Raw genomic sequence first — 72,089 nt, forward strand, 5'->3', positions numbered from 1 at the left:
CTTAACAAGTCAATACTGAAAAGGTTGCCTATTTGCATTGTTGAGTGGTTAAACCGAGGAGAGGAGCGCCTTAGACATAAGGGTTCCGCTTAAGTAGCCTAGACATAGGACTTAACCCGAGGTTGTGACTATTTCCATCCTAAAACTAAGATATATCTCATAATAGACATATTAGGGAATGTCTTAGGACTTTGAACTTGCTTAGACATAAGTAAAGTGAGAAGCGTAGTCGTTAGTTTCTAAGTAAAATGCATATTATCCTTAGCATGTCCTTGATTCTTTGTTGGCTAACTTGAAGTAAATCGGGCTAGGTTTTATTATTATAAGTCCAAATCCCAAATCCAAAACCATTATTTGTGACCACTTCCCATTTTACAAGAATCACTCATTTCAACATTCACTATTCTTTAAAACTTCAGAGTTTGGAAATTATTTAGAAGTCCTTGAGGATCGATACTTGGATACTCCATCCATTTTATATTACTCTGACAGGTGTGCGCTTGCATCTATATAATTGTTACCACGCTTAGTGCGTGCGTTCAGCATAAACAACCAGTCAGCCTTGGCAGCAAAAGAGAGGGAGAACTCTTCTACTGCCTTGGAGGCTGCCACTACACTCAAAGGCGAGCTGCTGAAGGCTCTGAGCGAGGTGGACATTCTGAGGGCCGAGGTAGAAGCCAAGGCCGAGCTGCTGGAGAGGGAGGATGAGAGGCATAAGGGCCACCTCCGAGCTGCCCATGCCATCGCTAAAGGGCTGGAGAAGGAAAAGTTCCAACTTCTTAAGGAGAAGGACGACCTGCTCCAGGCCCTCGAAGGGAAGGACGCTACAATTGGGCGTCTCACTGCTGAGTTGAAGGCGGAGAAGGAACGCCTTACCAACGGAGCTTTTCTTGAAGTTGCCTTCAGGAAACACCCAGATTTTGATGGGTTTGCCAAGGACTTCAGCGATGTAGGCTTCAAGTTTCTGATGAAGGGCATTGCTGCTGATATGCCGTACCTCCAGGTCGACCTCGGCGATCTGAAGAAGAGGTATGTTGAGAAATGGGCTTCTGGGCCCAACGGCACTCCGGGCCCCGCATGCCTGGTGGACAAATACGTCAAAGATCTGGACTCTGACTATTCCGACCTGGACGAGGACGAAGCCCCTAGTCAGGAGCCTAATGAGGTCGTCACTACCCAGGAGGCAGCTCATTCTCAGTAGAACGGATCTCAGGAGGTCAACCTTCTGGGTTCTCAAGGCGAGCTATCTTCTCACCTCGGGAGCGGCTGAGCTTACTTGTAGATTTTGTTGTTGTTTTTTATTTCTTTTGTAAGTCTTTGGGCAGAGCTGCAAGGTATACAAGCCTTGGCTCGGTTCTTTTAATCAATGAAACTTCCATTTTTCCACTTTCGTTTGTTCTTTTACTACTTTTTCCTTAAGCTTTTTAAACTTGCTTTTGTATGTCGGAACTCATGTATGAATGACTTCATCTCGCACCTCTAACTCGTAAGTTTAAAGGGTTGAGTGTGGGATAACTCTTTTCACATCGCTCCTCTTATCTAAGGTTTGAATTTGAGAGTTTCTTTTATTGATCTTTAATATTTCTCCTCGAACTAGGAAGTCCAAAAGATAATATTAAGCAATCTGAACTTTCTACATCTCACCTTTGACTTAAACGTTCAAAGGGTTGAATTTTGAGTTCATATTTAACATTCACATCGCACTTCGAAGCCGTGGGTTAAGAGGATTGAATTTCTTGAACCTTCAACATCGCACCTTTAATCTAAGCGTTCAAAGGATTGAATTTTTAAGTCTTATGGGAGTCCGTGGCCCCCTGAGTCCATGGCTCCTATTTAATTTCTAATCGAACTCGGAGTTATGAAATTAAATAACTCAATTTATTAAAAGTTCCGCCCCTTGAAAATTTTTACAAGTCCATTTTAGGATCATTTTGACATTTCAAGGGTAATAGCGCTTCAAGTGCTCCGCGTTCCACGGATGCGCAAGCACTCTTCCTTCCAGATCGGCCAGCATATACGTTCCGGGCCGGACTATGCTTTTAACCTCGAACGGTCCCTCCCAACTTGGGTCAAGGGTGCCCACATGACTCTGAATTTTCCTTAAGACCAAATGTCCAACTTGGAAGCTTCGAGGTCGAACTCGGGCATTGTAATGTCTGGCCATTCTGTTCTGATACTCTGCTAAGCGCAGCTGAGCCATTTCCTTTTTTCCTTTTAAAAAACCTAGGTTAAGGAGTAGCTCTTCCTCGTTCCTCGTTGGTTCGTATTGCTCTATCCGGTCTGTTGGTACGCCGATCTCTACAGGAACAACAGCTTCGGAGCCAAAGGTTAGCGAGAACGGAGTTTCACCAGTTGACTCTCTCGGGGTGGTTCGATATGACCATAGCACTTCAGGTAGCTCCTCGGCCCATCTTCCCTTTCTGGAATCCAATCTCAGCTTGAGTCCTCGTTTTATGATTTTGTGTATCGCTTCGACCTGCCCATTTGCTTTTGGATGTGCAGGGGACGAACTGAGATGGCTTATGCCCAACTTACTGCAAAAGTTCTTGAACTTTGCATTGTCGAACTGCTTTCCGTTGTCCGTCACGATAGCATTTAGTATACCAAAACGGCATACAATGTTTGCCCATATGAAAGATGTGACTCTGGACTCCGTGATGTGGGATAACGCATCGGCCTCGACCCACTTAGTGAAGTAGTCTACAGCGACAACGGCAAACTTGGTTTGCCCTTTGCCTAGGGGAAAATGACCTATCATGTCTACCCCCCATTGCGCAAATGGCCATGGGGCCGAGATGGGGGTAAGCAGTTCGGGAGGCTGATGGATGATATTTGCAAAGCGCTGACAGTTGTCGCAGGTTTTCACAAATTGCTTTGCATCCTGCTTGACAGTGGACCAATAGTACCCTTGTCGAACCACCTTGGCCGACAACGACCTGGCGCCAGAGTGGTTTCCACACACCCCTTCATGGATTTCCCTAAGAATGTAAAGGCCTTCTTCGGGAGTCACGCACTTAAGCAGAGGCAGGGAGAAACCACGTCGGTATAACGCCCCGTCTCGGAGTATGAATCGAGCTGCTTTCCGCGCCATCCTCTTTTGCTCCTTTGAATCTTGCGGAGGATTCCCTTTGATAAATTCCAGGATTGGATCCATCCACGAGGGTGATGAAGTATCAATCTCCATCACGTCTGGATCCAGGATTGAAGAACTGTCCAAGATCTCAATCGGGACCGATCTAGTCAGGTCGGTCTCATACGCTGATGTCAATTTGGCTAAGGCATCTGCATTGGAATTTTCTGATCTTGGAACTTGATTCACCTCGTAAGTCCCGAACTGGGCGAGGTGCGATCTGACGTTGCTTAGATACTTTTCCATTCGGGAGTCCTTCGTTTGATACTCCTCCTTAATCTGATTTACGATTAATTGGGAGTCACTAAAGACCTTGATGTGGACGGCCCCCAGTCATTTGGCAACGCGCAGGCCTGCCAGGAGTGCTTCGTACTCAGCCTCATTATTTGAAGTCCGAAAGTTGAATCGTAGAGCGTACTCAAATCGCTCATCACCTAGTGCGAGCAAGAGAATTCCTGCCCCGCACCCTTTCTCATTGGAGGATCCATCAATGTAGATCGTCCATGGAAGGTCGGACTTGACCAAATGAGGCGGTGGGGTAAGTTCTGCGATAAAATCGACCACTGCTTGCCCTTTCAGCGCAGTTCTTGGCTCGAACTGGATTTCGTACTCGCTTAGCTCCATTGCCCACTCATCAGGCGCCCTGATGTTTCTGGCTTATGGAAGATGTTCTTTAAGGGCAAGTTGGTAAGTACTACGACGGTGTGCGCTTGGAAGTACGACCTAAGTCTCCGGGCCGAGGTGACTAAGACGAGGGCCAGCTTCTCCATTTTGGGATATCTGGTCTCGGCCTCAGTCATGGCCTTACTGGTGTAATAAATGGGACTCTGGCGCGCTCCCTCCTGCTTGATTAGGGCCGAACTGATAGCGCTGTCAGACACTGCCAGGTATAAGTGGAGCTTCTCCCACGGCAGTGGTTTTGCGAGCAGAGGTGCCGAGCAGAGATAGTTTTTCAATTGTTCCAATGCCTGCTCGCACTCTGCCGTCCATTCAAATGGTCCCTTCTTTCTTAGTACTTTAAAGAAAGGCAGGCATTTGTCAGTCGACCTCGAAACAAACCTGTTCAATGCTGCAATCCTTCCATTGAGGCATTGAAGCTGTTTCAAAGTTTTGGGTGCTTCTTGAGCACGGCCTTTATCTTCTCTGGGTTGGCTTCGATCCCACGGTTGTTACCATAAAACCAAGGAACTTCCCCGAGGAGACTCCAAAGGCACATTTGGCTGGATTGAGCTTCATTTGATACTTTCGCAGAACTCCAAAGACTTCGGTCAGATCGGAAAGATGCGACTTTGACTGCTTGCTCTTGACAAGCATGTCGTCCACATATACTTCCATGTTCCGACCGATCTGCTTGGCTAACATTTTGTTCACCATCCTTTGGTAGGTCGCGCCCGCATTTTTTAGGCCAAAGGGCATCACCTTGTAGCAGTACAGACTTTGGTCTGTTATGAACGCGGTATGATCTTGGTCTGGCACATGCATTTTGATTTGGTTGTATCCGGAGTAGGCATCCATGAAGGTGAGCAGCTCGTGCCCGGCTGTTGCGTCTACAAGCTGGTCGATCCTCGGCAGGGGGAAGCAGTCTTTTGGGCATGCCTTATTTAAATTTGTGAAGTCCACGCACATTCTCCACTTCCCGTTGGATTTTTTAACTAATACAACATTAGAGAGCCACTCGGGATACAAAATTTCTCGTATATATTCAGCTTTTAAAAGTTTGTTAACTTCCTCAACAATTACATCACTCCTCTCCTTATTTACAGGTCTTCTTTTTTGCTTTACAGGTCGGAATGATGGGTCTATGTTGAGGCGATGCACCATGATCTTTGGGTCGATGCCTGACATGTCCTCGTGAGACCATGCGAAGACGTCCGAGTTGGACCTGAGGAAGTTGATCAGTTCCTCCCTGTCAGTGGCCCCCAGCTTGGTTCCTATGCTTACCTATTTCTCAGGGCTAAGTAAGGGAACGAGCTCGAGCTTCTCTATTGGTGGGGAGAATTGCTTTTTGCCTTCCCTAGGTAGGTCGTCTTGATTGGCTTGCTCTTCCAGGGCACATACTGACGACCCTTTAAGCGCGGATGCATAACATTCCCTTGAAGTCTTTTGCTCACCTCGGACCGTGCCCATTCCATTAGGGGTTGAGTACTTCAGTACTTGATGCAATGTGGAGGGGACGACCCGAAATGAGTGGATGGTGGGTCTCCTGAAGATGGCGTTGTAGGCTGATCTGCGGTCGATTACCACGAACTCGGCCATCTGCGTTACCTGGGTAGCATCTTGTTCGATCGTGACCGGCAAGTCGATACACCCCTATGGGGAGACCGATTCTCCAGAGAACCCAACCAAAGGTGTTGGACTCTTTTTCAACTGTGACCTGGTCCATCCTAAGGCAAGATATGTTGGGAGGGACAAGATGTTAGCAGATGCACCTCCGTCTACCAATACTCTTCTGACCAGGACGTGATCGATAAGAGGGGCGACCACAAGTGCATCATTATGGGGCAGATGGACCCCCTCCAGATCGGCATCGTTGAAGGCAACGGCGGAGGTCGGCCTTTGCTCCCTGATGATGCACACCTCGCGTCTGGCTTCGTAAGCTAGCTCCTTTATTTTATTCCCAGACTGGCCTCCACTTGGGCCTCCGAAAATGGTATTGATGACCGCAGGTCGGTCATCTCGGCGAGGTGGCGTCCTCGAACGTTTCCTCTCTTCCTCTTTTTCTTTCTTTTCTGCCGAGCTGAACCTCTGTTTACCTACAAATTTTTTGAAGCAGCCATCTTGAATAAGGTCTTCAATTTGGCGCTTCAATTCCAGCAATTTGACATATTATGGCCGTGATCGCGATGAAAACGACAATATTTATCTTTATTGCGCTTTTCGGGTCTCCTCAGAGCTTCTCAGGTTGCTTGAGGAGCTTTTCCATCCCACTTTCCTCGATGTTTGCAAGTATCTCAGAGATGGGGATGGTAGTTGGAGTATAACGCTCGTAAGGTCGGCTTCGATTGTGGTCGATCTCCGACCTACGATACTCGGTTCGGCTGCCAGAAGAGGACGATCCCTTGTCCCTAGATTTAGAATCAACCTTCCTCTTCTCTTGATTTAGCTTCTTTTGGTCGATCTGCTTCTCAGGTCGGCCAGTCTTGGTTCGGAAGAGTTCTTGTCCATCGATGACTTTCTTCGTCTTTTGCAGAACTTCAGCTAAGGTTGCTGGAGCCTCCTTTCCGAGCTTCACGGTGAGGGTCTCATTGGCCAGGCCGGTGAGGAAGTAGCACATGGCCGAATCATCGAAGCAGTGCGCGACCTTCAGCTGCTCCTCCTGGAACCTTGTGAAATACTCTCTCAGCGTCTCACCTTCCTTCTGTCTGATGGTGGCGAGGTGAGTCGCTGTCTTTCTATCGTAATGTCGAGAAGAGAACTGACTAATGAATTCTTTTCTCAACTGAGAGTATGTCGAGATCGACCTAGCCGGCAGTCTTCGGTACCACAGGCGCGCGCTGCCGGTGAGTGCGATCTGGAAGGCGCGGCATTTGATCGCATCTGTTGCCGCTTGAAAGTCCATGAGGCCTTCGAAGACCTCAACATAGTTCTTTGGGTCCTTAGACCCATCATAAGGTTTCATGGTGGGAGTTTTGAACTTTGGAGGGATTGGAGCCTCCAAGATGTCCGAGGTGAATGGCGATTCTCCCAGGTCGCCATCGTCAAACGAGCACTCTTTCTTCTCGCACCTGGCTTTGAGCGCCTTGACCTGCTCGTCGAACCTGTGCTTCATCAGGTCGAACTCTTCCCTGGTGATCACAGCTTCTGGTGTTAGAGGCTTATACTTTGATTGAGCCTTGAGGTCAGAGTTGGAGAACTCTCGGGAGTAGGACGGAGAGTCTTCCGGCTCCCGAGATGCTCTCTTCTTCTTATCAGTGAGGTGCTTTCTAAGATCGTTGTCCCGCAAGCTATAATCCACCCCCTCATTGTTAGGAATGGGCTGGCGATCGCCAGGATGGAGACATGGAACCCGACCTTCCTTCTCTCCAGGTGCGCCTGGGACCCTAGAGGGAGACGCTGTTCGGTTAGCCCGCGTCGCCTCGGCGTACATTTCTTCCATCGTGCGCAACCGATGGCGCATATCATCCAACTCGCGCTGGAGAGTAGACAAAGCCTCAGGGTCTGCCATCGGGTCGGCCCTTCGGGAGGCCTTTCTTGAGGTCCCTCCTCGGCCTCGATTGGCTTTTAAGGGTTTAGAGTGAGCAGAGGGTAACTCCTGGTTCACATGGCGGGCAGATCTCCGTGGAAGATCTCCCTCTTGCCCTGCTCGAACCTGGTTCTCGACCATTCTAGCGTCAAGATCTCGCTGAGGGCCGTTATCAGCGTTCAAACCCCTCCATTCTGTCGTATTAGCAGAGTTTGCTGGCTACACCATCTTTGCGTATGTTTCTTAGTCGGGATGACTTAGATCGTCTGTTCCCACAGACGGCGCCAAATGTTAATGCAAGGGTTTGCACAACGGTTCTTCACGAATCAAGCTCGAACCCGGTCTCCGGTCACGACCTGAACACTTAGTGTGGACCTGCACAACAGGGTAAACACTCCGACGCTCAAGTCAGTATAGGTCGGACTCCGTATTTTGTTCGAGGTGAGATTCGATGCCTGAGCGTGAAATGAAGCCCTCTATTTATAGGTGGTGGATCCGATAGTACACACGACCGACGGTTATATGTCTTTTCTCATGTCGGACCTGTCGGGTTCCGAGCAGATCGAACCCCAACCAGGTCGAACCTTGGCGTCTATACTTGGCCTTTTTTGTAATGGGTAAACCCGGTTACCTCGACAGGGCCGAGGTGGGCCTGGGCAATTCTTTTTATTCAATTCTTCAAACATCAATAGGTGTCCTCCACGTGTCCTTGGTATTTCTACCCCCAAACATACTGTGTTATACTTGTATTAACGTGAAATGTATGAAATTTTTATTTTAATTAACAATTTTTCTTTTCTTAACCATATTATAAGAATAGATATTCGGGCTCATAACCAATTTAAAAAAAATACTAATATCTAACCATTTGGTTTATATTCACAATTTAGATGAAGAAAAAAAACAGGGAATCAGAAAATTGTTTTTTAAGATCCGTTTAGTGTGGGTTTTATTTTTAAAATTTATTTTCAAAAATCAATTTGATTTTTGTTTAATATTTTTTTATAATTTTCTCCCTCTAAACTTTTCTTGCTCCAGAATTTCTTGTAAATCTTATTTCTCTTCTCTCTCTTTTATTTTTTTTTTGTTAACAAATATATTTTTATTAAATTTTCTCTCTTACTGTAATTTTTCTTTTTATCTCGAATTTACCCTCTTATCTAACATATCTTTTTACTCTCAACTTTATTCTCCCTCTACAATTTCTTTTTTTTTTCCTCCCCTATTTTTCTCTCTAATTTTTTCTCCAACTAATCTTCTCTTCTCTCTCTAATTCTTTTCTTCATCTCTCCAAATTAACTATTAAAAAAAGTCTCTATTTCTCTAAGTTATCAAACCTGTTTAGTTTTGTGATTTAAAAAAAAATCAAAAAATCAAAATTAAAATAGTCATGAGACAGGTATGATTTTAAGGTTTCAAGTGATAATTCGTCAAAACGAACATAGTTTAGCAATAATTAACATTTACCTTCAACCACAAGGTTGTGAGTTCGATCCCCACATGTTGTATTAAAAAAAGCGATAATCCAACCCACAAATTTGCCTCTAGGCTCTATTCTCTCTAATTATTGTTATTGCTTTACTTATTCAATGTTTGGTAAGGTAAAATTGATCTTTGGACTTAATTATCAATTTACAATAACTTGCTTTTGGAGGAGTAATTAAGGAATTCACAGCTATATAAAGGCAGAGGAGAGTTCAATTCAAAAGCAGAATTAATCAACAAAAAGGGAACCCAATTATATAATCAAATATGGGTTCTTCTTCTTCAATGGCCTGCCTTGTTATGGCAGTTTTGGTGGCAGTTTTAAGCTTAAGCTTTCCCTCCACAACTGCCCAAGGCTATGAGGATTACTTCACCCCTCCACCGCCATGGGTCTACGACTCTCCTCCAGACTCCGACTCTCCTCCTCCACCTCCCGTTCATTACTCTCCTCCAGACTCCGACTCCGACGACTCTCCTCCTCCACCTCCCGTTTATTACTCTCCTCCACCACCAGCCTCGTACTCTCCTCATGCGCCTACTGATTATCCTCCTCCACCCTCACCGAAGAAGAATGAAGACAATTCTCCTCCGCCACCAAAGAAGTCACCTCCTCCACCATGGAGGAGAACACGTCCACCACCACCGCCACCGCCAAAGAAGAAGACACCTCCTCCACCCCCGCCACCAAAGAAGAGACCATCACGACCCCCACCCCCACCAAAGAAGAGGCCATCTCCACCTCCGCCACCAAAGAAAAACAAACACAAGTCGCCTCCCCCGCCCCCACCGACAAAGTACGAATACAAGTCACCTCCTCCCCCGCCTCCACCGACAAAGTACGAGTACAAGTCGCCTCCTCCCCCGCCATCTCCATACTACTATTAGGTCAATATGTCTCTTCTACTATAAACTAAGTGAAGGTGAGCCTCTTACAGAATTCAGTACATTAATCAAACATATATAAATAATTAAATCTCAACATATGCATTTTACATTACCCGAATTTTATTACTTTGGCAGGGAAAATAATAAAGCAATATATATTCAGATCAATAAAGGGGACGGCCTAATGAAGATCATGAATCATTGCTATCTTAAACACTATTTGCTTCTATGATTTATAGTTTGTATCAACACGTGTGGTTCTCATTTAGTGTGAGTTGTTTAAAAAATATATTATTTAAATGTATTAATGAAATATTATTATTTAAATGTGTGTTGTGTTATTATTTAAATGTGAGTTGTGTTAAAAATATATTAAAAAGATTAAATAGTCTCCAGCAAAATTAGTTTGTTTTTAAATTTAGGGATAATAATTTGAAGAAGGAGATTATATGTTCAAATTTTTACAATGTCATTTCTTCCCTCAATTAATGTCGACAGTCCACTTATGAATCTCACTAATTTAAAGTATTTTTTTAGTGTTAAAAATATATTAAAAAGAATAAATATACTCTAACCTATTAACTTAACGTTTTAGAGACTAAATGAATTTGTCCTAATCGAAAATGTTGCTAGACTACAACAAAGTTTGAGATTGCTTTTCAAGGCTTGGAAAGTGATTTGGAGAAGAATTTTAACTGCATTTTTAGTGTTGGATAGGAATTTAAACAAAATAAATTTAAAGACCAACATATATAAAATATCATTAGGAAAAATAGTTTTACCTTTTTTTTTCCCCACAATCCTACATGAATTTCTTAAAAAACTGTTGTATCGATGGAAGAAGCATTTCAAAAAAAAAAAAAAAAAAAAATTGTGAATCAAAATAACACAATCAACGGTGGTGGATCCAAAACTTCATGTTAGAGAGGGAGAAGTGAAAAATGTGATTGAATGTTTGATCTACTTACAAGAAATATAACTCATTCGCATTAGAAGGACAAGAGATTTCATATCATTTGACTAGATGAGGGTAAAGACAACCAATAAAAAAAAAAGAGGAAATAATAACATTAGTAGGCACAAACCTTACACTACAAAATTTAAGACATTCAGCGACGAAAATTTTTCGTCGCTGAATCCTACATTTCGTCGTTGAAAAGCATCAGCGATGAAACACGACGCGTCGCTAATTTCGTCGCTGTTTCCGTGTCGCTAAAGTGTTTCAGCGACAAAACTGTGTTTTCGTCGCATTTTAGCGACGAAAGGGAAAACGTCGCTTTATAGGCGACGAAATATATTTCGTCGCTAAATCGGCGGCGAAAAGTGTTTCGTCGCTTTGTCTTTCGCCAGGCGACGAAATACATTTCGTTGCTTATTCTTTCACCAGGCGACGAAATGTATTTCGTCGCTTGTTCTTTCGCCAGGCGACAATAATGAAATTCGTCGGTTTTTTTTTATTATTATTAAATTGTATTTATATCATTTTCGTAAATTGTATTTAAATCATTTTCGTAAATTGTATTTATATCATTTTCGTCGATTTTTTTTTATTATTAAATTGTATTTATATATTATTTAATTGTTTCCTAATTTCAATCCTAAATTTCCAAGATTTTCATACAATTAGATTTTAATGTTCTTGATTTCTCATCCAAAATTTCCCGAATATACATAATTTTTCCATAATAACTAAATTAGAATAACAGAATTTGACCTTAAAATTTATTGCTAAATTTAAAAAATATAATAGATATCATTGAACATATATTATTCATAACATTGCAAGTGTCTAAAAATAAAACTCATTTTAAAATCAAATTACAAAAGAAAAATAAAGTCAAACGTCTAACTAAATTCACACAAATAACCCTCCCCAACCTCTAAGCTTCTACCATCCTTGCATTATCAATCCTGCACAAAGAATTGTATCAATTATTTTTGTAGTACAAGTATAAAAGTAGATTCTACACGAATACATAAAATCAAACCAATAAACTAAACTAACTAACATGATAGTAAAACAATAACCAAATGCATAATAAATACTAAATTCATCCAATGTCACAAACCCACCCCTTTTGTTACAACGCCAAATACATAAACTCATAACTCAATGTCACATACCCATCCAATGTCACAATACCAAACACATAAAATCATAACCCAAGTCACAAATAACTCATCCAACAGGTCACAATACCAAATACATAAAATCATAACCCAATGTCACAAACTCATCCAACATGTCACAATACCAAACACATAAAATCATAACCCAACGTAACAAACTCATCTAATGTCACAGTACCAAACACATTAATGCATAACACCCACTAACCCATATCTTCCTCCCCTAAAAATCACATGAGATCAACAATTGAATTTCTCCCCCCCTCCCCAATGTCACCAACGTTATAAACTCATTTCACGTTCCAAAACAGAGCTCCAGATAAACTCAGACATACTCCAAAGGTAAAATATATTCCAAAGAAAATCGGACATACTCAATACATACGTAAATAATATCATACTTCAGACAAACATAATCCAGAAGACATACTCTCAAAACATACGTAAACATTTAACACTTGAGCACATAGCCAGAACACCAAGAAACTAATTTCACGACATACCTTACTAGTCGATGAACTTCCTCCCCCCGAAAGAAACATTTGTTGCATTTCGAGAAGTTTCCTATTAAACTCCTGACTTTGGGCCTCCAATGCTTTCTGTATTTGTTCTTGGGTGGTCCTTGCCATTTCTTCCTCATGCTTCTGAAGACGAGCCTCTAATGACTCCACATATTCATCAGAGTATTTTGATGATGATCCTTTATTTCTGGTGGGTTTCGGTCCATATCCCATTCCTATTACATAGTTCGATCTTTTCCCAAGGACTGTCTCCATTATTTCTTCTTCTGTTTTTTCGTCTCCTTGAGAAGCATGATACGCTTTTAAGGTAATCATTTCTTCCTGAAAAAAAAATAAAAGTGTCGTTAAGAACTTTGAGCTATATATATCTTACATCAATACTTTATGTATTACAAAATTAAACGAATACTTACATATGCATTCCTCCCTTCCTCGTTAATCCAACCTTTTTCTTCCGAGTAATGCATATTGAAGAATATATGAATAGGACTTAAATATGTTTCATCTTATTTTCTCTATTAAAAAAGATTGTTAAGTTGTAATAAGAATAATAAGAACCTAAATCTAAAGTCGCAATACAATTCAAATAAATTATTGGGTTCATACCGAATCTTCTCGATGACACTGAAATGGTTTTGGTCCACCTCGATGATTGAACCTCAATTTACTACGGGCCACCTTATTTTTTGCAGATTTTTCCTACAAAATTACATGTTTAGTTAAAAAAACGATACTTATAAAATGATAATAAAGAATTAAGATCATATTAGTTACCTTCCATGCCAGAGATTCCAATTTATCACATAATATGTTCCAGTCTTCTTGTTTAATATCTTTATACGGCTTTTGGCGAGCACGTGCTAGATCACGTACCTTTTTGTAGTGTCGATATAGTTTCGCTCTATAATCCTTGAATCGAGTTCCAATCTCGTATAAAATATACCTATGCACATGTGGCTGAGATATATCGACAACAAACTTCTCCTACAAAACGTAATCATTAAAACCAGGTAACAACATATTCGATTATTAATGGCCAACAAATACAACATAAGAAAAATGGTTACCAATAACATCTGAACAATTTTATTAAGGACCGTTATCTCTTTTTTCTTTGCACACTTCACATCAATATAGTTGCGTGCAAGATAACCTATTTCACTGTTAAATGAAGCCGACCCAGGTCCAACCGGTCTCCCCTGTTGCTCCGTCCATTCGAGCTTGATTTTTCCAACTCGATTTACGACTCGTAACAAGAATTCGCCACGAGTTTCCCTCGTGCTCGTGTGATTCCAGCGATGGTATCGTCACCTTCGCTATCTGATGACATTATGTCTAAAAAATGAAAATAAGAAAACAGAACACAAGTTGTTAGGATTAGTCCAAAATACAAATTATAAATTTACAAAACATATAATATACCATATAGGATTACTCGTCAATATCAGAGTCATCGATTTCATCCGACGATGTTGTTTCATCATATTCATCTTCATCCTCGTCCTCGTCCTCTATTTCGTCTTGTACTTCATCAAAATTTAATACTATCTCAATTGTACTAGTATTGTCGGATACTATACTTGGATCTATGTCTGATCTATGAAATGTTTGTGTCTCGAGATTCACTTCATCTACTACACATTGATTGATATCGACTTCAACTAAATCAATCTCTTCTACTTCAGGCACATCCCATAAATGTCTATGTTGAATTTTTTGAGCTACTTTCCATCCATTACCTAATTGAAGATCACCAACATAAAATACTTGTTGTGCTTGAGAAACAAGTATAAACGGATCATCCTTATACCATAAGTGACACGTGTTTATGCTTGTAAAGTTATTATTTTGACGAACATGATTTTTCTTAGGATTTGTATCATACCAATCGCACCTAAATAGAAGAACTCGTTTGTCTTTAATGTACTTCAATTCTATCACTTCCTTAATAATACCATAGAAGTCGGATCTCTCATTATCATCTCCACCAAATACACACACTCCACTATTTTGAGTAGTGTAACGATCATCCCTCTCGTTTGTGTTGAACCGAACCCCATTAGTAACACACCTTTGATATGAATTTACTCGACGGTCCGGGCCACAGGCAAGTGCATACAACTCATTCACAACTTCGTTTGATGTCGAACAAACTTGAGAACTCACTTTTTTTTTAAACAATTCTGGAAATAGAATCTCTTGAAGCCTTGTGAGATTACCACTATTACCACTACTTCCACGTTGAAGCTCCATTTCGTGCTCTCTACCCAATGATTGAACAATGAATAGATGTTGAAGTAAGAATAATCTTAATTTTCTAAATATAAAACAAAAAAAAACATACCGTTTGTATTCATCGACTGCTTCGCAATTGGTTAAGACATACTAGTGGGCTTTTTGTAACTCAGTATGCGATAGTTGTTTCATTTTTGAACCACCGATTGGACGTGCATTTTATGAAAACACAGACAGACATCCTTTATTTGTTTCATTCAAGTCTTGCGGATCATCATTCCGAACTGGCCTATTGAACTTTGTTTCAATTCCACTTAGGTACATCGAGCAGAACGTTAACGATTCATTTGCAATGAATGCTTCTGCTATAGATCCTTTAGGGCACGCTTTATTTCTTACGTACTGTTTCAATGTCATCAATCTCCTACGAGCAAGTGTTATTGTTACTAAATAAATAAATATATTGAAAACTAGACATGAAGATACTAAACATATCATACCTCTCTATTGGATACATCCAACTATAACCACAGGTCCAACAAGTTTGGCTTCTTCTGGTAAGTGGACAGCTAGATGAACCATGACATTGAAGAATGCTGGAGGGAATATTCTCTCGAATTTACATAAAATCAATACGATTGCTTCTTGTAGCTTATTCAAAGTCTCGACTTTTAAAGTCTTTACAGTCAGATCCTTGAAAAAATCTGACAATTCTGCAATTGCCGAACTCACATCTTTGGGCAAGAAAGGACGAATCCCCACTGGTAAAAGTCTTTGCAACAAGACGTGTGAGTCGTAACTTTTGAGTCCAGATATCTGTTCATCTTTACCACTAACACATCTTGATATATTTGATGCAAAACTATCAGGAAATTTAATTGTTTTCAAGAAGTTGCAAAATTTCCTTCTTTCTTCTATTGTTAAAGTGTAGCTCGCATGCGGTTTCACCCACTTATTCCCGACTTGTTGAAGATGCAGCTCTTTTCGAATGTTCAACCTCATTAAATCTCTACGTGCTTTATCAGTGTCATTTGTTTTCCTTTCGACGTTTAATAATGTGCCCATGACATTATCACATATATTTTTCTCGATATGCATAACATCCAGTTTGTGTCGAATCTTAAGATTCAACCAATATGGTAACTCAAAAAAGATGCTTTTCTTCACCCAATTGACTTTATCATGCAATCGCTTCCTTTTTCATTGTAAGATGTTTACAGTTTTTCCAAGTGGCGGAAACTCAATGGATTCTAATTGGTGAAGGACATTCGATCCAGAAAAATGACGTGGTGAAAGTCTATGTTCGGTTTCTCCATTATAATGTTTACTTTTACGCCAGGGATGATCTTTATGCAAGAATCGATGATATCCCATATAGCATATTTTACTATGCAATGGGGCAGATGTAACGTCTTCGTTACAAACTGGGCATGCCTTATATCCTTTCGTACTCCATCCCGACAAATTGCCATATGCAGGGAAGTCATTGATTGTCCACATCAAAGCTGCATGGAGTCGAAAGTTCTGACCACTGCAGGCATCATACGTCTCAAAGCCGGTACTCCACAACTCCCTCAACTCATCTATCAATTGTTGTAAGCAAATATCTATCTCTTTTCCTGGAGCCTTTGGCCCTGGTATGAGTAGCGACATGAAAATATATGCTTCTTTCATACATTTCCATGGTGGCAAGTTGTATGGAATCAACATTACTGGCCACGTGCTGTAAGTCGTACCCATATTGCCAAATGGATTGAATCCATCTGTGGCCAATGCTAATCTAACATTTCTTGGATCTCTTGCAAACCAGGGGCATTGTCTATCAAAATGTTTCCAAGCCTCAGCATCTGCTGGATGTCTTAGAACTCCTTCTATGTCTTTTCTCTTTTCCATATGCCATCTCATGTCTCTAGCGGTATGTTTTAATAGAAATAATCTTTCCAATCTCGGCTTCAATGGAAAATGTCTCAATATTTTGTTGGGTATTTTCTTTCCTTTACTCTTCTTAATTTTGTAACGAGATTCATTACACTGTGGACATCTATCTACTTGCGCATTTTCTTTCCAAAATAGCATACAATCATTTTTGCAAGCATGTATACTTTCATATCCTAAACCTAGGTCACGCAACATTTTCTTTGCACCATAAAAGGATTATGGAATTTTAGAACCATTAGGAAAAACTTCTTTCAATAACTGCAATAGCATATCGAATGACTTGTTACTCCAATGATTGAGTACTTTGATATGCATTAATTTAACCAAGAATGTTAGCGAGGAAAATGATGTACATCCAGGGTATAGTTCTTGATTGATTTCCTCAAACATCGATTGGAACTTATTACTTCCACTTTGACTATTACCACTTGATCCAATCCCAATTGAGTAATCTTGACCATGATATACCTCATTATTCAAATCATTCAACATTTCACTAATTCCATCTGATCCCTCTACATTACGTGTGATGTTTTCACTTCGTGTCATATAAGCAGATAAATCTGGAGTTTCTCCATGAAAAATCCATCTACTATAAAATGGAGACATTCCATATTTGTATAAATCTTCTTCAACATCATAGGGTCGTTTTCATTTAGTATTTTGACATCTCTTGCATGGACAACGTGTAAACCCTCTCTCATCTACGTGATTCTTTGACAATTCAACAAATGACCTGATCCCTTCTTTATATTCTTTGTTTAACCTATTCGGGTCTTTTATCCAAGTTCTATCCATAGTTTTCCTAATCAATAGTAGAATATAATGGATCAATAAAGCATAATAAGTCCATTCAACAACTATGCAAGCAGTGATAAACAATCAACCTATATATAATTAGCTATCTATATGCTGTGACATATGACATTATTTATGTGTAATATAAATTGAGACTTTAAACACACAATTGTATACTATGATATCATGTCAAATTGTCAATAACCTCAAACAATTAAATTATATTAAAGGCCTCCTTAATTTTGTTTGACATTTGAATTACTTTGAACTGAAACTAACGTGCTAATGGAAATACTTTCACATTAATTCTTTTAAAGGCAAAGTATCTTACTTTAAAATAGATTTAATGATAATTTTGAAATTTAAAAATTGCATGACATTAGATGCTTAGGGATGTTGCGGCTGGGCCATTTGCATACTATTTTTTCTCCTAATACATAATATATGTAGTTTTTTTTATGTAGTTTGAATATGTAGGTGTCATACCATTGTCAATTGCATCGTCCCATCTTGAAAATAAAGAAGCTTAGGGAATTAAAGAGTGATTAAAAGTAATTTCGAATAACTTGAACAAAAAAATTACCTACTAATTAGTACTTCAAAGTTCACTACAGGTTTTCTCAAGGGGGTTATTTGTACATTGAGCCATGGATTAAAGTAAAAGGAAAGATAGAAGGCAGAAATTTAAGTCCCATAATCAATTATGCAGCTTATCATTCAATTTTTGTGTAGCAATTAGCCTATATGTCACAACCTATATATATTACATATAATATTTAAAAAAATAGTCAATGCCACAAAAAAAAAAAAAAAAACAGAAAAAGTTGCATAAATAATTATCGAAATACAAAAATATAATTTGAGGCAATCTCCAGCAGTGATCACAAATTGGGTAAGATGAAAACAGAAAAAACATAATACTAATCAAACAAATCAGAGTGAGAAAAACAGGGATAGAGCTCACGAATTCGATAAGGAGACGACAAAAGAAAACACCCAAATGCTTCTCAATCCCTCAATGGGGTGGCTACAGATCTCTTTTGCTTCTGAAAAACACCCAAAATAAAGATTACAATTTCAATCAAACAAATCAAAGCGGATTAAAAAGGGAGTTAAAAGCCACAGATCTAGATTCACCCTACCTTCTATATCGGAAAAAACTCGATCAAAGGTTCTATTCACGGCGGCGACAATAGCGGCAGCGACAGACAAAAAAAAAATCGATCAAAGGTTCTATTCACGGCGGCGACAATAACAGTGACGACGGACGACGGTACAAAAGGTCAAGGAAGCGGCTGTAGAGGGGGACGGCGGCGGCAGATATGGAGATTTGAAGAGAAAAAAGAAAACTGGGGAAGTGGGGGGGCTCGCGGCAGCAGTGGAGTTTTTGGGGGAATGAAAAAGAGAACGGGGAAGAAAGGGGGTCGCTGATTTAGGGCAAGGGGCTAAGCGACGAAATTAATTTCGTCGCTTAGCCCACGACGTCGTTTTCCAGCATTTAACTTAAACGCTGGCAAACGTTGTCGTGCAAAAAGCGACGTAAACAATTTTTGTCGCTTTAAATAGCGACGAAAATGAGTTTCGTCGCTTATGTAGCGACGAAAACGTTTTCGTCGCTTATTTTCGTCACTGAATCCTACCATTCTTGTAGTGTTAATTGACCCTCATACATGTTAACGTGGGGTGATGAATCCTTCTCTGACAAGTGCACGTTTAAGAAGGGTGTTGTGTTAACCTAGGGGAGCAACCATCGCGTACACGATTTAGCACCGAAAGGTCATATTGAAATTGATTTCAAGGTAGTGGTACCTTCCACGACACAACAATTTCTTTCCTTCAAGTTGAAAGCAATTTTCTTTCGTTGTCAAATCTGGGAAGGTGCTTCGAGATCTGTCAACATTGGAACAACTCGACGGATTCAATTACCGTTGCTGATCCCATGAGCTTCTGATTTTCTTCGAGCAGTTGCAGGTTGACTACGTTCTCATCTTCAATCATCTAGCAAAGGTTGCCGTCAATATCAATTATGTCGGATTCGATGCTACCGCATTGGTCAATCTTGGTAAATCAAAAGCTGCTCTCGAAGTTGACCTTGACAAGTTTGAGAAGGAGATCAAGATGATTTGTAGTATCTCCTCAACCATATGAATGATTTTCTGTTCAATTTGTTAGTGGTTAAAAAAATATGCATTGATTATTTGAAACACTATAGAATCTAGATATGGTGGTGATGAAGCATGTAAAAAAAATGTAATTAGTAAATTGTTACAATTTTAGATATTGGACGACAAACCAGTCAAGGACCAGGTTCACGACTACGAGAATTTGGTGGTGAATGTACTAACCAAGGACGCATGAAGATGTGTGAGATTCTTAAGGTCAATGTACTACTCGAGAAATTTTCTCCTTCCTGGAGTGACTATCGCAACCATATGAAACAAAAACAATGACTTGACGTTGCAAGAGTTAATAAGTCATATGTGCACAAAAGAAGTCAATAGGAAGAAAGATAAGACAATATGATTATAATTGGCCAAAATCTTCAAAGGTCAACCTACATGAACAAGGAGGAGGATCGAGAGGAGAGACTCCCTAAAAAAAGGAAGCTTTATGAGAAAAATTTGACAGTTTTGAAGAACCAAGAAGGTCTAATAATATCAAAGAGGAAGAGGAAGCTTAAAGACGAGCCAAGAAAACAACCATGTCTAAAGGAGTTGGCAACCACAAGCCCATCGCCTCCCAATAGCGAACCAAATTTGGATGCTAGCCTCACAGCACACCCTGTGTGTGCGTGCCAGCGCTGAGCAACGTGCCACCTCCTACCACCAGCGCCCTTACCAAGTGTGCCACGTGCACACACAGCGCCCTTGCCACACGCCTTACTCTCTACCGCTCGCACGTGCCCCCTATCGAGCACCTTGTCCCTGACACGTGCCTTCTGCCCCTGCAGCGTGCCCACTTCCACTCGCACGAGCGCCCTGCCCCTACATGCCCAGCCGCCTACCTACCTGCGTGCTCGCGCCCAATTGATGTTTGCTGCACGCCTGCCATGCCGCACATGCCTGCATGCTTAGTGCGACGACCATGCTTTATCACCGTAACGCCCTTTGCGTTGTTAGCCATCATCGCCCGTGCGCGCTTGATTGCTGCTGCCCGCATGTTTGTTGCCCACTCCTTAACATTTAAGAAATGATTCTTCCTTATTTGTTTTGCCTTGGATTTTGTTATGGAGAACGAAAATGACCCGAAACGAGACAAGAAGTTGAAGTCTGATTGGGGAAGACCGGCCCGTGACATAACGGGCCGGCCCAAAGAGTGACCTAACGCCGGGGCAGAGAACGAGGAAAGCGACCAGAGGGAAGCCCACTGAGCCACGAAGGGCTCGGTCCCAGCCCGGTGCTCGGCCCCGACCCGGTGCTCGGCCCCGACCCGGTGCTCGGCCCCGACCCGGTGCTCGGCCCCGACCCGGTGCTCGACCCCAACCCGGTGCTCGGCCCCGACCCGGGGCTCGGCCCACGGCCCAGCCAGTAATCCTCCATCTTCGATCGACGATGTCGCCCAGGCCCTGCAACGGTGAATTAGGGTTAGCTACGGAAGATTTTGGAACAACTCCACGCTATAAGTATTGATCCAGCCTTAGAGGTAATGGGATCGAAGAGAGTTGACTACATTTACGTTATTCTCTTGCTAACTTAAGCATCGGAGCCCGTGTGACTAGAGTCACACCGGTTAAGCTCGATTTGGTTTTGCAGGTACTAGTCCCGGATCAACAAGTTTGGTGGATGCGAGGTAGTGAACCGGAGGACCGAAATCCAGGCATCAACAATTGGCGCCGTCTGTGGGAACGATACAGCAAAACGAGTTTCGTCGAAGCAAAATCCCGATCTGAGGTGAAATTTCGATCCAAGACGTGTAGAGTGCAGTGGCCGACCATTCAGGCGCAGTAGGACGAAGCCCTGATCGTCAACTTAATCCGACCACCCTTGACGGGGGAGAACCAATGTCAGGCCTGAATAAAGCGACAGACCTCTCGGGAAAGGCGAGGCCGAGCCCTGGTTATCGACTTAATCCGACCACCCTTGATAAGGGAGAACCAGTGGCGGGCCTGATTAAAGCGACAGACCTTTCCGGAGAGGCAAGACCGAGCCCTAGTCATCGACTTAATTCGACCACCCTTGACAGGGGAGAACCGGCTGAGGAGGTAGAATCTGTCCCTCTGACAGCCGAAGATCGACGGGTCAACATCGGAACCAAGTTGGGGAGTGAGGAAAGAGAAAGCCTTATAAACTTCCTTAGAAGCAACGCCGATGTGTTCGCATGGTCACCGGAGGACATGCCGGGAATCGACCGAGGAGTTATGGTACATCGACTCAACGTCGACGAAAGCTGTAAGCCAGTGAAACAGAAGCATCGCGCGTTCAACCAAGAAAGGAACGAGATTGTAGCTGAACAGGTGGATGAGCTACTGAAAACAGGCTTCATTCGGGAAGTACATTATCCCCAGTGGATATCCAACGTGGTGCTGGTAAAGAAGCCAAATGGCAAATGGAGAATGTGCATCGACTTCACGGACCTAAATAAGGCCTGCCCAAAGGATTCTTTTCCTTTGCCTCGAATAGATCAACTGGTTGATGCCACTGCAGGACATGAAAGATTGAGTTTCATGGATGCCTACTCTGGATATAATCAAATCAAGATGCATGTACCGGATCAGGAGAAAACCTCTTTTGTCACGAGTCGAGGCTTGTATTGCTACACCGTGATGCCGTTTGGATTAAAGAATGCAGGTGCAACCTACCAACGAATGGTGAATCGGATGTTTGCAGCCTTAATCGGCAAAAATATGGAAGTCTACGTAGACGACATGCTGGTAAAGAGTCGAAAGAACGAGCGACACGAGGAGGATTTGGCAGAAGCGTTCGACATCTTGCGAAAGTACAAGATGAAGTTGAATCCCACCAAATGCACGTTTGGAGTGACCTCAGGCAAGTTCCTGGGATTTTTAGTGCACCAAAGGGGAATCGAAGCCAATCCAGATAAGATCAAAGCTGTTCTGGAGATGGATCCACCTAAAACTCTAAAGCAGCTGCAGGGACTCAATGAAAGGATAGCAGCACTCAACAGGTTCGTTAGCCGTTCCACTGACAAGTGCCTACCATTCTTCAAAATCTTAAGGAAGAAAGGACAATTTGAATGGACGGAAGAGTGTGAGGCTGCCTTTAAGGAGCTGAAACAGTACCTAGGGCAGCTCCACTCCTCGCAAAGCCGATCGTGGGTGATGAGCTCTACTTATACTTAGCTGTATCCAACACTGCGGTGAGTTCCGCGTTAATAAAGGAAGAAGATGGACGACAGTCCCCAATTTACTACACAAGCAAAGCAATGGTAGCTGCAGAACTTAGATACCCACCAATGGAGAAGCTGGCATTGGCACTAGTCACTTCAGCTCGGAGACTACGCCGATATTTCCAAGCTCACAAAATAATGGTCCTCACCAACTTTCCCTTATGACAGATCTTACAAAAGCCAGACACTTCTGGACGACTGGTAAAGTGGGCTGTAGAGCTCAGCGAGTACGACATTCACTATAAGCCAACAGAGCCTCAAGTATATAGTATCGACCCACAAGTGGTTGAGGAAGAACAACTCTGGACACTTTACGTAGATGGGTCCTCAAATTTTCGGGGATGCGGGGCAGGACTCCAGATAAAGAAAGATTCGAATATGCACTGCGATTCAACTTTCATGCATCCAACAACGAAGCCGAGTACGAAGCTCTACTAACAGGACTAAAAGTGGCCAGGTACGTTGGGGTCAGGAACATACTAATACTTAGTGATTCACAGCTGATTGTGGGTCAGGTGAAAGAGGAGTTCCAGGCTAGAGAACCGCGAATGGCGAAATACCTTTCACAGGTAAGAAACCAGCTCGACCAGTTCTCAAAATATGAGATTCGACAAATTCCACGTGCTCAAAACGTCAACGCCGATGCGTTAGCTCGACTAGCGGCGGCTTATGAAACCGACTTAGGCAGAACTGTACCGGTTGAGATTCTACCCGGGCCAAGCATAGAAGCTCAGGAAGCCATGAATATCGACAATCAAAGGCAACCAGAAGAAAACAGGAAGAGCCCTTTGATCAAATATTTGAAAGATGGGATCCTGCCTACTGAAAAGATAGAGGCCCAGCAGCTACAACGACGAGCGGCCAGATATGTGCTTAAAGACGACAATCTGTACAAAAGGGGCTACTTGTTGCCGCTTTTAAAATGTCTAACTCCCAATGAAGCCGACTACGTCATGAGAGAGATACATGAGGGTGTTTGTGGGAGCCATTCTGGAGCATGATCCCTAAGTCACAAAATAATTCGACAAGGGTACTACTGGCCGACCATGCTGAATGACACGAAGCAATTCACCAAAAAATGCGACAAATGCCAACGCTTTGCAACCGTACCTAGACAACCGCCAGAGCCTCTGACAAGCATAATGAGTCCTTGGCCCTTTGCTCAGTGGGGAATAGACCTTATAGGGCCTCTCCCACTAGGAAAGGGCCAGACCAAATTTGCAGTAATGGCAGTCGACTATTTTACTAAGTGGGCCAAAGCCAAAGCCTTAGCGACAATTACTGAGAAAAAGGTCACCGACTTCATCTGGAAGAACATAATTTGCCGCTTCGGAATACCCTACACCATTATCAGTGATAATGGGAAGCAGTTCGACAATGCTGCCTTTCGAGAATTTTGCAGGGAGTTGGGCATTAAGCACATCTGTTCCTCGCCAGCACATCCGCAGGCTAATGGGCAGGTTGAAGCAGTCAACAAAATTATCAAAAGAACTCTGAAGACCAGATTAGAAAAGCTCAAAGGGTTGTGGGCAGAGGAACTTCCCAACGCATTATGGGCATACAGAACGACACCTTGTACTTCGACAGGAGAAACACCATTTTCATTATCATTTGGCTCTAAAGCGGTAGTGCCAGTCGAGATCGGACTCCCCTCCCCAAGGGTAGAGCAGTTCACTCTACTCGACAACAACGAATCCGTAAAGCTCAACCTCGACCTATTAGAAGAACATCGAGAAACAGCACCACTACGAACGGCTGAATACAAAAATCGAATAACTCGATACTACAACTCGAAGGTCAAGAAACGTGACTTTAAAGAAGGTGATCTGGTGTTAAGAAAGGTTATGCCCAATACAAAAGATTCAACTAGCGGTGCGCTCGGGCCAACATAGGAGGGCACATACAAAGTCACTAAAGTGGTGTGAATAGGCACTATGCTTTAGAAGACCAGTGGGGGAAGGCCTTACTACACCTGTGGCACGCCCAACACCTCAAAAGATACTACCACTAGTTCGACATATTTCTGGACATTTTTATGTTTCTCCATTATTTGGACCAACTAAGCTTATTGTAACCAAATCTTCGACAGGACAATTTTCCTACTAATAAAGTACTTGACGTTCGACGTGATACTTGAGTTCTTATGTTCATTCTGAAATAAATTTCTCAAGCAGGGGGCATCATATAAATATCTACATATCTACGACCTGAACATCTACATATCTACGACCAATCAAGGAACTCAAAATTGGGACGGACCTAGAAGCAGGCCGATAAGCTGAAAGCCAATCAGTGAAACCAGGGAAAAGAATCCCGAGGGGCTGAGAAAGGCATGCGTACGGGCCTAGCAAGGTTAAAACAGAAAACAGGCAAGCCTAACCGATCAACGAAACCCACGGGTAGAAAATCATATGGCAAAAGCCAAAATAGGTTAAAAACCCGAGGGTGTTGATTTAACTTGGGGTAAAAAACCGGCAGAAGCCAAATATGTTAGAAACCTAAGGGTACCAACTAAACTCAGGGTATAAAGACCATTGGCAAAAGCCAAGTGGGTTAGAAACCCGAGAGTAAACCCTGAGGTATAAAACATGGGCAAAAGCCAAATAGGTTAGAAACCCAAAGGTATCGACATTAGTTCTGTTAAAGTTAGATCCCAAGGCCAAAATGGTTTAAACTCAATGAGAATAGAACCAGGCTCAGGAGACTTGATTATGGTCAACGAAAATTGGAAAAACTTCCAATTCATGAATAGTATCGACAAGTTCAAGGCACAAAACCAGTGGCAGGAACCAAGCACTAAGATCCAAAATTGGATCAAAAGCTTTTGGTAGAAGCCCTGTGCGTTAGCAACCTTCCCATTGTTAGCCACTGATATACAATGATCTCGTGGTAACGACAAAGCGACAAGTACTCTCAAAACAAAGATCTTTACACAATTATTCGTCTTCTGTTTTGAGAGTGGGGGCCATTGTTATGGAGAACGAAAATGACCCGAAACGAGACAAGGTGTTGAAGTCTGATTGGGGAAGACCGGCCCGTGACATAACGGGCCGGCCCAAAGAGTGACCTAACGCCGGGGCAGAGAACGAGGAAAGCGACCAGAGGGAAGCCCACTGAGCCACGAAGGGCTCGGTCCCGGCCCGGTGCTCGGCCCCGACCCGGTGCTCGGCCCCGATCCGGTGCTCGGCCCCGATCCGGTGCTCGGCCCCGACCCGGGGCTCAGTCCCGACCCGGGGCTCGGCCCACGGCCCAGCCAGTAATCCTCCATCTTCGATCGACGATGTCGCCCAGACCCTGCAACGGTGAATTAGGGTTAGCTACGGAAGATTCTGGAACAACTCCACGCTATAAGTATTGATCCAGCCTTAGAGGTAATGGGATCGAAGAGAGTTGACTACATTTACGTTATTCTCTTGCTAACTTAAGCATCGGAGCCCGTGTGACTAGAGTCACACCGGTTTAGCTCGATTTGGTTTTGCAAGTACTAGTCCCGGATCAACAAGTTTGGTGGATGCGAGGTAGTGAACCGGAGGACCAAAATCCACGCATCAACAGATTTTATTTGCTCTGCATATGAAATATTGTCCTTGCTTATTTAGCAAGTTTTCGATTTTAGAGAAGAACTGTACATTTTTATTATTCCTTAGATTTTAAGATAATTTTTACTTTTTTGCAAAAGTCTCTTATAAAAGCCTTTGGTAGGTCCCATATATTCTTTTAAAGACATATTTTGATAAATTTGTGAAGTTGATTTTCGAAAAGAGTGTCGGTAGACACCGTATTTTGTTTGACACTCATTTTTATTTATTTATTATTTTATTTTATTTTATGTTGGTAGTTATTTTGGTTAAAAAACAAACAAATATTTTAATTATTCAAATTAGGTAAATTTTTATTCAAATTAAAAAAAGTTAGATTTTATTTGAAGGGTTTTATAAGAAAATAAAAAAGATTTTGTTTTTTTTAAATAAAAAGAGCTGATTCTTTTTTCTTCGTCAAACCTCTTTTTCTCCTTCCTTCTTTTCCTCATATTCTTATCCGTGTTGAGGGACCCACTAACCCAACGCGTTGAAGGGGAAACTTCAAATAAATCAGCCAGTTTATCCAATGCAGATTTGTTACATCAATCATGTGAACAAATTTCTCTCCATCCAATGAGAATACAGCCAGTGTTTTAATTTTGTTATAGATCTTTTTATTCCTTATTTTATTTATTCTTTTCATTTTCTAAAAACAGTAATAAGGGTACAATCTTGTATAAAAATAGGTACCGTACATCTCTGATTTAATTGAAGAAAAGAAAGTAGAATTACTTTTACTTTTAGTCTCTAATTTTCTCTTGATATCAGAGCCTTATTTTTTTGACCAACGTATCTTCCTCAATAGTCCAACCATGACCCCTATGAACCCCACCTTTAGCACTCCACCATTGAATCAACTCCTTAACCAAATCACCACCATAAAATTAGACAAAGGAAACTTTCTATTATGGAAAACCCTAGCACTACCCATCTTGTGAAGCTATAAACTTGAAGGTCACCCCTCCGCTGAGAAGATTTTCTCTCCTATGTTTGTCACTCAGTTAGCTAACACATCTGGTGGTGCCATATGCCTACGCCTGGAGGTTCGAATGGTGAAACAACTCAAATCAACGTAATGAGAGTGTCGAGTTCGACAGTTACAACTACAGTAGTGGTAAATCCACAATATGAGTCTTGGATGGCCATTGATCAGCTTCTTTTCTTCTTGGGTGGCTTTTCAACTCCATGACTTTAGAGGCTGCAACTCAGGTGATGTGATATGAAAAAGCCTCTGATCTATGGGCTGCTATGCAACAACTCTTCGAAGTTCAGTCTCAAGCGGAGGAAGATTATCTCCGCCGGGTATTTCAACAACTCAAAAGGGTCCTCTAAAGATGACTGACTATTTGCATGTTATGAAATCTCATGTAGACAACTTAGGTCAAGCTGGGAGCCTAGTGTCCTAACGGTCTTTGGTCTCACAAGTCTTACTCGGGGTTGATGAAGAGTTCAATCCGATGGTTGCTATGATCCAAAGGAGGATCGATATTTCATGGTCAGAAATGCAATCAGAATTATTGGTGTTTGAAAAGAGGCTAGAATTCCAAAACTCCAGAAAAATACACTCTCATTCAGCAACTCTATTTCCATGAATATGGCTAACAATAGAAACATGAGTATTGGAAATCAACGTCTGAACAATTGGCAAAACAATTAGGCTCAAGTAGGTGATGGTTAGCACGGTGGAGGTGGTGGCCGAAATAGAGGTAGAGGTCGATGGAATAACAACAACAATCGCCCAATCTGTCAAGTATGTGGAAAGATTGGGCACTCGACGCTTGCTTGCTATCATTGTTTTGATAAAGAGTATGGAACTGGTGCACATAAACAACACAAGAACACCTATGGGTCACCAAATTCAGCTGTTGGTAATTGTAATACTCCTTCACAGTATGCATTTGTAACCACTCAAAACTCCAATTTGTTATTGACCAGTCTAGAAACTGTAATAGATCCTAATTGGTATGTTGACAGTGGAGCATCGGACCACGTCACAACAAATTATAATAGTATCGTTCAGCCCACAGAATATGGACATACGGAAAAAATTACAGTAGGCAATGGTGTGATAAGTTAAAAATATCTCAAGTTCGTAGATCTTGTTTAGCATTTGAAAATGGACTGGTTGTGCTTGAGAATGTATTATGTGTATTTAGTGACTGTGTCTAAATTGGCTAAAGATAGTAATGTATACATTGAATTTCATACTGATTATTGTCTTGTAAAGAAAATGCGTTTGAGCAAGATGGTGCTGATAGGAGAACTTAGAGATGGACTCTATCGCCTTAACATAGTTTGAGCAATCACTAGTAGTGCTTCAAGTTCTAACAACTTGGAGTCGGTTAAAAATAAAGTTGTTTATTCTGCACTTGTTCAACCTAATTTACCTATTAGTGTTAATGTTGTGGTGTCGAAGGAGGTTTGGCATTGTAGACTTGGACATCCATCTTCTAAAATTTTTCATAGGGTTGTTAGAGATTGTAATCTGCCGGTGAGAGTTAACGATAGTTTACATTTTTGTGAAGCTTGCAAAGTATGGAAAATCTCATGCATTACCTTTTCCAATTTCTAGTTCACGTGCAAATGCTCTTTTTGTGTTAGTTCATACTGATGTGTGGGGACCCGCTCCAATTATGTTAGCTGATGGTTTCAAATATTATGTACCTTTTCTTAATGCGATTATAGCAGATTTGTATGGATATACCCTTTGAAATTAAAAAGTGACAGTATGGCGGCATTTAATCATTTTCTGGCTATGGTCCAAAATCAGTTTGGATTCAATATTAAGACTTTTCAATCTGACAATGGAGGGAAATATAAACAGATACATCAATTATGTTCAAAATTAAGCATACAATCCAGATGTTCATGTCCTTATACCTCTAACAGAATGGTAGAGTTGAACGAAAACATCGTCGTATCGTGGAAACTGACCTAACCTTGCTTGCTCAAGCGTCCATGCCTCTACATTTTTTGTGGGAGGAATTTTTGACATCAACGGGTTACCCACACCGGTGCTCAATGGTAAATCTCCTATGGAAATATTGATAAAACTAGGTCTTAATTTTTCTGAACTTAAGATTTTTGGGTGTGCTTGTTATCCATATTTACGGTCCTACAATACTCACAAGTTTCAATTTCGTATTGATAAATATGTTTATCTTGGTCCGAGTCCAGCACACAAAAGGCATAAATGTCTTAGTTCTATAGGTCGGATCTTCATCTTTAGACATGTTCAGTTCAACGAAGCTGAATTTCCCTTTGCTTCTAATTTTGGGACTCAACAACCATCTACTACGCCCTTAGATCAATTCCCCAGTTTAGACAATTGATTTGGTCATTTACCTAACCAGCTACCTCATCATGGTCAAATAGTCCAGACCCATAACCCCCAGCTCATTATTGAGCCAAATACGGTCCAATATTAGGCCACCCCAACACGTGAGCCTAATGCTTGCCCATCAATTAGTTCTCATCCAATTCCCCAAACCCCTAGCCACAAATCAATCCATCACTGTCTCAAGAAAATTCCTCTTTATCCACTCCCGAAACAGTCCAGCCTGAAATAGCCCCACTTCCCGTAACCTCTGAACCCGTCTCGCGTGCTTCAAGATTTCAACCTACTTATCCCACGGTTACTCGTGGAAAAGCTGAGATTTTTAAGCCAAAGGGGCTATTGTCTTCTCCCACCACAGATTGGTCTCTCATGAAACCAACAAAGGTGAAAAATGCTCTCGTTATGCCCGCTTGGAAAGCTGCTATAGATCTTGAGTATACTGCTCTTATTCCAAATGATACTTGGCATCTTGTCCCCATCTCCATATTTTAATGTAGTTGGATGCAAGTGGATTTTTCGCATCAAAAGTAATCCCGATGGCTAGTCGATTGAGCGTCATAAATCTCAGTTGGTTGCAAAAGGTTTTCATCAGAATCCTAGTGTTGATTTCTTTCAAACATTCAGTCCAATAGTAAAGGCCTCGACTATCCTGAGTTGTTGGGGATGTTAAGCAACCCACTAAAACCCAATGTGTTGAAGAGGAAATTTCAACTAAATCGGCCAGCTCATCCAATGCACATTTGTTACATCAATCACGTGAACAAATTTCTCCCATCCAATGAGAATATAAAAAGTGTTTTAATTTTGTTATAGATCTTTTTATTCCTTATTTTCCTTTTCTAAAAACCCTAATAAGGGTACAATCTTGTATAAAAATAGGTACTGTACATCTTCGATTTTATTGAAGAAAAGAAAGTAGAATTACTTTTTCTTCCAGTCTCTAATTTTCTCTATCTGACCCTCCCTTTGTTACCATTGCCTTCTGTGTGTATTTAAGAGAAGGCTTCTAGAACAGGGAGCAGCAGAGTAGAGTAAGAATGAATAGGCAGTAGATTGAGTTTTGTTATCCCTAGGAAAACTCATTTCTCTCTCCTAAAACAACCCTAGCTTTTTCTTTTCTCCTTTCTATTCTTTCTCTCTACAACTCCACCATCTTCTTCATCTTCTCTTCTCCCCCTTCCCACTATCAATCTTCCTCACCCACTTCGGCGGCAGCAACAGACCTCCAATGACGGCGCGAGCGGTGACAGACCTCTGATGGCACCACATAACTCCAGTCGGACGACAGCAGTTACGGTGACCCACTCCGACACCCACGAGCAAGTATCTCTTTGGCGGCAACATAGCACTTCAGCGGTAATAGCAAACTAGCGGCAGTGTGAAGAGTAGAATTTCCGACGACACAAATCTCCACTATAACAAACCAGCAGCGCAAACTTCAGGGCTTCCAGCGACCCGATCTGCTACGAATTTCGGCAGCACCCATGACTTTCGGCGACGAATAGCAAACTGGCAATCTACAACAACATTTCGGGAAAACTGACGATTTTTTGGTGATGAAGAGCAAATCGGCGACTTGCAACAACATTCTGGAGGTGGCGACGTGAACAACACAGTTTCCAGTAAACCTGAAGACCCAACAGACTCTGGTGAGCAGATTCACGTTCCTCAATGGCACTCTGGCGACCTCCGTTTCAGCGATTAAAATAATTTAAGTGAGTAAAGGTTAGTGAAAAAATGTTTTTGGAATGAGCACTTCTAATAAGGAAAATAAATGTTTTGGGAAGTAAAGTCTTTTTAAAGATGGATAATAAAATGTTTTGGGAAGTAAAGTCTTTTTAAAGATGGAAAATAAAATGTTTTCGAAAGTAAAATTTTTCGTCAAAACAAGGAAAAAAAATATTTCAGGAAGAAAGTTTTTTTTAAGGGAAAGAAAATGTTTTTTTTAAAGTAAAAGAAACCTAGTCCAATAAAAAGAAAGAAAGAAAGTCTTTCAGAATAAGTTTTTTAAAGGAGTAAAAGATTTTGGTACATATTATTTGTTTCCAAAAATAGAAAGAGTTTCTTTTTTAAGGTGAATAAAAAAAAGAATTTTAAAAGAAACCATTTGTTTTAATTATGAAGTTTTTAAAATAAGATTTTAGGAAAGAAAATAAAAGATTTATCCTTCAAAAGAAAACCAAGTTTTTAATTAATCACTGTTTTAAAATAAACTTTTTTTAAATTAATAATTAGGGAAACATGTTATTTATAGGCAAAGGCCGAGGCCCTTTACAAGAATTTTTTTAAAATAAAATAAACCTAAAAATAAAGGAAAATAAGATTTAAACAAATAATTAAAGATTTTTTCCTGAATAGTACCAACTTGCGGCACCTGCTAATCAAGCAAAATAATTATTCCTTAAATATAATTTTGATAATAAAAATAGAAAGGAAATAATTTCCTTATTTTAGGTGGATTGGGCGGCAAGCAACAAAATGCATATACACTTGAGACATGAAGTTGTGAAACAATTGTTGAAAAGTGTGAAACAATTGTTGAAAAGTGGGGTTATCTCCTTTGAGTAAGTAAGGTCCGAGAGGAACTTAGCAGATACTCTCACTACAGGTCCAACAGTGATAAGAAAAGCGTATGGACTATTCGAGCCCCTAATCACTTGAATCCAATCATATAGTTGATTCAACCTGAAAGGTGAGCATTGGATTAATTAGCTTAGTCAAAACCATGAGTAGATATAATACTCACCACACCTAAGGTTGGAAACACTCCACGAGTTTGGTGACCAACCAAACAAGTATGTTGTGGTAATAATGTACCCTAAGTTCGACCACACAAAGGATAACACTCTATTGGGGGCGAGCGGGGGGAGTTTGCACGAAAGCAATGGAATGAGAAACCTCTCAATGTTATACCTCAATATTCAAAACTTGGTTCAAAAAAATAAGGGGGGTCGTCTATTTATAGGCTAAAAATCCAATGACCTTTACATTAAATTTTCAAATAAAATAAACCTAAAAGTCTAACGTAAAGAAAAGAAATGCATAATTTTTTCCTAATAAACTAAAATTTAGGAGCATACATTCCTTAAATTTAAAATATAAAAACAATCACAATAAAGTAAACTGAGGAAAATCCAAAAGAAATTTATTCCTTAAATGAGATGGCGGGGTGCCAAGCATGTGAGCAGTGGCAAGGGGAAGGTGCGCCCTAGAGGCTAACAGGGCATGTTGGGGCGCTGAGTGGCAAGCTCTGATGTGCTTGACCGACAAGCAGCAAGGGCGCACGTGTAGATGAGCAGTCATGGGTGCGCAAGTAGGCAAGCATTGGGCATGGATTGATGTGCGGCATGGACATTGCGTAAGTTTTATATCTCAATATTCAAAACTTGGTTCTCAAAGACAACAAGGGTTATAGGCTAAAATGCCAATGACCTTTACACTAAATTTTCAAATAAAATAAACCTACAAATCTAAGGTAAAGAAAAGAAATGCATAATTCTTTCATAATAAACTAAAACTTAGGAACATAAATGAGATGGAGGGGGCGGCAAGCATGTGAGCGGTGGCAAGGGGAAGGCACACCCTGGAGGCTAACAGGCCATGGTGGGGCGCAGAGCGGCAAGCGTTGACGTGCTTGGCCGACAGGTAGCAAGGGCCCACGGACGGATGAGCGGTCATAGGCGCGCAAGCAAGCAGGCACCAGGTGTGGATGGGTGTGCGGTGTGGACGTTGTGTGCAAGGCGCATAGACATGCAGTAAGGCAAATGCGCATGACTAGGGCAAGGTGCATGGCAGGACGTGCATGCAAGTGACGGCGCACTTAGCAAGGATGTTGACGGGAGGACGTGAACGCAGTGGTGGGTTCTAGCGTACACTCGGGGGTGCGTTGTGATGCTAGCCTGCTGCGGTGGGGCATGTAGTGTGGTCAAATGGTAAGCGGTGATGATGTCCTTGAGGCATAACCGCTTGCTCTGTCTATCTTCAATCTCCATCCTCCTTCTGCCCCTTAATGGTTGCTCTTGGTCCTTCAAAGTTGGTAAAATTTGATGATGAATGCAATGAAATTTACTCTTTTTAGGGGGCCTCTCGTCTTGGTCTTCCTCATTCTTGAAGTAGGCGGACTTTTGATGCTTCTAGCCAAATAGGATCATATCATCTCCTCCTTGAAAAAGGTTCGTCCTCGAATCAAGTGGGTTACCTACATTCAAATGAATAAAGTTAGTCAAATGATAGGCCTCAAAAAGGGTACTGTTACCTTGTGGATTCTCTTTGCATGGTTGAAGGCTTATGATCTTTCTTCATGGGCATTGCAATTCACTCTCTTTGAGAATTTCTATGGTCCTTTCTTTATTGGTATCTTGAGTGGGCATAGCTCATCGGGTTCCTTGTAGAGCAATCTTGAAGTCTTGTAATAATAGTGATGCTCTCATTGGTCTTCCTTTGAATTTCCTTTTAAAATATCTTTGTTCTTTCCAAAAATGCTTCCAAATCCAATCACTTGGTTTGTGGATATTGTGATTTGGATATTTTTTTATCCTAATGGTGCTTGACATTTGAATTCTCCAACATAGCAACATGTGTTCTCGACCATGACATTGTCTAGAGGACTTTTTGAACAAGTATTTATTCATGATTCTCGGCCATAACTTTAATTGTTCATCATCTCCTACCCAAAATGGGAACAAGTTAGTATCTTCAAAATGAATATTTATCTTATACTTAGCTTGTAAGGTGATCTCAAGATCTCTTGAAGATGGTAGGATGAGTCCATGAATTTCCATATTATAAGGGCTCTCTATAGCTTTCAACTCTCCTTTGCTTTCGGTCATGATGGAGTTTAAGAGTTTAAATTTCCTTCAAAACTCTTAGAAGAATACAAACAATTAGATAACCAAGTTAGTTTGAAAGTAAGCATCTTACTCCAATAGTCCCTTGAGATTTGGCTTGTAAGCCAAAATAGTTTGGAGCATCTTACTCCAATAGTCCTTTAAGATTTGGCTTGTAAGGCAAAATAATTTGGACCATTTTCTTTTCCTATTTTTTCTCTCTTCTTCCTCTCAACTCACCTTCATCATCATTTGACTCTCCATGAATTAATGGCTCAAGATTAGAGATGTTATCATCATGCGAAACTTCGCTATCTAAGAGACTTGGGGTTTGTTTGGGAGTGATTGTAGAATTAGTGATTTTGAAAAAGGAGATTTAAGTATAATTGATTTTTCAAAATCACCCTTCAGTGATACCTTAAAAATCAATTTAAAGTAATTTTACGCTTTCCTAAAATCAATTTCTTAATTTGCCAAACATTATAATGGAAAAAGAATTGATTTTGCCAATTTTGCCAAAATCACTCCCGAACACACCTTTGATTTAGCATGCATATCACAAAGAATCTCCTTTTCCAAGTTACTACTCTGTATCTCAACGGTGGACATGATATCACACACTAACTTATAATCACGAAGAATCTCTCTATCTCACCTTCATCATCATCTTGATGGATTTGTTGGCGATGAAAACTTATAATCTAAGTTTGCGTGGTGGCAAAATTCAGAGTTTACCAGGAAATCACGTTTTCAGTTTACTGGCTAATGTGTTGGATGTTCTTCAATTGATTGTAAACCTGTTTTGATTGTTTCAGTTTGATAAATTCTTCATTTTTGTTGAGATTTTTTATTGGATTGACTTTGGTTCGAATTTATATTTGATTTGTGATCGTTGTTTGGTTATGTTTTATTTGGTTTTTGTTTTGGTCTGGCATGGCACTGGTATTGAAATTGGAGGCAATGACAATGGTAGAATTGCCATCACATAGCATTGGTATGACATCTACGTTTATTTAAAAACTCACAAAGAATTAAAAGGGAATGTTAGATAAATTATCCTACTTTAGTTTAGATTATATTATTTAAATTAAACATAGTTTACTATGTTATTTAAATTAGATTTAGTTATATTATATTATTTTAATTAGATTTCTTATGTATTGGGATTATATTAATATAAGTAGGTTATTTTTTTTATTTTTTATTTTTTTAGTACAACATGTGGTGAGGAGGATCGAACTCACAATCTCATTGTTGGGTATATGTCAATAACTGTTGAGATATGCTCGCTTTGACCGTACAAATAGATTATTAGGTTTGTATTTCAAGCAATTTAATTGAATGAAATCCTATTTGTTATTTTCTCCATTTTCTCTTTTTAACGCTGTGATCACCTCGGGCTGGTTTTCAACAAGTTGATATAAATAGAATTTTTCTTGTAATTAAATTATTGAATTAAATATATTTACCTTTAATTACATTTGATTATAGAATATCTAATGGAATCTCAGAAGTCTTGCAAGTTCTTTATTCTCCATGAAACTTTTACAAAATTTATATGTGTGTATTTGTGTGTGTATGTATATTAAAATTAGTTTTCACAGATATTTTATATCGTCCTTCAGTTTTTTTTTCTTTTTCAAATTATCTGGTTTCCTCGCAATTTCTTTGTTATGTTATATATATTTTTAAAAATATATTTGTGTTTTTACCCAAATTTCAAAAATAGAAATAAGTTTTCAAAAACTTGTTTTTAATAAATTTTGGCATAGGTTTTGAATTAAAAGAAAATAGATGACAGGGCAAAACAATTTATTTAAAACTAATTTTATCATTAAAAATTGTTTTTAATTTAAAATTAAAATTATACCAATCATACTATATATAAAAAGGACTATAAGGATAAACTTTTTCTCCCTACCTTTAATTTTAATGTTTTATCTATTTCTTTAATGGTAATTTGGTTATCCTACTCCTCTCTCTAAATTCCACTCATTCTCTTTCCTATCTCTCTTCACGTCGCCTTCTTCGTTGTTTTCCTTTATCTTTTTAACACGTTTATTTAAGTTAAAATGAACTAGAAAAAAAAAGAGAAAAAATGAAAAAAGTTGGAATAAAATTGTTGTCAATTTATTCCTAAAAATTAATTATCAAATTAATGACTTTATCTCATATAATTAATAATTGAATTTTAAAAATTATAATGTTTTAATGGTTAAATAATCATGTTTAGAAAAATAAAAACATTAAAATGAATAATTAGATACATTTATAAATTAAAATGACTCGATAAAAAAATGAAATCACAAAAAATGTGAAAGTTTAAATATAAAAATATTCTATCAGTTTATTTTTAAAAAATAATTATAAATTTATAACTATATAAACTAGGTTAAAAATATTTACTATCTTTTGGAAAATATTTTTGGACTATTTTATTTCTTTATGAAATTTTGATGGTAATTGTCCTTCAAATTCATCTCTCCCTCGCAATTAATTAATTATAATAACTATTAAATTATATTAATTTCATTTAAATCTTAAAATCTAATATGAAATTTCTTTTACTTAAATTAATTAAATAGTTACAACCTTTAATTATATTTAATTTTTAAATATCAAAGTTTTAAAATTTCGAAGAGTTTTGCAAACTCTTTCATTTTCTACCACTATAAAATGATTTTTTTTTTCTATTTCTCTTGTACAATAATTTGAGCTATATCAATAAAATTTTTGTAAAAGTAATTTATATTATAATTTGTAAAGATCTTATTTTTTTTATACTTTAAAATAGAACTACAAAATTTTACGTGCATTGCACGTGTTTCTAACTAGTCATATATAAATATCAAAATAAATTACACAAACACATATAGTTAAAAATAATATTGATATGTTATATAAATTAATATTTATAGATTTAAATTCATTGTTTCATAAAAAAAAATCAAAATAATTAAGTTACTTAAAAAATAAATAAAAAACGGTCGATGTACAACTAGTTAACCTCTAATATGAGGTAGAAAACTTTTAAAACAGTGGGGACAAAATTGAATCCCACCACATCCTTGGGCATTTTTGTTCCTAATTAAGTTAGTTTCAATTTTACCTTTAGCTTATATGTATAGTTGGTTCCAATTTTTTCTTTAGGAGCGGTTTGTTTCACGGTAATCCAAGATTCATATGAGACAGATATTTGGATCCCATATTTCTTTTATTAGGAATGTAGGATATCTGAGTATTTCGAGATTTTTTAGTTATCCTAGATAATGCATATACAAGAGACATCCAAGCGGTTTTTTATGCTCTTTTTTTAGTATAATATGTGGGGGTGGGGATTCGAACTCAATTCGAACTCAAGACTTTTTGTCATAGATTGGTACATTAACTAGTTGAACTGTGCTTAGGTTGGAGTGTTTGATGTCCTTTTGAAACAAGGGTTTCAAAGATTCCCATATTGAGGGCAACTTCTCATTATATTTAGCAAAATTGTAATGGGTAGCAAAAATCTTTTATGTATTTCAAAGTATGTCACGTATTTTTTAAAATTTTCAAATATAGCACAAAATTAATTAGAATTCTGATTTTGGAATGTTTCATTATTCCAATTTTACCCTTTTTATTTTTCCAGATGTTGCACCTAGCATTTCTTCTTTTCTCCCTCTTTCGTATATCAGACACTTATATCAGTAGTATATCAGATATATATCACATACATATTGCACATAGTATATCAGATGTATATCACATACATATTGCATGTTGAAAAAAGAAAAAATATAGATCAATCGATCCACCTGTAAGTTGTTCAAACATGAACTATTTGATTTTCCCCTTTCACAAGCTAACAGCAGATAAGTAAGTGACAATAACAAAGGAATAAGAGATAGGGATAGAAAAGCTTAACACCACAGAGATTATACTGGTTCGCCCCTATCTTGGGATTACGTCCAGTCTTCTGCAAAAAAGCAGGTTCAACTATAGTTAGAAATATTACAATGGAGATCTCACTCAAGATATTACTATCTTGCTTCTAAATACCTTAACAATGGTTACCTAGCATTTACACAATTGGAAATACCCTCACTAAACCCATGAGATACAAACTCTTTTTTTCATACACTGTCCACAACCGCTCAAGTCTCTCTTATTTGGACTCTGTACAAGTGAAACTTTAACAAAATGGTTCTATTTATAAGAGATCAAATATCTCAATACTTATAGGAAAACAATATTGTAATCCTTATAAGACAATAATATTCTACTCTTTGTAGGAATTGGTAGTAGTGTTTGAAAATCTTTTTTCTCGTAGGACACGGGTCATCTGTTTTGGCTCCATTATCCCAACAATCTCCCACTTGGAGACAAAACATCGATCTTACCTCCCATTGCAACAACAGTCTCTGATAATCTTGGAAAACTCCAAAGCTTCTACTGCAACAACTTCTGATCTTTTTGAAAAAATCTTCAAGGCTTTTCTGCAAGTTTAAAAACTTGTAAAACAAAATATCAGAAATCAACAGCCTCATCTGTCTTTGCCCTGAGGTCGGACAATCTACGTGATCTTGTCTCCCAGACGCAAGAGACACAACCACGTGTTCCCACTCAAACTAAGTGGTGATATCTGAAGCTTCCTTCTTCGTTCTCAAACACTAATTCTTGAAGAAAGAACTTCCCACCGATGACTTGATAGCTGTATTCAAGCCTACTGCCAGAATTGAAACTCCATTCTTTACCTCAGCACCTACTGAGTTCATTTTCTCTGATACAACTGTTCGCTGACGTGACTTCATCAATTCACCAATTCGTCTGACAATTGGAGATAATCCCAGACAACCTAAAGAACTTGTTCTCGTTCTTTGACTTCCCAATTGTTGTTCCTGAATTGATGGCAGATCCTCCTGACCTATTCTGGTTGTCTTTGTTGCTGGCTTAGTCCTACCTCTTTGGACACCATCTGCAACTTACATCCATTGTTTCAATGATCCTTTGGCAACACTCAATTGCGATGTGTAAACCATAGATTTTCTATGGCCAATTGCCACCAACTTGGATCCTTTGGTGAGCTTCCACTGGTTCCCACTAAACTCACTCTGATAACCATCATCGTTCAACTTACCTGTAGAGATAAGGTTCATTCTGATACTGGGTACATACCTGACATCTCACAGTAATAACTCAGTCTCACTATTGGTCTTCAATCGTATATTTTCAATCTCTTTAGTCTTGGAAAGTCTTCCATTCCCCATCCTCACGTGGCCGCGATTGCCTCTTCTCAAAGATGTGAATAATACTCTATTTGAAGATATGTGTACTGAAGCTGCGTTGTCTATTACCCACTCCGATGACTGGTTTCCTATTTCTGTGTTGCTTTCAACAAAGACGAGGGTATCGTCTACAACTGCATTTGACTCTGTCATATACCTTTTCAGATCCTCTTTTAATATTCTACAGTTTTTCTTGATGTGGCCTTTTTTGTGGCAGTGAAAACATTCAACATCTCTCTTCCAATCCCTCCTACTATGCTTCTGCTGCCTGTCATCAGATGCAACCTTCTCTTTACCTTTTTCGACAGCCAATGCTGAGCCTTGTACGAAAGTAGAGTCACTCCCCTTTCTGCGAATTTCTTCAGCAATTGCCGCATCACAAACTTTTGAAAATTTTTAAAGATTTGTCTCCTAACGAATTGGACACTGCTGTCTTCATCGTTTTTTAAATTTCAGGTAAAGATGTTAGCAACTGAATAGCATTCACTTCGTCACTAAAAGTAATCTTAACTGATGTCAGTTGATTGATTAATTTTGTGACCTCATTTATGTGGGAATTGACAGAAGTATTCTCTTCCATTTGAATGTTAAAAAATCTCCTTACGAGATATACCTTATTATTAACTGAGGGTTTCTCGTACCTATTCTCCAGTGCTTTCATCAGATCTATTGCTGTTGTTTCATTTGCTACGAGACTTGCCACATTCATCGACAAACACAATCTGATAAAGGCAATTGCCTGTTCATTCGTCTCCACCCAATCTTCATCTTTCATCCCTGCTGGTCGTTCCTTTAAAGCTTTATTCAACTTCTTGCAAGTCAAATAATCTTTAATATGCATCTTCCAATATTTGAAATTGGCCCCATCTAACTTCATGATTCCTTCAAAACCTGACTTCTTTGCTGATCCCATGACTCTCTGAACCAAACGCTCTGATACCAATTGTTGAAAAAAAAAATATAGATCAATCGATCCTCCTGTAAGTTGTTCAAATAGGAACTATTTGATTTTCCCCTTCCACAGGCTAACAGCAGATAAGTAAGTAACAATAACAAAGGAATAAGAGATAGGGATACAAAAGCTTAACACCACAGAGATTATACTGGTTCGCCCCTATCTTGGGACTACGTCCAGTCTTATGCAAAAAAGCAGGTTCAACTATAGTTGAGAATATTACAATGGAGATCTCACTCAAGATATTACTATCTTGCTTCTAAGTACCTTAATAATGGTTACCTAGGATTACACAATTGGAAATACTCTCACTAAACCCACGAGATACAAACTCTTTTTTTCATACACTGTCCACAACCACTCAAGTCTCTCTTATTTGAACTCTGTACAAATGAAACCTTAACAAAAGGGTTCTATTTATAAGAGGTCAAATATCCCAATACTTATAGGAAAACAATATTGTAATCCTTACAAGACAATAATATCCTACTTTTGTAGGAAATGGTAGTAGTGTTTGAAAATCTTTTTCCTCATAGGACACGGGTCATCTGTTTTGGCTCCATTATCCCAACAATGCAAGTATATCAGACACTCATATCAGTAGTATCTCATATGTATATCATATACATATTGCACAAATACTCATTTCAGTATCACATAGGTATATCATAGTCAGATATATTATAGATATTACAGATGTATATCACATATATAGTATAGATATAGCACATACAGACATATTAAAGATATATATCACATACCTAAAATATCTACGAATATAAATGGTAATCAAACTAATTTGAATATCTTTCAAACTAATTAAAAATCATATTAAATCAACCATAAACTACATAATCCTAAGCTAATTAAGTACAAAATAAAATCTAACTAATTATTTATCAACCCAACAATCTCAAGTTACTCAAGACATGGAAGGATCGACAAATCGAGCAGAGAATGACTTGTAGAGTATGAGCCTCCGATTCCGTGATCGAAATTCATCTGATAAGCATTTAAATTATAAGAAGATCAATTCAATTCAACAATAGAAGAATTGAAGAATTTCATATTCTCTTTGATGGTTTTCTGCCACAAAATATGTCACATTCGTTCGAAATGAAACTCTGGCCCAGCTTGATTCTTTGGCTGTGTGAATTGCGCCATTTGATCCCATTTTGATTTACGCATTTGAGTCGTAATTTGCAAAAATTGGAAGCAAACATTGGAGGAGTTGATATTTAAGGTAATATAATTGTTAAGAGTTTGAGAGAAAAAACTAGAAGATGGAGAAGATGATTGGAAAGGACAGTGAGAATTATAAGTAAAATAGCCGCCAAAAGAGAAAGTCATCTTTTTTAGACTGGAAGAAGTTAGTGTGACAACCTTTAAACTCGGTAGAGACTCTATTGTGGGAAGCACATATTTGTTATAGACGCACTAGCAGACGCGTTCTTCAGGGAATGGAAGAATCAGAAGATTCGTATAGAGAAAGGGAAATTGAGATAGTTCTATATACATAGTCTGAATGATATATGTTGTATATGCCCTAGAGCCTCAAAGCTGATGTATAGTTGTGGTTACAAACCCTGTACATAGTTCTATATACCAAGACATGCAGACACACGATTGCAAATTCATTAAAAACTTTGTAATGAGGAGCATATACTCGTGCTACACGCATTAGCAAACATCTTTGACATAAGACATGGTATGATTATTTAGTCTCCCAATATACTTACTCCTATATTTCAAAAACTCTCAAACTTCATCCCTATTAAATATTCATTAAATTTATAATTCATATTTTAGATTTTGTATTTTTTTTTTATGAATTTAGGATTTTAAATAATAAAATCAAAATGATATTCAAGTTATTTTTTTAAAATATTATTGATTATGTATAGATTGATGATCTCCTAAAACTATTATCTACGTTTTTACCATATATAGTTGTGGATACAGACCCCGTAGATAGTTCCACATACAGAGGAAGCTAAAGTGTGATTGTCACTTAATACATGCAGACGCATGATTGCAAACTCGACAAAGACTCTGTAACAAGGAGCATATACCCATGCTAGATCCCGTCTTTTGCAACCAGGCTGATTGAGAAAAATCCAGATGCTGCGTGTGTCTCAACTTACTCTGTCTTTATTCTGCCTATATGTGTATTTACCCTATATATGCCCTGTAGGGACGCACACAGCCCATGAGGTTGATGGTGATGAGAGATTTAAATTTTTCTTTATAAGTCTAGCAGCATCAATAGATGAATGGAAACACTGTCTTCCAATATTTTTCGTTGATGACACATTCCTAAAATATAAATTCCAATGCCAATGATCGATTACGTTTTTTGGGGAAGAAGGAGACAGTCCGTGAGTTTTAAGGTTGGCACGATATTAATTATTGTGTCTCCCAATGTAGCTACCTCCTCTGTAGTTTTAAAAACAGTATTTTATTTTTCAATGGTATTTTTTCTACTTATGTTCCACTTTTCAGCGTTGATTTTACATTTTGTTAGGCCATTTTCCATATTCTTCATCATCTTAATTTTTGTTTTGATTTCATAGTATTCATTTAACCGATTTTATTTTTGAAATTTTGAAATTTCTAAATCTAGATTTTATTTGTGAAATTTTGATTCACTATTTTATTTCCTAACATGAAGCTATAGGGACAACGGTAGGATAATTTTAGCTATTTTGGTGGGACGATATATTTATCCATATTAAATTCTAGCTTGAACTATGATTGTCTGTTAGCCATTTTAATGATATGGATACTTTTGGTCATTTTTAAGGTCTCACTATTATTTAATCCCTCAAATTGAATCTCCGTTTTTTTTAAAGTGCTATATTTGGAAAAACTAAATCTTGTTACTATTTGCTAATTTTGATAATTTTTTTTGCCATATTTGCAACAACCCCTTATATTTATGCCCTTCATTATTCTTTTTCACATATATTTTTTATTATTTAATTTTATAATTAAAATGAGTTAATGTGCTCTTTCACTAATAAATAAATGGTCTATGCAATTAAGTATATTTATATATTATATTTACCATAGAAAATAAACTTTAATTAAAATTATATAATATCTTCGTTATTTGGTTTGTAGATCTCTTTAAATTGATATTTGTTATACATGGAAAAAAAAAATTCTATACAAGCCAATATTATTTCCTTCAATAATTTTTTCCTGATTTTATAATGTAAAAATATAATCCAATAAAAATATAACTTTCTTTTCTAGAAGAAAGTTCAAGATAAAATTGGAGTTAATAGTTAATATTATATATTTTTTTTATAAAATTACCAAATTAATGTAACTTAATTTGTATACAAAATAACATTTATATTTAATATACAATAAACTAAATTAATAAAAGTATTAAATTAATAACGACATAAAAGTAAATTTATAAATTGCATGAATATTCAAACAAATCCTACAAAGCAAACATAACTATTTCAATATTCCATCAATTATTATAAATTTTGCTACTAAACAAACCTAGATTATCGAATATCTCTATTTTCAAGCATCTAAAATTCCAAACATCTAAGAAATTGGACATCTAAGATCCCTAAAAACAACTTGTCCTTTTTAAGGTTTTAAAATTTTTAATTCTATGTTCAATCTATTAATTTCTTTTTTAGATATTTAACTTAAATGGTTAACAAGGAGGAGTTGTGTCATTGTTGTTATTACTATTATTTTATTTTTTATTATAGTGAGGATTTGAACTCACAACTTTTTGATCGAAAATATAGATGTTTTAACAAGTTGAGTTATACTCAAGTTGACTCATTATAACTATTATAATAATAATAATATAACTATTATTATTATATTAAATGAATTTTAAAAATAGTGATAAAATTTAAAATTTAAAAAATCTTAAATCTTAAATCAACAATTGAAACCAACTATTTTGATGCAGACATTTTGAAAAATTTTGTTTCTCAACGTATATAATTATTACTATAGAAGAAGTCTATAACTTAGCCTTTTTTTTTTCTTTTTCTTTTTCCTTAGAAATTATATAATTAACTTAGCCATTAAACATTAGGACCTCGCGCCTATATCTTGATTATACCGTTTTAGATTCTAAACTAGGTTTGATTTGGAGAGTTAGTTTATAAAGTTGAAATATGAGCCTTTCGTGTTAAACTTATTCAAATAATAAATAATTATGCATGAGCATAGTTGAATTGATTAAGACACTTATTTCTGACAAAAAAATCGTGAATTCGATTCTCCACTTCAACCTATATATTGTACTAAAAAACAAACGAATGAATAAATATCAAGTAAATTCTACGAACTACTCATAAATTATAGAATTTGTACAAGTGTATGTCAAATAGAATTGCATGTCTGGTTTCTGTTTCCTCTTGCATTCTTCCAACACCTATAGATCAAATAATGATAAAACAATATTTTTATTAAGAAACGTAAATAGTTGTCAAATGCTTAAGTTTCTTAATAAAATTAGAGACCGAAAACATTTCCAAACCAATCGTTATTGTTTATATAAGTTATAAACTGACCAACCAAATACAAATCTTACGAATTAAAGTTTCTAAAATTTATTGATCTTTTGTACAATTCAAATATATATTTATTAAATATGTGAGGGAGACATCCTCTTAATGATTATATAAAATTACCATAAATAATAATTAATGTACTTTAAGTATTGTTGATATGGCTAGTCGTGCACTTCTTAAACTACCCTAAAGTCTATTCTTGTACAAAGTCAAAAGTATTACAATATCCTAATTTCTTTGTTCGAATTTTAATACTCTAAAGTCTCGTTTACTACAAAGGAATGAGAATGAAAGTTTTTATTTTAGCGTGTTTACTAAAATGTAGGAATGTAATCAACTGTACACCGTTTCAAACTTGGGAATCATTTCTTCTAAAAGGAGTAATCACATTTCTCTCCTAAAACCTAATCAATCACATTATTACCATTCTTGATTTTGGAGCTCCTGCACATTTTTCAATAATTACTTTTCAAGTTTTATCCTTTTTTTCTCTTATATATACATTTTTTTTATTTATAATTTAGAAAAATATTTTTTATGATTTTGTTCACTTTTCCATTTTTAAATTACTAGACATGTCACTATTAATAATCAATAACCAAACAAATTGTATAAATCTAAATTACCTTCTTTCTTCTTAATTAAAAGTAAATTTATTAATAATTCAAAATTTATTAATAATTTATTATAACTAACGTGACAAGTTTAACCTTTTAAAACGAAAATACAATGATAAATTAAATTGTAACAAAAATAATACCACATTTGATAGAGTCAATCTATGCATATATCTTTAACTCAAAGGTCCAAGTGTTCCAATTTCCACCTGACTTGTTTTTTAGTTAAAAAAATCAGAAGACTTTTGTCTCATTCCTAACAATTAATTATTAGAGACAATGGACCTTCCACATTATAATAGTACGATGCCCAGGTCCACCTCTCAAGATCGTGGTTCTTTTTTACTCATCAATCTTGGTTTAATTTTATTTGGATCGAATGCTCATTTGAACGTTTTGGGTTCTGATAACGTATCAATATACATGGGTTCATCTCAAATCCAATTGGCAGTGAGAAGAGTAACCAACTTATATTATAAACACTTGTTAGGTCCCTTATCTTATTAACGTGGGATCCTTAACCATGTATGAGTTTGATTGTATTTTCAACTACAGTTACTTTAAAATCTGTTTAATCAATTATAATTGTTTTAGTAAGATTTTTTTTGATAGGTGCTTTAATGTAAAAGGAATTCAAACTAGATAATTTTATCATCCACATTAAAAAAAATTATTATATTTTAAAAATATTTCAAATGCATTATATTTTAGAAGTATTATTAAATGTTTGTCTTAAAAAAATTTATGTTTAATCCAAAATATTCAATTTTGTACATGTTCATCTGTACCTTCTTGGAAACAATATATGTTTAATCAGTTGAGATATTTTTAAGTTGGCCTCTTAATTGTCTTACTAACACTATTTTTTAATAGGTGCTCTTAATTAACTATTATGGGTAGTCCATTAGTCCAAAGGGACCAGAGTTAACTAACGAAGAATGAGTTCAAATACCATGATAGCTATATACTTTAGGAATTAGTAATTCTTATGTGTTTCCGACACCAAATATTGTAGGCTAAGGTAGTTGTACCGTGAAACTAGTCGAGGTGCGTATAAACTAGTCCGGACACTCTTAAATATTAAAAAAAAAGAAAGTTGGTCTTAATTATGGAATTCAAACTCAGATAGATTTATATCATCTTACACCACATTAGCAAAAAATAATATATATATATATTCATATTCACACAACTTCAATTTTAAATATTATTAAATGGTTTATTTAAAAAAACAACAAATTTATGTTTAATTTTTAATATTCAAGTTTGTCCCTAATTTGGTCATTTTCAATTTCGTCCCTTACATGTTAGCTTTTTTTTTCAATATATATCGTTAGTATATTAGTACTTATAATTAGTTATATCAAATCACGTATATCAAATCAAATATATAAATTAGGTTTATCATGGTTATATCAAGTATATCATTGTTACGGTTCTGTGTTCATTAAAGATATATTGGACTTTTCATTTCTTTCTATTCCAGTTTGGCCTCCTAATTTTGATGAAAAATATTTGTTACTTTTGCATATTCATATTAATTTTTTTGCTATTTTTGTAAGAGCCCCTTGATAAACATAAAACTAAAATACAGAAATTCTAGGCCAATTTGATAATAATTTTGTTTCTAGTTTTTCATTTTGAAAAATTATATTTAGGCTATGTTCAATGAAAAGGAAGGAATGAGATTCAATTTTTTAATTACCTTGGTTTACCAAAACGTAAGAATGAGAATCAAATATGGTGGGACCCACCCACTTCTTTCATTTTCATCCTTAAAAATGGGCAATCTCATTTCTCTCCTACACCGTCATCAATCTCAGTCTCATTTCTTATTTCGTGGGTCCCACACATTTAATGCATTGCTTTTCTACTTTTACTCTTTCTTTCTCATTATTAATGAGACCCATTTAATTGTTTTATATTTTTTTATTTGTTTTTCATTTAAATTACTAATAATTTTTCTTCTAATAAAAATTTATATCTATTTTATTAGTTTACGTGATTTCATTATACAATATTATAAATGTATATTTAAAAATTAATATTTAATTTTATATTATTAATTACTATCAATAGATTTTAAAATATAATTAATTATTAGAATAATAAAATTTAATAACATTATTATTAAATATTTTAATAACAAAATTTAATAAAATTTTATATTAAATGATAATAGTTCTAATAAAAAATTATTTTAGATGATGTAATTTATTTTAATTGTTCATTATTTATTAATATTAATATTAAATAAATTGTTATGATAAAAAAAATATTTAGTAATAAAATACATTAAAATATATTAATACTGTAATTAAAAAAAATTAGTACAAGTATTTGTAATTAGGTACAAAGAAAAAATGGGTATACTAGTAATTGTCATACATCTGATTTCGATTCCGATTCCATATAGTGTTAGTAAACCATGTCAAAATGAACTCTGATTCCAATTCCAAAAAGTTCTTGGTAAACAGCATCCAAGAAAAAACATTCTCATTCCTATTTATTTGATTCCGATTGATTTTCGTTCTGATATATTATCATTCTCATTTCTTGGTAAGTAAACAGGGTCTTAGTTGGTTCCTCACTTTTTTTTTTTATTTCAATTCTTAGCCAAAATTTAAAAAACAAAAATTACTTTAGTTAACTTGTCAAATTTAAAAAACAAAAGTTACTTTGGTTAACTTTTAAAAATTTAATTTCCATTATACGAAAGTAATTGGAAATAATAAAACACCTAACAAATAAACACATAGGTGAAAATAGTGTTTATAAGGTGACAACAGAAACAAAAAGATAAAATAGTTATCAGTCACCAAATAAGTTTCTAACTTTCTATTTTCCTTTTTTTTTTCCATAAAGTTTCCAACCTTTTATTTCCACAATGTTTTAAGTGAATTAATCCAACTTACAAATTGGCCTCCATAGTATTTATAATTAATGTCTAACTAATTCCACGTAGTTACGTAATATTAATCTTTTGAATAAATTTACAATTTACAGTGACTTGTTAGCCTTGGAATTAGAGTAAAAATCAAGGAACTGAAAGCTATATAAAGGCCTTGGAGGGTTCAATTCAAAACCAGAACAAAAAAGAAAACCCATTTATAAGCAAAGATGGGTTCTTCTTCTTTAATGGCCTCCCTTGTTTTTGCAGCTTTGGTGGTAGCTCTAAGCTTCCGATCCACAACCTCTCAACACTATGACTACTCTCCTCCACCTCCGGTTTATTATTCTCCTCCACCGCCGAGCTACTACTATACGCCACTGCCTGTTTATTACTCCCCTCCGCCTCCGAAGAATGACTACGACTACAAGTCTCCACCGCCACCAAAAAAGAACGAAGATAAATCACCTCCACCACCGTCACCAAAGAAGTCACCTCCACCACCACCAAAGAAGTCCCGTCCTCCACCTCCGCCACCAAAGAAGTCCCGTCCTCCACCACCGCCAAAGAAGTCGCCTCCACCACCGCCACCGAAGAAGTCGCCTCCTCCACCGCCACCGAAGAAGTCGCCTCCTCCGCCACCACCAAAGAAGTCGCCACCACCACCAAAAGAAACCGATTACAAGTCGCCTCCTCCCCCGCCGTCTCCTTACTACTATTAGGTCCATATGCCTAATACTATAAAGTAAGTAAAGGTGATAACTCCATGCATGACTCAAACATATGCATTTATCTCATCAAGCATTTTAACTCAATGCATTACTCAAACATATGCATTTATCTCATCAAGCATTTTAACTCGATGCATCACTCAAACATATGCATATGATTTATGTTGGTTTTGCAGGGAAATTTTATAATAAAGCAAAAGAAGATCATCATATGGATCCATTTGCTCTCGTAAAGAAGGCCTCCTTCATCTGTTTGCTTCTATGATTTATAGTTGTTTTCGACGTGTGTTTTTCATTTGGTGTGTCATTTATCAATAAAATTGCACCCTTTGTGTTTCCTCGTAGCAAAGTTCCAAATCTTCATATTGTGAGACACGACTGAATTAATATTTAAACCTGAGTCACGTTAAAAGAATATATTAAAGGATTAATGAGTTTCGCTATCCAAAAGACACCATCTTGAGGGACGTATTAAGGATCCTACATTGAAAAGATAAGGGACCTAACAAATGTTTATAATAGACATGAGCTACCTCATCTCATTGTCAATTGATTTTAAAATGAAACTCCATGAATATTGATATGATATCAGAGCCTAGAAAGCTCGAATGATATCTGTCATTTTTTTTAATTAATGTCATAGTTTGTGCGAATTCAGGCATAGCCTGTGGACTAGACATTTATTGTTTTCCTAAAGTTGAAGGTTTGATTCACTAGATCCATTTAATTTTTTAACATAAAAAATGAAAAAAAAAATGATAGTCCACTTGTAGGTCTCACACTAATTTTCAAGCTCATAAGAGAACAAAACTGGTTTGGTTCGGGTTGAACCGAATTTTTATTTTTCAAACCAGAGAACCAAACCGAATTAATCGATTATTATATTTTTTAACCCAACCCAAATCGAGAATTTACTTAAGCCAACCCAACCCTTACGGTTTGGGTTGTGTTGCTCAGGTTCTTCGGGTTACCGAGTTTTTTGAACACCCCTAGCAGTTACTTAATTGCTCATTTTTCAAACCCGAGAACCAAACCGAATTAATCGATTATTATATTTTTTAACCCAACCCAAATCGAGAATTTACTTAAGCCAACCCAACCCTTACGGTTTGGGTTGTGTTGCTCAGGTTCTTCGGGTTACCGAGTTTTTTGAACACCCATAGCAGTTACTTAACTTCTCACTCATTTCAAAATTCAAATCCAATTTGAATTTTTTATTTAATAAATCCTACATCTCTCACTCGCACATAATATACTTTCATTATGGGCAGACTACAAAAACAAAAAAAAAAAAAAAACTATGTCCCATCTTCTTATGGGGCTTTTTAATGTCTCAAAACATGAAGCACATTCCAGTTTGCCAGCAAAAAAATCATATACAAGAATATAGGCCGTGAGACTGCCATACTTTAATTTCGAGAGTAAGTTACCTTACAACTGTTAAGTGTGTAAAGTAACTTCAATAAATGAGTAGAGTTAGTATGAAGCGCCCTAGAGTCATTTAGTTGCATTTATCACAACTCACGATCTTTTTTGAAATATTAATTTCAATGTGTGTATTCACAATTACATTATTGAAACTTAATTAGTCGACACAATTACATTATTGAAACTTAATTGGTCGACTCGTGAATATATTATAATGTGTCACTTGAAATGATCTTCCCTTTCCTAAAAGATTTTCATTTCAAAACAACTGCTTTCTAGGTAGGTCCTATTAAATCGAATCAGTCACCACAATTCGCAACATCCCTAAGAAAACTAACATTATAGTAGGGAAGGGATGTGAATCCCAGAGCGGAAGTAGTAGAACGCATTCTTGAATTTCTTTTGAAAATTTAAAACACAGAAAAAATATAAAATAGGAAAGAGTGTTGGATTTTACCTTTGAAGACTCTTCTTCATGTAAACCCAATGAGACAACACCACTTAATCTTCCTTGCTAAGTCTTTCGGTCGAGAATCCAAATTGTGGGATCCAATTGTAAAGGATTGAGAGAGTAAGAGAGTTGAGAGAATTTTTTAGTATATTTTTAGGGTTCAGCTTACTATCATTTTTATAGAGGAAAAATCCTAAGACCATCAAGATATCTTCTCCTTTTGGATATAAGATATCTTCTCATGTAAGTCCACCATGATATCTTCTCATTTTGGATATAGAATATCTTCTCTTGAATCTAGGGGAAATCCCAAAACCATCAAGATATATTCTTATTTTAAATTTAAAATGTAGGGATTTTTCTCATCCATAATATTAGTCCCCACTCTTATAATACATAGTACTAATTTTGAATATTTATTTAAAATTAACATATATTTATATAATGTATCAATATACATTATATATATTCCCTTATATAATTTGAAAATTTCAAATTATTTCATAATTCTCAACCCTTGTTTTACCTGTTGTGAGCTAGCAAGGGGGCCTAATGGACCTACAGATCAGAAACTCTAACAATGCGAGATTATTAGTCAAACTTATTAACCGAGTTAATAAACATTCGTTAACTGCTTGTTACTCCACTAAAGACCTGCAACTGCACTCTTTTGAGTGCAGACTATTTTCATGTCCACGGATGTACGACCAATAACAACAAGTCAATCCTTCATGAGTGCTCGTAACTCTGGCCGGGTCAAATTACCATTTTACGTATGAGTTACATCTTGCTCCTTAAATACCCATGCTCCTCTAATGAACAACCCGATTATGGTCCGACCAATAACCGAAAGTCCCTCTTGGGTCAGTGAGAGAGTGGGGCCCCTTGTTCAAGTTTCGGAGTCAGCATGTAAGGGAACACTCATCTACTTCCCTAAAGTCAGGAAGGAGTGAATGTCATTTTGCATAGTATGTTCCCAGCTCCCCACTTCGTCTCGTCCCCAAAATGGTAGGATTATTGATTCGGCAACCCGGGCCACTCTCACCCTTACAAATCAAAAGACGATCTCTTATAGGCAAGAGTCTTAACTCGCTTAGGATTAAGATCGAGTTATCTGGTCATCCTATGAGATAACAATCTATTGACAAATGGTGTTAGAGCCAATGATTAATTATTTCGCGGTCCGGTCTTATACAAACTCATTGTATAGGATACCTCCACTCGCATGTCTCTACATGAACGACCTAGATAAAGTCGTTTGTAATTATTACAAAGCGGGTCGTATCCATAGTGTTACCAAGATAAGGTACCCAACCTTATCCATGTATTATAGACCATTTATGTTATTATTGGAACATCATCCACTTGTATATCGAATATATACTGTACATATACTGTATATCAAATATATATTATTCCAGTTACATTAAATAACCTTGGATCTTAGTTTACTGGAATATGAGTAACGCAAAGAAATAATAAAATAACTTTTATTAATAATAAATAGATTTTTTACAAATTACAAACTCATGAGCTCAGGGCACTAAACTCAACAAGTAGAACTTGAAAATTTTAGCCAAAAAGGTCATAAGGGTACTCATGGAGATTTCTTAATCTCACGGGTTTCACACAATAAAGAAGTAGAGATCAATTAGTTTCAGCTACCCTTGGTGGTCAATTTGTGCACACATGGTATGAAATACGTGTCACAATATTTTACTCTTTCTCTTTAGAACGTATGTCACAATTATTATTGTATAGACGATAGTTCAGATATATTCAATATCTAACTTGAGTCCACAACTCTACCTTAATATTTTATCAACTAATGATAATAGGACTTCCATCTCGCATTCAAAGATAGTTTACGGTGAATAATGAGATTTGTCACCTTCGATCATAATATGATCTCATCTTTATCACATATTAAGGCGATATCTCATTTTAAGCTAGCACATGCTCTCATATTTTATTGTACTGTTACAACAATAAAATCGCTTAAAATTATCTCATTTCTAATTGACACACAATCAAATAAGCGATTACTCGTGTGAGAGAGTCAATCTACCGTCCGACATACTTCTCATAAAATGTAGTAAACATGTTTTTTGTGTGTATGCATAATAAAGTACTAAACTTTATTCCATAGTTTAAATACATAATACAATTTGTTTAGAAACACAAAGTTAAAGCGTTCGCAATACTAAAACTTTAATGTGGCTATTAAATACATCTCTAGGATTAGGCTTAGTAAAAGGGTCTACAACCATGTTGCTCATTGATAATATTGCACATTTACTTCCATTTGTGCAATCATAACTCTAACAAAACTATATTTGATATCCATGTGCTTTGTCTTAGAGTGATATTTGGGATCCTTTGTGAAAGTTATAGCAGCCTAACCATCACAGTTTACCAATACTAAGTCAACTTTCTTTAAATCCCAAATGACTTAAGAATCTCTTAAGCCATACTGCTTCTTATATTGCTGTTGAAAGTGCCACAAATTCAGCTTCCATGGTAGACAAGGTTATACAAGTACGTTTCTTGCTACTCCAAGATATTGTTCCTTTATTGAGTAAGAAGACATATCTCAAGGTGGATTTTTTATCATCCATAACCCCTCCCCAATCAGCATCCGAGTAGCCTTCTAATTCTAAATTGTTTCCTTGGTAGCATAGTGAATAATTCATAGTGCCTTTGATATACCAAAGTTTTCTCTTAAGAACCTTCCAATGGGGTTGACCATGGTTTGACATACACAAGGCTTCAAGTAGCATTCTGGTAAGGAACTTTTCTCACGAGCTTTATTTCCTCAGGAGTCGCATATTCTTTGACTCAAATTTTCCCCTTTTGTGATAGGAGTATCAATGAATTTGCGGTCTTGCATATTAAATCTTTCAAGGATTTTCTGGATGTATTGACCTTGTGATATGGCTAACATCCTTTTGAAGGGATCTCTTTCAATATTAACTCTAAGTATATAAGCTACCTAACCGATATCTTTCATTTGAAAGTTTTAGGACAATCATTCCTTAATGGCTAATACATACACTTTATCCTTTACAGCCAACATTACGTCATCCATATATAGTGAAAGAATCTCAAACTTATCTTTGTTTGTTTTGACATACACACAGTGGTCCTCATCGATCATATGACAATTATATGAGATGATTACTTGGTGAAACCTGATGTACCAATGTCTCAAAGATTGTTTAAGACCATAAATTTTCCTCATTAATTTATATATTTTATCTTCTTATCCTTCGGTAAGAAAATCGATGGGTTGCTGTATGTAAATTTCTTCTTCCAATTCACCATTTAGAAATGTAATTTTTACATAAATTTGATGCAATTTCAAATATAAATCGACAATTATGGCTAGAATGAGTTTTGTAGAGGTAAATCTCACAACAGACGAGAAAGTCTCGTCATATTCTATTCCTTCTTGTTGTGTGAATCATTTTGCTACAAGTTGGGCTTTATATCCTTCAATAGAGCCGTCAACCTTGCGCTTAATCTTAAGAATCCACTTGTTACTAATTGCTTTATGTCCCTTTGGGAGATCAACTAATTCCCAAATATTATTAACTTTCATTGACTCCATTTCTTCTTCCATTGCTTTCATCCAATTCTCTATATTGAGACATCGAAGAGCTTCCTGAACATTGCTCGGCTCTTCATCATCATCGGGTGTAATCATATAAATTTCATCGTCAAAATGACGTTTCAGTATTCTACCACGATTACTACGCCTTATTTATGATTCAGTTGTTGTTCACATATTGATTCCATTGAATCACGTGACAACTGATCAATTGAGTCACGAGTGGTTTATCCAAATCACACGTAGTGTTCAGATATCTCCCACTTGGATGAGATATTGTTGGTACAGTACTGAGACTATCCTACGATGGATTTGATGAAAGTAAATCATTTTGATTATAATTTTCAAATAGGGATATCTCATCATTGATCTCACATCTCCTTGGAAAATCATTCTCCATGAAAGTAGCATCTTGTGATTCAAATTTAGTTACATTGCCATTTTCTTGTTCACCAATGAACACATATCCTTTTAGTTTTCTGAGTATCTTATAAATATACTCTTTACCTCTTGGACCTAATTTTCCATGTAGGTAAGCAGCACAACCCCATGGCCTCAGACCACTAAGGTCAGGTTTTCTACCAGTTCATAACTCATTGTGCGTGGAAGCAATAGATTTTGAGAGCACTTGAATAAGGATATAAGGAGTGGTCAATAGAGCATCACCCCAAAAGGCAATTGGCAACTTTGCTTGAGCCGTCATTGACCTGACCATTTCAAGAAAAGTTCCATTTCTTCTTTCATCTACTTTATTCTATTGTGGTGTTCGAGGAGTAGTTACTTGTTTTACTATACCATTTTTTCACATATTTGCCTAAACTTATTAGACAGATATTCACGCCCTCAATTTATTCTTAAGACCCTAACCTTTTTATCTAATTGATTTTCCACCAAGTTTATAATTCTTATTAAACATTCTAATGCTTTAGACGTGTGGAAAATCAAAGAAATATGACCATAATGTGTGAAATCATCTATGAAAGTGATAAAATATTCATTTCCATATCTAGCCTTTATACTCATGGGTTCACAAATATTAGAATGAATTAATTGCAATGGATTTTCAGTCCTAGTTCCTTTACCAAATGGTTTTCTTGTCATTTTTCCCGATAGACAGCGTTCACATAAAGGTAATTCTATTTTGTCAAATTGACGTTCTAATCATTCTAGGTTGACCTATAAGACCTAATTTAGCCTGCCACATAGTCATGTCAACATTTACATCAACAGATAATGTTATAAGGGAAAACTTACATAATTGTAAGATATCGATCAACAACATCCAATACAATAAAACCACAACCATAAAGTGTATTGTTCAAAGATAATGTTAATTAGATTCCAATCAAAGTAAAAGTGCAACCAAGTTTGAGAAGGACAATAACAGAAGCAAATTTCGCCAAATATTAGGTGCATACAACACATCATGTAGAATTATAGTGTGTTCATTCCGCATGTTCAAATTGCAGGAACCAATACCCTTCACAGGCACTCGTGCATTGTTTCCTACATACAGCCACCTAGCTCCTGATGGAATTCGACAAAATTTCACACACACCCCACGATCTTTAGCTACGTTATCGGTTGCTCCTGAATTTACAGTCTACAAAGGATGAGAGTCAATCAACAAACTAGAGCTAGAAACACAACTTTCAGAAGTAAAAAAACAAATCTTAAATTATTTGAAAGTTTGTACCTTCTTGGGTTCGGTACACTCACGAGCATAATGACCATTTTAGTGATATTTATAGCACATACTGTTTGCTTTCTTGTATTTAGGGCGTTTCCCTTTACTTTTGTCAGTTTGACCTTACTTGCATTTCTTAATCTTGTGCTCTCTTTTCCACTTAAAAACTTTTTGATGTTTACGCTTGTACCTTTTGTTCCCATATGAATTAGGGCCAGCCATATAGGCTTCAATGTTGTCAGGCCTCGTTGCCTCTATACGGTCTTCTTCCAGTCCAAGATGACACATAACATCATTAAGAGTTTTAATTCCCTCATTATGGGTAAGATGCACCTCCATGTGCTCTCCGTCATGGGAAAGAGATTGAATATCAGGTTGAACATGTTGTTCATTAGTAAGAACATGACCAACTTCTTTCACCTATCTTATCGCAACAGTGTCAAGCTTGAAGATAAATTGACTAACGTTGGTGATAGAATATCCACCAAATTTCAACTTTAACGCATCTCACATGTCCTTGGCAAGATCATAAGAGCTAAACTCACGCATGACATTGTCGCAACGTCATCGTGACGCGGAGCGGCCGACGTCATCCCCTGAAGGGTCTCTTTCGAGATAAGGGTTTGGAGTCGCCACCAATCATCTACAATGTGTGATTGGACACCTAAAAATAAAGACAAGGTCTACGAAAACAGGTTGTTGGTTCGGGAGTCGACTGAACGTAGGGAAGGTGTTAGCACCCTACAACACTCGTTCGAAAACGATACCACATTTTATCATAAATTATCCTATTATTTTATTTGGTTCAAGGAAAAAAATATATTTTTGTGTTTTGATTGAAATGTCCCATGTTATATTAATTCACACATCGTTATAAGATTTGAGTTAATACGTATGAGTGGCACGGAGGCCATTAAAAAATTTTAACACCTCACCTCGAGAATATTGGAGAATTCCAATCTCCGTCATCGGAGTTTTTTTTTGAAATAATTATTTAGTAAAAAAATAATAAATAAAAATTAATGTTTTTAAAATTATTTTTCAATAAGACTTGAACTTAAGGTATGAAAGTTGACACTCATACTTCTTACCACTATGCCAACAATCAAAGTTGTATACAAAGTTTCCATTTTTAAATAAAATCTTTTAGTTTTAAACTTTGTTTTTTTTTAAAAAAAAACTTCTTTATATTTTTAAAAATTATCTGGATTAATCAAATAAAATATTTTGTTTTAAACGAATTATATTTATCAAAATATTTTATTTTCTTTTCAAAATCTTATCTAAAACAATTTGTTTCTTTTGAAATTTCACTTTTAAAACAAACTCTTTTATTTTAAAACAAGTTTATTTAATATATATATATATATATATATATATATATTTGAAACAAAAATTAATACTTTTCAAAAGTAAAAAAAATAATAAAAATAAAAAACCCTTAACTAAAATGTTTCCTTTTTGTTTAAGCAAAGTTTCCTTTTTTATTAAAAAAAAAAATTCATTTTCTTTCCTAACTCATCAGTAAAAGTAACCGGAGGCATGGGTTGCCAAAGGAATCTCCGATCACGTCGCCGGAGGAACTGTCATTAACGTCGTCGGAGGTCGTCGGTGTCTGCCATCGCAGACTGAACTCACCGGAGTGGGTTGTGTAAGAATGTCACTGTAATGTTGTTGCCATAGACATGAACTGTCTCTGGTCAGAATCTACAACGTTGTCGTCGGAGTCTGGGCATCAGTCGAAGGTTGCTGCGCCGGTGGGAGTTAGCTCGCCGGAGGTCGTTTCTGTGGGCGCCGTTCGTGGAGGTTATTGGAAGTGTGGGGATAGTGGGTGAGTTTGGGAGAGGACTTTGAGAGTGGGAAATAGGGAAGAAGAAAAGAGGAGGAGGAAGATTAATGGTAGAGAGAGTGAAAAGAAACCTAAAAGAAAATAAAAAAGAAAAAGAAAAAGAGAAAGTGGGTGTTTGAAAAGAGAAAGATGGATGAAGAATAGATGGGGAAGAAGATGAACAGAGAGAGAAAGAAAGGAAAGAAAAAGAAAGGAAAATAAAAGTAAAATTGGGTGTTTGAAGAGAGAGAATGAGGGTTTCCTAAAATGAAAACAAAGAGAAATCTTTCTTCCTCATGCTCTCCATCTTCCTTTATCTCTTGGTGTTTTCTCTGGTCTATGCACCTCTCTCTTAAATATCCAAAATTGATAACGGTAATGTAACGTGAGCCAAGTAAAACCAGAGAGAAAAAAATGGAAATGAAAACGTAAGGAATAACACATGTGAAGCATTTGACCAAGAAAAAAATCAAAGAAGAAAAATCTGTTAAATAAAATCAAATTCTCTTTTTTAACAAAATCCTTTTAATAAAATCAAATTTTATTTAAACAAAACATTTTTAAAAATTCCTATAAAATCTAACCCTCTTTTTTAATTTAAGTTAATTTAAACTTTATCTTAAAACTAATAATAAAGTAAAATGATGTTATTTTTAACCAAAACCATTAAAATCAAACTTAAAAAATATAAAATAAAATAACTCGGACCAAATACGGTGTCTACAGACATCATTGTACATGCTGCTCAGCAACGTAATGCAAGCAAGTAAATTTTTCCTTTTTCGGGCTTCATAAGCCTATCTATCCCTCATATGTTAAACATTGTTGCCCTCTACAGGCTCAGTCAACACACTGCTTAACACTTCTAGAGCCTCTCACTCTTCCAGCACATGTTGGATTTTCATTGCCCCTATCTCATTATTATCCCTATCAAGCTTCTCTCATTTGTTCAATTCAGCAATTATATTTTTCGAAGTAGATGCCATCTTTTAAGAGTTTACATGCCTTATCAGCACATATATCAATTCACATGCATAACATACTACACGTTATTATTTTACAATTTTCAAATAAATTTTATCATAATTATTTTGTTCAACATCGAGTTAAAATTTCACTATGTTTCCAAATCATCGTCAATATTTAAACAAAATAATTATCGACAAACTTATCACATTTTAAAAGAAACAAATACTTTACTAAAAAAGTATAAGAGAATAATGAAACACAATCATCGTTCAAATGCCCATAGTAAAAACTCTAAAACGGGCAGAATTGATCATTTAGTATATATATCAACATAAATACATACATACATCCAACATGTACATGATAACATTTACAATTTCATCAAACGGATGAGATGGATCCTTTCTCCATAGACTGAGACCTTCTGCCTTTCCAAAGCAGCTCGTATACTGAGCTCATACACAAAAGCTTTGGTCATTATTTCATAAAGTTCATCTCCACTGTGTTGACTCTAGACATTATCTAGGAAGGTCTTAAGGCACTCAGGAGGTAAGAGTGATCTTAAGACACTCAGTTTTTGATCATCTAACAGCAAACCTCCTTTCCAAATAATCATTTGTCTAATTATTAACTTAGATTATATACTAGACTAAGTATATTAAATCAAATTCATGACCTAGTTAAAAATTTATAAGGGATAAGTCTTTTATCATCTTAAAAATTTATGGACGTTTAGTGTCTTTATCATCCTTGTCATATTTTCTGTAACAAATATATAAAAATAAATCATGAAAGTGATATGACACATTAAATTAGATTAAGACAAAATCACCAAGAAATAACAATGATAACAAGATTTGTTTAAGTATTAAAACAAAAAATTGAAAAACAATAAGGGGATTTGGAGAGTGGTTGGGGGACAATTTTTATATTAAAGTTCTAGGGATCAGTTCACATGAAGTGCAAGAAGTTCCTTGAACCACAGTGAACCACTAAAAAAAGTGTCTTTTTGCAATCTTTGAGTAATTAATCATTCGATGTAACATTTTTAATTTTTTAATTCTTATTCAAGAATATCAAATTGAGGATATGTGAGTTTGAATTAGACTTCAAGGGAAATATTAGGTGCTAATTATTGTTAAGCTATGCTCATGTTGGCAAATGTAATATTTTTTATTTATAAATTGTTAGTCCAACATTCACATTAGTGTATATTAATTTTGTTGTTTTTCCGTAGTTGAAGTAATTTGGTACTTGTTGACTAAAAGCTTATAGTCTTCATCAAGTTACGAATATGCTTCCAACTAGCCTATCCCACTCTCGATGAGATTGTGTTCACATCATTCTCCTCGCATGAAGATATATGTTATTTGATTGCTTCGGATTTTGTCGTTCTTTACTGCTTCCTCCTCCAGCAGCTTGGCGCCACGACCAAGTCTACCTTCAGCAATCGAACCTCTTCCTTGAGCATCACCACATAGTCCTCGACGTAACTCCCGACGTCTAAGAGGTTGACGCCAAAAACTCCCTCACGCCCCGAATAGCCTTGCTACAGCTAGACGTAAACAGAGTGGTTAGTCTCTCGACAAGTCGAAGATTATCACGACAAATAGGCTGGTAGCTCCGTCAGATGAAACCACAATGGCTGCCCACCACCCTTTAAACAGAAGGCAAGTAATGGAAGGGAAACAAATGTGCCATTAACCAGATCCAAGAAGCAAGGGGACATGCCTCGAAAAGGCGCGCAATTTTTGAACGACGAAACCCTCTAATGTACATTAGAGGTCGACACAAATTAAACCACCGTATACGAAAATGCGTGATTGAACCCTATCACGTCATGTGACAAGCATTGAAGTTTCAATAATGGCAACCGCTCAAATAAGCTCAAGCAAAAGTACTTATGTGAGTAGTGGGAGCCATAGGTCACAACGCTCGAAAAGAAAACCTTCAGCAAAGGCACTCAATCTCTCCGATGGCATAAATCAAGAGAAAGGAAGAGACATGGCAAAAGATGTAAGAATGTGACATTTCATTAAGTTATCGAGTAAGAAATATAAATACAAGGCTCATCCAGGCGTACATCAACTAGTTAAGGCACATATCCCCAACCAATAGCCTATAAAAAAAAGGAAGGGAAATAAGGAAAATAATGAGAAATAAAATGTTGGACCAGTTTCCAAACAAGCCAACGAAGAGGATTTGAAACTAAAAGCCCCTTATTACAGGTGGGATCCTCTTCTAAATGGCATTCTTTAGGACATTGTTTCTTCTCCACCATTGACGTTGTTCTAAGAAAAACACTCCGACTAAGCGATCTGAAGCGCTGCCGCTGGCGCCACTAAAGCCCAACAATCATTGTAGTTTCGTCACATGCTTCTGCAGATGCTGGTTTTGCACCTTTAGGTGGCCAATGCGCTCTCGGAGCCCCTTGTGTGCAAAGGAAGAAGGGAAGCCCAATCCTACCTCTAACTTGAACACCCAGGTCGTCAAGTTACAGTTCTCCACTGTTCGCTCAATGTTCCAATCGCAGGACTCTTTCCACCACTAGCGATACATTATGGATAACTCAAACGCGCTCTCCCAGAGCGGGCCCTTGGCAATCATTCTGTGTTGCATGCGCTGTAGCTCCCACTCTATCTCCTGAAATGCATCCCAAAACACCTCAACCCAATGCCTCTTCGGACCAATGATAGAGCGGTTAGTAAGGGAAGAGGAAGAGGGACTCAAGTCTTCATCTATCCATCCCTCACTCGAGGAAAGAATCAAAGTCGTTGAAGGAACGACTAGCACTTCCAGAACACATTCCCTAAAAGAAGGACGCGATAAGAGCGAAGATGGAAAAAAGTGATGGACAAACACGAGCCCCATTGAAAATCCAACTTGCGTTCCACGATCCATAGAAGAAAGGCCAAAAAAAGCGACTAAAAAGACACCTTGCCGTACGAAATACTTACAATGACTGGCGTAGCATTACATTTGTGACAGACGAAGACGCCTTCTGAAAACTGAGGATGACACATGTTTGCTTGGCAGACAAGGTGTAAGCAAATAACCCTATGGAACGAATAGTACGCATGGCACCTCAGTTCCAAAAATCATGTTGCTTCGTACCTGATCGAAAGCATGAGGCGCAGTAGAGGAAGTGTGATCATTGTTACCGAGTAAATCTAAGGTGACACGGGTTCTAGCTCCAATCGAGCCACGTAGACTAGAATAACGAAAAGCGAGTGCACTAGGCCCCAACCCTAGCACATTGAATGGAGGCGTAGAGCCACCTAGGCTGCCATACGAGAGACAGCCAGCGGCGAAGGCGTTGATACCAGTGCACCCGAATTGTGATATGCTATTGTGGATCACCCACAATGTTGAAGGGATCGAATCCCATAGCATATGCGTGTGAACGCAGTGCTTTGATTGTTCTTTAAAAAAATACAGAAAGTGATGAACACTAAAGGAGAAATAATTACCTTTGAAAAACCTTTGTAAAAAAACAGTAATCAACACCTCCAAAAGATGTTTCCTATTATTCTCTGGCAAGAATCGGTTATGTGGGAACATTTTGAAGGCGAAGGAAAATTTTCCTCACAGAGAATTTTTTACCCTCTATAATTGATGGGAGAGGAAGCCAATTTCTTTTTCAATAGTGTGTTTCCGCATTTAACGAGGGGGAGAAAAAATGCAGGGGAATTATTTAATTAAATTAAATTATTAATTAATTAATAATTAAATCAAATTATTAATTAAATAATATAAAATAATGAAATAATTATTAATTAATTAAGTAACCTTAATTAAATATCATATATTTAATTAAACCTTTATTCGAATCAAATTCAAATACGTCTTTCTCTCCTAAGAACTATAGTTTTAATTTGAATAATTTCAAATTAATTTTAACCTATAGTTTTAATATAAATTCAATCTACATTAATTATTATTTGAATCTTATTCAAATACATCTCTCATATTATATAGTTTAATTTCGAATCTTATTCAAAATTGTAATGTATCTATATACACATTGTATTAATTATATCTTATACAATTAACCTACATTCCCTTATATAATTTGAACACTTCAAATACTTTCAAAAATCTTGATCCTTGTTTTACCCATTGTGAGCTAGTAAAGGGACCTAATGGATCTATAGATTATAAACCTCAATGACCTGGATTAATTCATTAAACTCATTAATTAAATTAATCAACATTCATTACTAACTCTACTAAAAACCCAATAGTTGCACTCTTATGCACTGTAGAACATGTTGCGTCCATGGATATAACCATTATAAGTAATTCAATCTTTCACGAGTCGTCCGTAATTACAGTGGGGCCAAATTACCATATTACCTTGTTATTACTTCTCACTCCTCAAGTACCACTGATCCTATAATGAACAATTTGTTTATGGTCCACTCCTTCATTGTTCAAGATCCAAAGTCAGCATTTAAGAGAATAACTCATCTATGTACCCTAATTAGGGCAAGCAGTGAATTCCATCTTGCATAGCTATGTTTCCAGCTCTTTACTAAGTCCCGTCTCCAAACTGTTAGGCTTATTGAGTCGGCAACTTGTGTCACTCTCACCCATGTAAATCAAAAGATGATCTCTCTTAGGCAGGTGATTTCCCTTGTTTACAAGGATAAAAAGAAACTAAATTGGTGCTGTTTTCTATCGTTTTTAAACAAGAAACCGTATTTTAAGCTTAATTTAGTGTCCAGAATCTTTAATTAAGAGTTATCTTAGGCTATAAATGCATATATGACATTTTTACATCATTTAGAGTTGATTTCTAACGAAACTGTGATTTTATGCAGAAAAAATTGAAGCTAGGCGCCCGACGCCTTACCCAATTCTGAAAATGCCCTTAATGTGAAACACGAGTTTTGGTATGCTTAAAAGTCTCTCCCAACCTCTCCAAGTGTCCTTCATGCAAGAAAGAAGACTAATTCAACAACAAACCAACCTAATGATGTTTTAAAAAGATAGCTCCCCACGAAAGTATCAACTTCCTAACCGACTTGAAGTCCCTATAAATACAACATCTCCCTCACTTCATTCATGATCTGTGATCATTTTCCGCTTTAGATACTTTTTTCTCAACTTAATACGTTTTATTTTTAGTTCTTAAGTATTGTTATTTTAAACTTAGTTTATTTGCAAGTTCATTCTTTGTTCCTTCAGCTTGTTACTTTTCAATTGTAAGCTTTTGATCTCATTAAGTTAAATTCCAACAAGTTCGCTCATCTTTATTTCTCTCTCTCTTTATCTTCGATATTGTAATCACACAATCTTGTAGAATTGACTAAGTACTGCTCCCCAATCTTGAAAGAGAACAGATTAAGGTCATTTGGGTTACAACTCCACTATTTTAAGCTTGTTATAATTATATTCATTTTTAATCATGTCTCTTATTTACGTCAATGTTCAATTCTGTTTTTTCTTTAAAGTTATGAACTAAATTTACTTTTCCAACACGATTATGGATGATTAGCTAAAGTTTTTAAAATTTCCAACAAGGTTAAAACTTGATTTGGCCAATTAATGTTTTAACTAAGCATCAATACTGAAATGATTGATACATTTCCACAACTTTAATGATTTAACTTTGGAGAGAAGTACTTTAGACATAAAGATTTCGCTTGAGTAGCATAGACATAGGACCTCGACCTAAGGTTATAGTTGACTTTTATTAAATTAAGTTGAATTTTCTAACAGACACATTAGAGATGAACTTATACCTTCAAAATCACTTAGACATAAGAAAATGGCGAAGCAAAACTGATGGAAAATATTGAGAGGCGCCTAATGCCTAGTTGGAAAATTTTGTTGTGTTTTTAGCTAATTTGATGTAACTGGGCAGAGTTTATTTCATTGAGTTTTTAAATATAAAAACCAACATCTTTCTTGATATTTGTTACCCTCAAATCAATTGCAAAGTCACCGATCAACATCATTTTTATTAAAAAGCCTTCATTAGTCCATGTGGATCGATACTCAGAATACTCATTCCGTATTACTACTTGTGACGGGTGTATACTTGCGCTTTATCAATTATTTCATATCCAAAATACCCAAACAGTAGGAGGCCATAACTTGCTCATGATTAAGATCGAGTTACATATCATCACTCTATGAAATGTTAATCTCGTCAATCAACGATGTTACAAAGGAAATTAATTATTCTGCATTCTAGTCTTACACAAACTCACTCTATAGGATACCCCCACTCACATGTCTCCACATGAACGATTTGAATCAAATATTTGTGTATATATATTTCTATTAAAGAAGTTCTCATTCGAACGGTAGGAAATAACATAATCTTCTTTCAACAGATGTTCCCTTGGTATCAAGGTCACCCTTGATCTAAAAAGAGGTGGTAAAATGCATTAGATAACAAGAAAAGCATTCCAAAGGATTTCTTAGTTTTGTAAGAGTCAAAATATACAAAACAGACTTAGAAAATGTAGTCCTAATTAAGTTTAAAATCCAAATGTGTATATGTTGTGCTCAAGAGCTACGGAATAGGTCTTCCATGTGTTCTTCAAAGCTCTTTTAGCAAAAAATGTAAGATCATGAATTAAATGTTTTGGAGTTTCGTGGAACTTTTATGCATCAATAAATAAATTAATTACTACATTCAAAATTATGCAATGAGTAGCGTTCAAGTAGCTGACATAAATAAATAAGAACATTGAAATAGTGACCAAAATATAATTGAGATATATAAATAAAATTTTTACTTGAAACAAGGTAAAAATATGAACAAATGGATACTGCCCTCTCCTTCTCCTGCCGTGGAAGGACTTAAGCCTGTGGTGTGGTCCAACCTATGGGTGGAGTCGCCCTCATTCCCTCCATTGTTCAGCGCTCCCTGCTGTTTCACAGGGCTTTACCCGTCCCCGACGTGGACGCGAGTTTCTATAAGAGAATGAGAAGCTCTCAACACAAGAAACGCGAATCGCGTGAAGCCCACCCGAGTTCGTTTTCTGCCGCCACTGGCTGACTGCTGGGGAACACAACATTGATATTGCAACTGCGTTAATAAGGGCACATCCGCTTTCTATGTATGTGGATTTTGGAGTCGAACTGATCACCAGGAGGAGCTCAAATTAGTAAATGAGGAGAAGAGATAAAAATATTACCAACAAATATTGGTAATTAGGAAAGGCAACTATGTACATATTGTTTGATACTTCAAAGTTTAAACAATTCTCTTAAACTCATTATATTAACACTTGCATTACTATACTTGGAAGATGAAAGATAAAATAAAAGTAACACTTATAAGACACATCAGAAAATCCCATATGCATCTGTTAAAAACTAAAATTTACAAAATAATATACAACTTCAACTATGACAAGAGAAGAGCAGGGGACCAAAGAAAAGAAGAAAGAAGAAGAATGAAAGAAAATAGTACCTGAGTACTTTGCAAGTCAAGTATTATCAAATATCTATCTACAGTATCACTACCATCAATGGATCTTACCATCAACATCATACTTGTTCCATTATCCTTCCATGCTAAGCATAAAACCCAAGCAAAAAAATAAAATGCAATATATATTTTAAGCATTTTTGGATCTTACAAAAACAAAATTATAACGAAAAGAAAGACAAACCTTGCCAGAATAAGCCTAAATTTAGCAGCAACCAAGCAAAGCCCTATCGCCCAAGACGATTTGTGCGAGAGGACGAAGGGAGAAACTTCAAAGACGATTTGCACCATAGAAAGAATGTAGTGGCGAATATTTGTCCTATTCGTGCAGGAAGCATTGTCCAAAGAGTACCACCACTCGAACGAAACCCATTGGAGAGATGTTGTCTGTGGTTCGTCGTGGGTGCTAAGGTCGCACCGTTGAGGAGTGTAGGTTCGTCGTGGGTGCTAAAGTCGATGAGGAGATCGTTCACCGGAAAAGGAACCAAGGAGGAGGGAGTGTGGCGGTTGGGATATGATCGAGAAGGTGGGAGAGGGGGAGAAATATAGGACTCCAGTTATTTATTTATTTTATTTTTTGTTATTTTTTGTTACTTTTATTGTTTTCGTTATTTTTTATTTTTTATTTTTCTTTATTTTTTTTCCAACATTTGATGTCACGTTATAACATACACTTTTTTAGTTAATTTATTTTTTGATATTTGTCAACCAACATCGTATCCGCGCCTTCTCATTTTTTGTTTATTATTTTTTTGAAATTTGATGTCCCTTAACAACTGACATTGTATCTCCATATTTGATGTCAATTCTAAACTGATATTAAAGATCCACTTTTTTAAAATTGACATTATAGCCTAAATTGTCATTGTTTACAAACTACCAACTGACATTAAAGATCACAATTGTTGTAGTGTGTTGACCCTCTACGTTGTTACTTGAACATGATCCACCCGTATGTGGACCATATACTGTTCAAGTTACATAAAATAACCTTCGATGTTCATTTATTGGATTTTGAGTTATGCAAATAAAATAACTAATAAATAATTTGTTCACAATACAAACCACGAGTTTATGGCACAAAACCCAACATATGCAATCTTGCCCCCTCCTAGGGAAATAAAATGTCGTTGGTACTCACGACCCCCAAACACGACATACTATACCCTTTGTGTCTACCTCTCTCTCTTTGAACATTTTTCACTCTATATCTAAAGGGGAGGAAAAACTCTAATGTAATTGAAGTAAGTAAAAATTTCCTATACAACTCCTTCTGAGATTTCAGCACACACTCGCTCTCAAGAAGGCTCTCCCTAAGATTATTATTTCCTTACTCTACTTGCTACATACATGTTTGCTCCTATGTTAAGTTCTAACTTAGGCATTGGAGTGCCTCGGTAAAGGCACCCCATACCAGTATTAGATTTCTTTGTGAGGTGAACCTTGAGTCAAGAGACAAACACATACGTGATACTTCTATGGCACCCACGTGGGACCAGCTCGAAAATCGACACCAACAATACTGAATAGTTTTTTAAAAGCTATTTTCTAATAAAACATTACTTTCTTAAGTTAAAGTTACGAGGACAAGAAATTACCATAAAAGCATTTTTGTTTCTTTCTCGATAAGAAAGAAAAGGAACACAGTAACAAGAAGGTTAAATATACCAATGGTTCTAATCTTTACTTTTCTAAATCCTCAATCTTTTAAACTTCTTAATCTTTTATCTAATGTATCAAAAAATCTCAATTAGATATTTTCTTAAAATATTGTTAACAACAAGTTGGTGTATCATCACATTATCTTTTTAATATATATGGACGCATGAACATATACTAGTATACTATTTGACACATGAACATGTATCCAAATAAGTTAATCAAAATAATAATTGATGACATTGAAATATATAAATATATACTTTTTTTTTTTCAAGAAATGATGACGTGAAATTTTTATTTATAAATTTAACATATTTTTTATGAAAGAATTTAATTGAGAATTTTATGTACACTACTAAGGATAAAGTATATATTTTAAAAGATTTAAGATCAAATAGAGAAGATCTTTAAGGGGTGGTTTGTTTTTTGGAACGTAGATGCCCGACATTTTCAGATGTCTGAAATCTCATATACATGGAATTTTAGATATTCAGAATTTCAAATAACCACGTTTGTCTTGTAGTAAAATTTATAAGGATATTTGGAAATATTTTTTATAACTACGTTTGTTTTGCAGGATTTATTTATCGGAATATTGTAAATTTATGTAATCTTCCAAAAATGCCCTTAGCGGTCGTCGTATAATTTATATGTTAAATTTAATATTGTTTGAATTCATATAAAATTGTACTTTTATTAATTAAATATTATATTTTTATGTCAATTTTAGTTTATGTTTGGTGACTATTGGAAGAGTAAAATAAACGAAAGATTGCACCTAGATTTGAATTAAAAATAAATTAAGATATTATAGCATTGACTAATGTTTATTTTATATCTAAATGTAGCATATAAATAAAATTATATTTAGACATTTATCAATGAATTAGTGCATACATTTATTTTTAAAAGAAGATAAAATAAATGAGAAATAAATATTATTGATGAAAAAAATATTATAGAACAAAAACGACGAGGGACAAAATGGTTAAAAGAAGATGCTCTCAACACGGGAATCTTAGAAACCCATGTTACAGGAGGGCATCTAAAATTGCTCAAATGCCTCCCGTATAGCATGTCCGGACATCTAAGAATTCTCGGGAGTCCAACATTCCTATCAAACAAACACAGACATCTGGATGACCATTCCATGGAAATCTGTAATTGCAATTATGAAATTGATTTCTATTATTTTTTTTTACAGTAACGTTAAATTAAAACACCCACTCATTTCTCAACAAATGAGTAACTTTAGGAGGCCATTCCTCCAATCCGACTTGGTCTTCCTCTCCACACAAAGCCATTTGAGCCAACAGGGTGGGCCATTTTTAACTGACTTGGTCTTTCACTCATTTATGTATGTTTGATTATTGTATGACAATTATCAATGAAAATATTACAGGATCCATGTTCTGTGAGATGCAGGAAATGTTGTGAACATTCCATATAATAGTTCGAATGATTGTTTTGATCCAAACAAATGTGATTGTAGAATTAACCTATGTTTTTGTCACGCATCTAAAATTAAATTTTTAGAAAAAATTCTTCCCGTAATATTTGGGAGAACAAAAGACAATTCCATGAAGATTAGATTGCGACAAGTATTCTCCCCACCCTTGATCAACATATTATCATTTTTTGATTATTATTAGACGTTTATAAAGTTTTGAATCATCCTACTAAAAAAGGTTAAAATCATTCCACATTAGGGTTGGAATAATAGATTTCATTTATATACGTCAGAATAATAGATTTGATTCATATATATCAAAGCGAGCATACTTCAACGCTAATTAACATATACTTCTAACCTAGAATTTATAAAATACAACTTAGAATTTTACTTATTGGAACTTTTTGGCAAAATACTTTAAAGTTAATTTCTTTATTTCGTACTCTTTAATTATATATATATATATTTTAATTGAATTTTTTTTTTATACAAGAATTTGAATCTGAGTTGTTTAATGTCTTTCCAATTGCATTTTATTATGGAAAAAATTTACCAACTGAACGTTTCACGCTTATGGCCCAATAAGAAATTGACATTTGTTGCTTTCATATTTGTCTATTATTTTATTAAAATTGAAATCTCAGGCATATTTTCTCAATATCTCTTCAGTATCTTTTTTACTTTTTTTCTTTTACTTTTTCTTTTTTCAATACGTATTTGACGTTTCTCCTCTGTCTTCCCCCTCCCTAGCTAAAATCTCTCACCTTCCACTTTTTTCTCTCTTCTGAATGCATCTTCTTCGCTCCTCCTGAACCAAGTTACAGAATGAAATTTAAAGGTATACAATCTTGATTTGTTTTTATTTTTCTTTTATGGTTTTTTCTCATCTTTATAATGAAATACTACATATGTTTTCAGCCGTTTGATTACATTGGGCGATCCATAGCAACAACGTGAGAAACGCATCAACAAGTTCTAATAATTGATAATAAATAACGAAAATTTGAACAAGTGAGTTAATTTCACTTTTGATTTTGAAATAATCTAATTTCTGCAAATCATAAAATAATCAGTTCCTTGAACATGCTCAAAATTTTTAAACTAATAAATTATATTTACAATATTTGTGAATCTACAAGCTTAGTTATATTGACATGCTTAAAAAATGGGGTGAGAGAGAGAAAAGGTGTAGGAGAAGAAAAAAGTGGAAGGTTAGAGATTTTAGGGAGGAGGAGGGAGGAGAGACGTCCAAGACATTTTGAAAAAAGAAAAAGTAAAAGAAAAAAGTAAAATAGATACTAAACAGATATTGAGGACATATGGATGAAATTTGAATTTTAATAAAATAATAGAAAAATATGAAAGCAACGAATGTCAATTTCTTATTGGACTATGCCATAATCAGAAGGATGGTGGTCGTGAACGTTCACGAGGCAAGTTTTTTCCTTTTATTATTACCTTGTGTATGTTTCCAACAACTATTTTCTCCATTTGGAAATTTTTTACTAGTTGCGTTTTCCATATGGTGATTTAATTTTATTTTAACTTCCTTCGTAAATTGATCGCGTTTATATTTTTATGGTAACCTTTGAGTTAGGAGTGTTCACGGGTTGGGTTGGGTTGGATCGGGTTAAGGGTATTTTTGGGACCAACCCAAATTTCGGGTTGGCCATATGTGGGAACCGACGGGTCTAAAATAGATGGCTAACTCAACCCAACCCAAAAAACTCGGGTTGGGTTGTCAGTTTCTTACTTTTTTTTTTCCTTCTTATATTTTTCTAAAATCAAAGGTACAAAATAGATCATGTGGAAAATCAAAATATCATAAATGAGGAAAGAAGGCCGGCGGCGATGATGACGGGCTGCAACAGCAATACTGATGGCGGGCTGCGACGGCGATAGCGATGGCGTGCTGCGACTGTGACGGTGTGCTGCGAAAGTTGGCGGCGATGGGAGTTGTGAAGGTGGGCGGCGACGGGAGCTACAAAGGACCCTGGCGATGGGAGCTAGAGTGAGAAAGAAAATGGAGGAGAAATACTTGAGAGAGGGAAGAAAATAGAGGAAAGAGGATTGAGAGAAGGAAGAAAATGGAAGAGAGGGGTTTGAGAGGGGGAAGAAAATGAACGAGAGAGGTTTG

General features: G+C 36.5%; 3 protein-coding genes, 1 long non-coding RNA gene, 1 other non-coding gene and 1 pseudogene across 5 annotated transcripts; 4 read left to right on the forward strand and 2 right to left on the reverse strand.

The window, feature by feature from the left end:
- Window positions 1-8,963: 8,963 nt before the first annotated feature.
- On the forward strand, window positions 8,964-10,010 carry LOC148208111 (uncharacterized). The gene is made up of 2 exons (XR_015788942.1): window positions 8,964-9,718; window positions 9,819-10,010. It is a non-coding gene; the product is annotated as an uncharacterized LOC148208111 (long non-coding RNA).
- Window positions 10,011-11,416: 1,406 nt separating this feature from the next.
- On the reverse strand, window positions 11,417-18,690 carry LOC111013476 (uncharacterized). Its single transcript, XM_088119307.1, has 7 exons — window positions 18,448-18,690; window positions 18,270-18,351; window positions 13,402-13,669; window positions 13,109-13,318; window positions 12,941-13,033; window positions 12,317-12,655; window positions 11,417-11,594 (listed from the first exon to the last, which is right to left on the reverse strand). Exons 3-7 carry the CDS (start codon window positions 13,408-13,410, stop codon window positions 11,589-11,591), a joined length of 657 nt encoding a protein of 218 aa, XP_087975433.1. The 5' UTR covers window positions 13,411-13,669; window positions 18,270-18,351; window positions 18,448-18,690; the 3' UTR covers window positions 11,417-11,588.
- On the reverse strand, window positions 13,663-18,263 carry LOC111017452 (uncharacterized). The gene has a single exon (XM_088119306.1). It carries the CDS (start codon window positions 16,700-16,702, stop codon window positions 15,770-15,772), a length of 933 nt encoding a protein of 310 aa, XP_087975432.1. The 5' UTR covers window positions 16,703-18,263; the 3' UTR covers window positions 13,663-15,769.
- A 4,302-nt stretch (window positions 18,691-22,992) lies between the features above and the next one.
- On the forward strand, window positions 22,993-23,652 carry LOC148208112 (uncharacterized). The gene has a single exon (XM_088119699.1). It carries the CDS (start codon window positions 22,993-22,995, stop codon window positions 23,650-23,652), a length of 660 nt encoding a protein of 219 aa, XP_087975825.1.
- A 3,405-nt stretch (window positions 23,653-27,057) lies between these two features.
- Window positions 27,058-28,501, forward strand: LOC148208113 (uncharacterized; annotated as a pseudogene).
- A 20,325-nt stretch (window positions 28,502-48,826) lies between these two features.
- Window positions 48,827-49,751, forward strand: LOC111013508 (uncharacterized). Its single transcript, XR_015788943.1, has 2 exons — window positions 48,827-49,428; window positions 49,591-49,751. It is a non-coding gene; the product is annotated as an uncharacterized LOC111013508 (transcript).
- Window positions 49,752-72,089: the final 22,338 nt, after the last annotated feature.

Source organism: Momordica charantia, assembly GCF_013281855.1.
Source record: "Momordica charantia cultivar OHB3-1 chromosome 11 unlocalized genomic scaffold, Mcharantia_2.0 BLBB01000011.1, whole genome shotgun sequence".
Classification (NCBI taxonomy): domain Eukaryota; kingdom Viridiplantae; phylum Streptophyta; class Magnoliopsida; order Cucurbitales; family Cucurbitaceae; genus Momordica; species Momordica charantia.

Excerpts from the sequence above, each read along its gene's own strand:
- LOC111013476 (XM_088119307.1), bottom strand. Across the intron at positions 13,034-13,108 it reads TGGAATCTCTGGCATGGAAG|GAAAAATCTGCAAAAAATAA; the intron begins GTAACTAATATG and ends GTAATTTTGTAG. Across the intron at positions 12,656-12,940 it reads AGTGTCATCGAGAAGATTCG|GAAGAAATGATTACCTTAAA; the intron begins GTATGAACCCAA and ends TTTTTTTTTCAG.
- LOC111017452 (XM_088119306.1), bottom strand. The coding sequence starts at position 16,702 with ATGTTGCGTGACCTAGGTTTAGGATATGAAAGTATACATGCTTGCAAA.
- LOC148208112 (XM_088119699.1), top strand. The coding sequence starts at position 22,993 with ATGCGGGGCAGGACTCCAGATAAAGAAAGATTCGAATATGCACTGCGA.